This window comes from Prunus mume, linkage group LG3, assembly GCF_029339155.1.
Source record: "Prunus mume cultivar Tortuosa linkage group LG3, ASM2933915v1, whole genome shotgun sequence".
Classification (NCBI taxonomy): Eukaryota; Viridiplantae; Streptophyta; class Magnoliopsida; order Rosales; family Rosaceae; genus Prunus; species Prunus mume.
In genome coordinates this window covers 25,091,353-25,163,441 of record NC_142700.1, presented here as the reverse complement: position 1 = coordinate 25,163,441, position 72,089 = coordinate 25,091,353, and the positions used below count along the sequence as shown (strand labels likewise).

Genomic DNA, 72,089 nt, shown 5'->3' with positions numbered 1-72,089 from the left:
TAGTTATGTGCAAAATTGCTTCAAAAAAAAAAAAAAAAAAAAAAAGAAAAAAAAAAAGAAAAGAAGAGTTCCTACAGTTTCAGTTAAGGGGTGTGGTTGGAGGTATTAGTAGAGTAGTTGGAAATCTTGAGTTCTTGTAAATCTCAACAAGAGAATTGCTAACAATGTAGCTTGGGACTTGTGTTTACATATCCTTTCATTTCTATGACCCTCTCCCTAAGCCTCATTACATCCAATAAAAGTCCTCTTGATTTAAGTTTTGCAATTATGATTGTGGAGATGAGATCGTTATGCAAGCTTATGGTAGATCTTTCACATTTGATTCTTTGAGCGAAACACGTTAAACTAAACATGTGTGATTGAGTGTATGTTCCGTGAGAAGGTCACTCGTTCGCATATGGTGTTTTAAAAAAAAACTTGAAATTGCATTAGCATGGCTATTACACACACTACACTTCAAGGATGATTAAAAGGTTTCAACTAACATTTGAATAAGGAAGATGAGCTTGGATTAGCTTGTTTGGTGCTAGCTAAGGTTCCTGATCAGTTGGTTTCTTGAATGAAATTCTATGAGGGTCACATAAGGGAAAGCTAATGTTTTTCATTTTGCTACTTTTTCATGTTTTCTTTGTTTTGCTCGAGGACTAGCAAAAGCTAAGTGTGGGGGTATTTGACAAGCTCATATTTATATATATTTTACATCAAATTCACTTGTCTTTTCTTAGGTAGTTCCTTATATTTTTGAGCTATTTACTCTGTTTTTGTGTTTTGTAGGATCTGTCAAGCAAAGAAAAGAAAAATAGCACAAGTGGGCTTTTAAGTCACAAATTCGTCAAAACTGCCTGTGCAGGTGAGCTGACTTTGGAAGCAAGTTGCGAACAGCTCAGAATGAATTAGAGAACGTGCCATATATGCTTGGAAAGCTACAGATGTCTATTCTCTGGAGCATTTCGTGGATTGTTCATATCATTTTTCTAGAAGCAGTAATGACCGTTTTAACACTGAAAGGTTCACAAGAGGCTGAGCAGTTTGTAACTGCAATGAAAGCAATAAACCCAATAAACGTGACAGCCAAAACGGATGCTGAAAAAACAAGCCAGTGGAAACCTATTCAAATATCTGAGGAAATGGAATTAAAGATGGGGATTAGGTGGGAGTAATTGGCTTAAAGGCCACCCAAAGAGTTACAATTGTTTTACCATTTTCTCTCACTTATTGTCATCAATAAATAGCTATTAGTGGAATAAGTTTTGGAGGAAGGCAGGAACGTTGGAGGAGGGAGGAAATCTTGGCATTCTCTTCTTTCGGTTTTACCTTCCCAAACTCATGTCTTTCTTTTGGTTTAATTTAAGAATAATGTGTAACTAAATTTTTAGTAGTTAGGGGCTGTTTTGAAGCCCCATATATGATTGCAAATGTGTTATGACATTTCGTTTCAATTTCTTTCATGAAAGGATGAAAATTGCTTCACTACTTGTCTCGTTGATGAATTCTTTATGTGTTTTCTACGGATGCATACTTAGTAAGCATATTTAGGATTTTAATGCTATGAATATGTGTATGCCTGCCCTTGTTGAATGAGGACCTACATATGTTCTAGAGTAGTACTTGTTATTTGCATTTAACATGTGAATCAATTTCTAGGATAAGTAAGACAACGCCAGTACTTATGATGCCTTGTGATGACTCAAACTCTTTTCGTTCTTAATGATTTCTACTTGTTAAATCTATGAACACGCCATTCTAGATTGCATGCTAGGGACTAAGTTAAGTTGAAAACGTCATTCTCTTAACATACTACATAAGAAAGAGTAATAGGTTGAGTTCTAACATTGAGCCAACTTGAGCATCTTCATCCGGAAATAAAAGGAATCTGATTGAAACATAACATGTTTGCATGACTATTTGGTGGTGGATAGCACTTCCCCTAACTCATTTTCTTAATTGTGAAATATAATCTGTTCTTCAAAATCTGTTTCTGTTCTTTTGTTGTCCGATTTAATCTATATAGCAAATCAACTCTAAAAATCCCAAAAATTTGTGTGAGTGTAGCTCTGCGTGTCTAGTATCTGTGCATAAAATTTCATAGACTTTCGATATGTGTAAGTGGGGATAATAATTATTTCTTCGGTGGCTGGTCAGTAGGGACAGCAGCCCAGTTTTTGTGACATTTCAAGTAGTTAGATAAAACAATCTTCTGCGGGAAAGACCCTTATTTTCATATGCTACAATTGATGAATCTTAGTGTTAATAAGGAAAATCAATAGGTTATTTGTGTGCTACTTTGTGGTGTGCTTTTAAACCTATCAGGCGTGGGAGGAATATCTTGCTTCTTTTTTTTTAATGGGAATTTGAAGCAATTCCAACACTCCCTAATTCAACTTACCGATCCGTAATACCAGGTTTGCTTTTCTTTTTCTCTCTCACCTTCCATCTTTATTTTATATCTAGGGTTTTCTATTGGCCAAATTGTGTTTAGCAGCCAAGTACGAAACTATCTATCTTACTGAATAAATAAAGAATTTGTTGATAAGAAGTTCATGGGGATAAATTCCTAACTCTTCTGTTAAACTTGCTTTATTTTATTCCACTTTATTCAACCTTATCATAGCATAAATTCCTAACACTTGAAGTTGAAGTTGGTTGTGTTGATGACCGATGCATGTGGAAATTGTGTGCATCCAAGGTACGAAAATCCTCATATGCCATGGTAAAAAAATATTTTACAAAACAATCATGCTCATTGGATGCTATTCATCGCCATCATCGATAGGCAAGTAGTTCTCTTATTGGTCAATGCATAAAATCTAACTACGAGAGTGTATCACGAGTACATAGACCCCACGACATCATGGAGGATATGCGAAAGGACATGGGTATGAGTATATTATAAGTTATGTGAAGGCTTGGAGAGCTAGGGAACATGCATTGGAGTTGGTTAGGGGATCGCCAGAGGAATCTTATGCGATACTTCCATCATATTGTGCTATGTTAGAAGCCAAAAATCCTGGTACAATAGCTCATATTGAAACTGACAGTAATAATCATTTTATGTATTTTTTTCATGTCACTTGGACCTTGCATCAAAGGATTTTGCACTGTTATCATGCCAGTAATTGCACTTGATGGAACATTTTTAAAAGGTAAATATCATGGGACATTGTTTGTTTCCACATGGAAGGACGGAAATAACCAAAACATACCATGTTGGATTCGGAGTTGGAGATTCAGAGAATGATGTATCATGGAATTGGTTTTTGACAAAATTACGGGGAACTATTGGGGATCATATTGATTGGGTGGTACCTAATGATGTACGAGATGGAATTGTCCTACCACCAATTACACAAAAAAGGTACGGCAAGCACAAGGAAAAGAGAATCCCATCATGCGGAGAAGAACCATCAACTCGTAAGTGTTCAAGATGTGGTTCAACTGGCCATTATCAACAAACTTGTAAGAACCCAATTCCACTTCATCCTACCTCGTAGATAGGGTGTAATATTTTACTATTTAAATTTATGAATTAGAATGAACAATGGATGAATATTTAATTTTATAATTTTCTTAAAATTTCGGATGTAAATTTTTGAAGATGAGGAATAAAGCATGCTGGAAATTGTATCCTTAGTTGATGTTGATAGAAGATAAGAGTAGACTACTTATTAGTCTATTCCATTTTAGTGACACGTACTCAAGAATATTGTTTTTTTTAGCATTACTTTGCTTAGCAAATGAGTTTCTATGTTTTTCTTAGCAAATGAGTTTCTATGCTTAGAAGATAAGAGAGGATGGGCAGCTGTGAGACGATGGTTTTGTTCAGAACCTACAAGTTCATGCATCAATTTTCTTCAAAGTCTTGATCTTTAGTAAGATACCAAGTATATATCAATAACTGGAATTCAAAATATATTGGAACTTTTTAAGTTTATGTGGGTTTTAATTTTTAAGGGCATTTGTGTCTATTTAGGTGAGTTTTTGGCTATATTTGAAAGAATTTATAAAAGCTGACATTTTTGAAAGTGGGGGGTAAATTTTGACTATTTTTTTTTATAAAAACTCCTCTCGTAGTTATGCCACCTCTATCAAAAGCCCATTACAACACCTCCAGTTCAAGTATAGAGCTTATTTTTCATGATGCAACTTTGGTTCAAGAATGAAGATGAGTTTCAACAATGCACTTTCGGTTCATTCATGTATGATTTATTTTATAATAAATAAATAAAAAAGAATGGTGAAACATTCAAAATACCAAAAAATGTCATTGATTAATTCAAATATTAAGAATTAAAATTATTAATTAAATGAGGATAATATGGTAAATTCACATTTTTTTCATATTAAAACAAATTAAAATTAAAAACAAATAAGATAATAGGTCCTACTTTTATGGAACATAACTACCTATATAGCAAATTGAAAAGCCTACTTAAATATTTTATGCCCCAACAGACTCTTTCATTAAATTAATGCCGTAAAAATAATAATTAATAGCATTCTAGAAAAAAATATATAAAAACTAAAATAATTAAAAACAATATTAAGCCGAGATGACACAAGAAGCATATCCTCCTTTATTGTAAAATTCTTACCACTTTTTTTTTTTTTTAAATAAATATTTTATTTTGTATTTGAATCAGATTGAGCAACTGATGTAAATGGTTGAGTAGTAAAAGGTTGAGAATTTGAAAATTATTGAGTTGAAAACTATGGATATTCCATTTGGAAGATATATAATTAAGAAGTACTGCAATCCAATGCTTTCCCTGTTGGTAAAAGAACTAGGTTGAACAACGACATGATAAGGTCTGATGTTGGGCTTTAAAAACGCAGAACTTGATCTTGAAACGTAAACTTGCAAGCAAACGTGATTCTGCCAACCAAGATAATAAGAAATTTATCTAATATGGAGAAAAAGAGAAGACACAAAATTTTAATTAAATGAAATATTAAAACTGAAAACCACATGTACATCGTCATGAGGGAAACCCAGCAAGCAAAATAAATGTTTTTAGCATTTTGCATATAACTTTGATTCTTCTAAAGCAAAATAAATGTTTTGAAGAGTCAATGTCAACTTACCAATCTTTAAAAGAGAGAAAGAGGTTGCACCTTTGACGTCTAAGTTTGACAAGACTATTGGAGAGAGTTTTGATGATGTGGCTCATCTATTTGAGCATTCCAAAGTTGTTGAAGAGATTGTTGAAGATGCTCTTACTATTAATTTTTTTTTTTCAATGTTTCATTTCTCAGCAACCCTCTTGTTTGATTGAGTTTGATTCTTCAGTTGTTGGACTTCAATCCTGAAACCTAGGGCCTCCAATTATATTTGTCACGCCCCAACATTGAGACACGTGACAGTGGTACGTACCTTGAGAATCCCAAAAATATAACACCTAGATACGAGGGTTATACTCCCAAGATTCTCAAAATACACTAAGCCTTTTAATTAAGTAAAACGAGTTGGATTATAGTTGTAAATAACAGCCGAGAAATGAATAAAACATTGTACAAACTTTATTGATGAGAAACCAACCTAGAGGTTAAGGAAGAGTATGAGTAACCTCCGAAAGTTATTTTACAAACCATAACATTTAAATACACGCCAACCATCCATAATTTATATAAAGGGAGGAAATGAACAAGAAGCATCCTCGGCTCTTATGAAAGGAAATCACGACCTGCCAGAGATGACAAGGTACATGAACCAAATGTGTTGACAAGTTCAGGACCTGCACCAAGTGAGGCTCAAGGATTGTAATCTACATGGAAAAGTAGGGGTGAGCATCACATACGTTCATCTGCCCAACAGAGGGGCTCCTGCCAGGTTTGAAAATAGATAGCAAAATAACATAGTAGTTTCAAGAAAAACAGTGGAAATAATACGCACAACACAAACCATTTTCCATATAAATGTAGGTTCCGAAAATAGTTGGTATGCTTACACCACTTTCGCAAACGTTTTTCGAGTGCCCAAATATGCCTGTCTAATGACCGATCACTTAAAGGCCAGCTTGTCTAACGACCAATCACTTAAAGGCCAACTACCCCCACCAGTCATAAAATTATAACCAACTTACCTAGTACGGTAGTGAGAGTGTCCATTTACCGGCTAGACCTCATCGACTAAACCTCGCACAAGGGTATTGGTAAAGTCTGTCTGCGTAACCCCTTAGGAGGTTTAGGGGATCGAAACCCAGGAAAGATGCTATGCCCCCTTTACCCTCAGGTCACCGAGGATAATGCCTGCATGCGTATACCCTCCAAAACTTTGAAAATCAAAAGCCAAGCATCCATAAAACCAAATAATAGGGCATCCAAAAACAGTGCATCTTTTGCACACAACAATATTTACTATATCATGCATACACACAAAATACAAGTCCGTGAGAGTCCCCCTACTTGGAATCAAAGCTCAAGCCTGACTTGCCCTCTGCACCTTCGAACTCAAAGTGGCCACTCTTGAGCAACTGAATCATAATCCAACATTCATAAATAATACAAAAAATCCTTAATTGCACTTTTGTCCTTTTTCTTGTCTTTAATTGCACTATGGTCCTTAAACTTAATTCAAATTACAACTTAGTCCTTACAAGTCCTTAAAGTTCCAAGTAATTGCAAAATAGTCCTTGTATTTTATGAAAAATCCAAAAATATCCTAATGGTCCTTGAAGTTCCATCTTTGGTCTGAAAACGGAAAAAAACCGCGATACGGTAAAGTTAAAGTCTAAATAGTAATTTGTTGTTCATACACATGGATCAGAGGAATAGGTATAACTTGTTTCAGAAATTTTAGTGGAAGGATATGAAAAAGTGACAGTACTTTGTTAAGTTGCAACATAGCATGTACCTCTTTGTGAAAATCACTTTTTTGAGAAAAAATGCTTTGGATCTAAAAATGTGTTTGGTAGTGTAATTCTACAAGGGATTTTTGTAGAAATGTCACCTAAACTTATACATCAGTTTCAATTTGTCACCTTACAGAAAAATTTAAGCAAAATGTCACCTTAAGTTTTCAAAATGCATGATTTGTTACCTGACTTTAACATCATCCAATTTTCCATCCATTTTGAAAGGTATTTTAGTCTTTCCAATATGTAAACCTTCTTTTTTAAATAATTTAAATATAAAGCTATGTAAACCCTCTTGCTTGGAAAGACTAAAATACCCTTAAAAATGGATGGAAAATTGGATGATGTTAAAGTCAAGTGACAAATCATGAATTTTGAAAACTTAAGGTGACATTTCGTTTAATTTTTCTTTAAGATGACAAATTGAAACTGATGTATAAGTTCAGGTGACATTTCTATAAATATCCCATTCTACAAACGTTTTTTTCTCAGAACAAAAATAGTGAAAACGTTTCTAATGTCAATATTTGAAAATGGAAAAAAACAAAAAAAAGAAAGAAAGTAAATATGCTTTTTATAGCAATATATGTGTTAGTTCAAGTGTGAAGAGGTTAGGAATATTAGTGAGCTTTTTTTTCTTCTTTTCTTGGACTGTTGAATTGGTAGAGGGGGATTGGTCTGAATGAGGGTAGTGATTGTCTTGTTATAGGGTGTAGTGACTGCTCTGTCCATCTTTGGGATGTCACAACTAATGTGGTTCTTGAACTTTCAACATCTTGGTAAGTTATAATTGAATTGACTGATTTGTTTTGAGCTTTTTCTTTCGTTAACTTTTCTTGAAGTTCAAGAACTGAATTCTTATATTGAACTGTAGAGAGGACCCTTCTGTATTCAATGCAGTTATGGGGTGACAGCCTTCTTGAAGCTCTCCTGATGCACAAGGGTTATAACCTGCTTGTCTTGTGCCTTACATGTATTTTCACTCTCGATGTCATTCCTGCGTTTCGTTCTTTTTTTTGGGTTTCTGTCTGATGTAAGCATTTGTTTTGTCTTTTTGTTTCTGTATTTCCACTCTCAAATACACATAATTTTTTCTTCCCCTTTTTGTTTTTTATGTGCAGCTTTATAATTTGGGTAAGAGTACTTCTTTTACTTGATCAAACAAGTCTCTTCCAGGAATTACAGGAGAGAAAAACAAAGGTTGTGGAAAACAAAGACAAGCCTAGGATATTGTATTGAAAGCCTATAATATTGTATTATAATTTATAAGTCTCGAGTTCTGTGTTGAACTTGGTGTTGAATATAAGTTTGTCGCTGAAAATATGTTCTTCTTCTTTGGAGTTGCAGATTGGTAGTGTTTGGTTGACTTTCATTAGGAAAAATACATATGCATTTGTTTCTCATATCCATATGAAATTGTCATGATTGAAGCTACTAGATGTATATATTGAAGCTGATTGAACTATATATTGAAGCTGTCATGACTGAAGCTAGCGGACGATAAGGAAACGCAAGTATTTTTTAACTTTCGAAAGATACTATCTGTCATGACTGAACTATAGGTAAATGAAATATTGAAGAACATGTTCTGAAGGCTTATTGCTTGAATGCAGTCATGCTCTGCAGCAAATGAAACAGTGAATAGGCAAGACATTGTTTGGCCATGGGTTTACTAATATAGGCATTTGATTTTAATTTGTTTTAGTATACCAAAAAGTAATACTAATACCCCAATATTGTTCACGTAGTCGCCCCCCTTAATTTGTTTTAGTCACTGTAACTGAACTATTTAGTTATAAGTAACTCAATTTCCTTGTATAAAACAGAATTAACTTAAAGTCTTTTAATTCTTGTGTTTTTTATTGTGATATTTGATGCATTAAGTATGATTTTTAGTTCAATGTAAGCCTTTGCCTATATTTAGTGAATGAGGTTTCTCAAATAGTTCCAACCTTACTCATATCAGATAGCACCAGAATCTGTGGGAATTAGGGCAAGATTTCCTGTTTTTTTTTTTTTTTTTTTTTTTTCTTTGGTTTTGTTTTTTGGGGACCAGTTGTAGTTTCTTGTTTGTTCCAGCTCCTAATTTTGTGGATTTCTTATCCACTCTTTGTATTATCTTGCTTTCTATAATACAAATCGTTTCTTCTATTAAAAAAAAAGTGAATATTCTTTTGAGAGAATAGCGATAGGATTTTATTAAAGGGAAGCGTAACTAGTACAAAAACCGGGCAATGTCGTCGGGGATTAGGCGAGGTTCTCTACACATATGGGCTCGGTCGTCGGTCTAACTGAGTAGCCTTACCCACTCAACTGCAAGCAGGAGTAGGAACCTAACCACTGATAGAGTACCCCTCCATCCCCCTAGGAACATACTCGTAAAAACTACTTGTTACAATCCTCAAATAAAACATCAACTAGGAAATCTGGAGGTTCCTCGAACCAAGAGATGATTGTTACAATGTGTAAAGCAAAGCGAGCAATGCGGTGTGCAGCCTCATTTGCAGTCCGACGGACATGGTTAAAGCCTTCTCCAGTGATCTGTAACAACAAAAACTTAAAGTCTTCTAAGATAGGGCCAATGAAAGATCTATCCAAAGATGAACATCCAAGTGCCGTAACGATCTGGAGAGAATCACTCTCAAAACAGATATTAGTTAAACCCCTTCAGCCGCCAAAACCACACCTTCTCGTGCTGCCAAAGCCTCACTTTGTAAAGCTGAAAAAACATTATCAAACTTCCGAGCCCTTCCTACAACGAAAGCCCCTGTTGAATCACGAACCACCACTCGAACCCCACCTGATTTGGTATCTGCATTCCATGCTCCGTCCACATTGATTTTGAAAAACCTCATGGGAGGCTTAGTCCACCGTTGGACCTGATCACGGGTGGAACAAGATGTCCCACCAGACCCATTAATTTGGACAAACTCAAGAAGCCTATTACGTGCAACAAGGCCTACCAGGCTTGGGCATGAGCTTTTATTTTTCCACAGCAAGCCATTCCGTTGTTCCCATATTGACCAGCCTATCATGAAGAATAGATCAAGATCAGCAAGGGTTAACGATCTGATATAGTGGCTAACCCATTCCCAAACTGATGGTAGCCTCTCCAAATTACGCAAAGAGCCTAGAGAAAAACTGAGCCAGCAGCAACGGGCAAAGGGGCAGTCGCGCAGCACATGGAGGGTGGTCTCCGACATGAGACCGCAGTGAACGCAACCCCCGGTAATTGGGACTTTTTTCTGTGCAAGGTTATCTTGAGTGGGGAGAATATTGAGACACACACGCCACCAAAAGACCTTCACTTTCGCCGGAATATTAGACTTCCACACTGTCCGCCAAAGTACAGAGGCTGCAGAAGTATTAGAAGAAGAAACTGTATTCTCAATTGCGCTGCTAAGGATACATCGAGCCACACGGTAAGCACTACGAACGGAAAACTGCCCCTTGAGATCATAGTGCCAAATTAGTTGGTCGGGGGGATGCCGTATGCTAAGAGGTATACTATGAATGAACTCCACCTCTTCCGGGAAGAAAAGAGACTGTAATAACAGAGTGTTCCAGCAATGGAGGTCGGATTGGATGAGATCAGCCACCTTTTTTAGAGTACAAGCCGGTGGTGCCGGGGAATAAATCTTGAAATTTCGGTGTTGAGGGATCCATCTATCATGCCAAATATCAATATTGGTGCCATCACCAACCTGCCATCGAGTGCCTCCTTCAATAACCTCTCTAGCTGCACACAAACTCTTCCAAGCAAAAGAATCATGGGGAGAAACAGATGCACGTAGAAGGGAGGAAGTTGGGAAACACTTAGCTTGTAATAATTTGGAGACCGGAGAGGTGGGCTCAGTGAGAATCCTCCAACCCTGCTTTGCAAGCATTGCTAAATTAAATGCATAAAGGTGGCGAAAGCCCATGCCTCCTTCATCCTTTGGTTTGCACAATTTCTCCCAAGAAATCCAGTGAATCTTGCGGTCCCCGTTGGAATTGTTCCACCAAAATCCCGCCATTAATTTATTCAGCTCGTCACAAAAACTTCTTGGCAAAAGGAAACAGCTCATAGAGTAAACAGGAATTGCTTGGACAACTGCTTTTAATAATATTTCCTTTCCCGCGCCACTAAGAAGTCTTCCTTTCCAACCATGTAGACGTTTCATAATCCTCTCCTTCAAGTAACTAAAGCAGGCAGCCCGTCGCCTGCCAACTAGCGTGGGCATACCAAGGTAACGGTCGTGGTCAGCCTGTTGGACTCCTAAAGCAGCAGCAAGTGTCAACTGGTCTGGTCTTTTAATGTTTGAACTGAAAACAACGGAGCTCTTCAATAAATTCACTTGTTGTCCTGACTCATGTTCATATTGCGCAAGTATTCCACGGATCACCTGACATTCCTCCATCGTTGCCCGAGCAAAAAAGAGACTATCATCTGCAAACAGGAGATGGCTTATAGAAGGAGCATCCTTACAGATAGCCACTCCCTTCAGCAATCCTTCACCTTCTTTCTTAGCTATAAGAGCTGAGAGGCCTTCTGCACAAAAAAGAAAAAGGTAGGGAGAAAGAGGATCCCCTTGGCGTAGACCCCGGGAGGGATGTAGATAGCCAGTAGGTATGCCATTAATTAAAAAAGAATAAGAAACTGAGGAAATGCATGTCAACACCAGATGTATCCAACGATCACTGAACCCCAGTTTACCCATCATTGCTTGTAGGAAGTGCCACTCGACTCTGTCATAGGTTTTGCTCATGTCAAGTTTCAAGGCCATAAAACCTTTTCTTCCCCGGCGTCTTTTTTTGAGGAAATGTGCAATTTCGGCTGCAATAAGGGTATTGTCAGAGATTGAGCAGTCAGAGATAAAAGCGCTCTGGTTTGGGGAGATAATAGCAGGTAAGAGCTTCGGCTGCAATAAGGGTATTGTCAGAGATTGAGCAGTCAGAGATAAAAGCGCTCTGGTTTGGGGAGATAATAGCAGGTAAGAGCATCTTCAAGCGATTTGTCATCATTTTTGAAGCGATCTTGTACAGAACATTACAGAGGCTGATTGGTCGAAGATTGGGCAATTCTCGTGGGTTTTTCACTTTGGGGATCAAGGCCACGTGAGTGTAGTTGATCTTTCTGAGTATCCGGCCTGATTGTAAAAAATTCTTCACTGCCCTGCTGACATCATTCCCAACAATAAGCCAGAATTTCTGGAAAAATAAAGGAGGCATTCCGTCAGGCCCCGGGGCCTTGGTAGGGTGCATCTGGAAAAGAGCTCGCTTAACCTCCTCATCTGTGAAATCTGCATTAAGAGTATTATTCATTGATTCGGAGACTCTAGGTTCAATTGAATCCAGAACCTCCTGTGAAGAGCCACGACCCTGTGATGAGAAAAGATCTTGAAAATAATCCACCACCACTTTGGCAATCCCCTCCCCTGACTCATGTCAATTACCCTCGCTATCGCATAAACCATGAATTGAATTCCTTTTTCTTCTGCTGTTTGCACACTGGTGAAATTTTTTTGAATTGCGATCGCCTTCCTTGAGCCATGCCACACGGGAGCGTTGGCGCCAGAAAGCTTCATCTTTCTCAAGCAAAGCCTCTAACTTATTAACCAGCTGATTGCGAATGGCGATAGCATCTGCAGTTAAAGGCTGGCGCATAAAATCATCCAGTTGTATTCGAAATTTAGTAATCTCCCGTTTGGTACCTCCCAGTTGTTCTCGATTCCACTGTAGAAGCTTTAGTCTTGTATTTTTAATTTTCTCCACAACCTGGAACACGGGAGTTCCGGCAACCTAAATATCCCATGCCTGACGAACCACCCCCGCACACTCTTCATGCTTAACCCAGGAGCTTTCAAAACGGAAAAAGTGAATATTCTTATGAAATAGTGGTTGTGGCAGAATTTATAGGGGGTTATATATATGATCCATGTAATAACTTGTAGGGGATTAATTGGTCGTTATTTATAGGCTAACTAAGAAGGGGTTGACAGTGACACACATTGCTTCTTGTGTCTACATCAAAAGGTGTTTAAGGCTCGCCAAGGTGGAAATTGTTGAAATTTGGCACGTCTTTGATGCAGAAATAGGAAGGAGAAGCAGCATATGACTCGTCGTTGGTTCCGGAACCGACTGGTCACATAAACCCAAGAGCAACAGTCGCGAAGTGCTGGATTGAAGTGGAATCTCTGTGCAAAGAGACTGGTCATCAAGTGCTTTTCTTGCTCGGCGTATTTGGTATTTTACACTGGTTTTGGGGTTCGTTCTAGCCTATTTGGATTAGGTTAATTCTTTTATTCCTATTAGGTTTGTGCTTAAGTCCTATGAACTATAAATAGGCACTTTAGCGCTAGGTTTTCATAACGTGAGAAAACAAAGGGCATCAAATTGGGTTTAAGCCAAGGGCGAGAGAAAAGAGAGTTAGGGTTTGGGAGAGAGAAAATGGGGTTTTCATTGTAACCAAAGGGATTGTTTCTTACTAGTGAATTTCTAGAGAATCACCGTAGAGAACGTAGGCACAATGTCAAACCGCTATAAATTCTTGTGTTCTTTGTGTGTTGTGTATTTACTTTTCGATTGGTGTGTGTACTTTATATTTGCGTGTCTTGTGTGTGGTAGTTGCGTAATCCATTAATGACAAGGTCTTGGAATGTTTTTGCACAACACCATGATATTGGGTTGAGCAATCTTGTAACCATTTTCTTAACAAATATATATCATATTAGAAAGAATTTTTTTACAACAAGTCTCTTCATCTCACCAAGAAGCAACATCGTCTTCTAAATGGGAAGCAACAATTTTCACCATCTTGTCCTCTAGGATCGCTATTGAATCAAATATCTTATCAAAATCTACAACCCATTGGAGAAAGCCTTCGATGTAGTCACTCTCCCTGAAGTATAGAACAACTGCAACATCAAATTCTCTAAGAGTGATTGGTTCTCCGTCTTCACGGATACTATCTTCCTTGTTTGGACGAGCCATTGGCGACATCTCGAGTCGGGCAAAACCTGCTTTGATACCAACTGACGCAATGAGATATAGGGGAATAGGGAGATCGAACGATAACCCTAAAGTAACAATGTCGGAACCCACTAGAGTAAAAATCAAAGGTATTTGATTGATAACAAATGAAATTAACTGACAATACAATGTCATGAGTTGGCTTAAATAGAAAACAAAGAAACCCTAAAACCGTTTGAAATCCTAGGTTCCAGAATATTCCTAAAACTTAGCTAACAAGAAAAGAATAAAAATCCTAATTAAAATCATATCAGGAAAATAATATCTTGATTGAAACTTATTCTAAAAATATAAATAAAACATTAAAGTAAAATATAAATCTTGAAAAAATCTATTTGCTTCAATTTCTTCAATCTATCCCAAAATCCTAACAATACGCCTTCCTTCTTTTGCTAGCACCATAATTGACATTTAATCGGAACTTCCCTCTCTGGCACGATTTCCCTCCAATTTTGAGCCACTTTATTTTAATTAATTTTCACACCATAATTAACCCATATTTCGTCCTACATCAACAAACTTTGGCCTCTGTGAACTTGTATGCCCTTAACACCAGTAGGAAGAATATTTGAAAACTTGAAATTGTAACATAGCACGAGTGGAGGAAAACTCTAACTTGGAACACACCCAAAGCTCATTTACAACATAACAAAAGCTCATATAGGAGCCCAAAGTATTTAAAAAAAAAACAATGGACTTTAGAAACACACCCAAAGCTCATTTACAACATAACAAAAAGGCTTTTAACTTCTTTTAAATTACAAAACTGCGATTTCTTAAAACAAACCCAACCCAAAAACCTCATAAAAAAGCCAAAAACACTGAATATGACATCAAAGTAATTTAATAATCAAAATTAAATTCAATAAGGTCAGCTGTCATTTTTTGAGTTTTTTTGGGTTTGTTTATAGAAATTAAATAGTGTAGAGTTTATTTATAGTTTTAATGCTAAAAATGGGTATATGACTAAATATCTCTATATGAAACCCAAACTAATTTTTCGTAATTGTAGTGACCATAGAGAAACGTTACAAACAGGAACAAATTGTATTTGATAAAATGCAATTTAAACAGTACAACTTGGCCCACTAACGGCAAACCTTAGTCATTCACATACTAATTATAATAAATTTCTATGGTAAAAAATATTTTTGGTCACTGGAGTTATGATTGAAAATAATTTTGGTCACCATAATTTTAATTTTTCAATTTTGATAACCGTATTTGCAATAGTTAGCAAATCAGGTCAAATGCCACAATTCATTTAGTTTCATTAATTAAAAAATAATTACTTCAATATAAAATTTAATATTTCAAACAAATTTAGATATTAAAGTTTTCAATTGTTAATTAATTTTAAAATAAATATTTTTCTTTTGTCCATGTGGACGTCCATTGCATCAAAAAATGCCACATCAGACAAGACACGTTAGCACTTAACATATCTTCTAACGACCTAAATAATAAAAGGTTTGATTTGTATGTTTTCCGTAAATTTAGGTATCTACGTACATAATTTAAAAGATTTGGTACTAATTTGAAACGACCCTCAAAGTTTAGGTACTTTTATGTAAGTAACCCTAAATTTTAAGTAATTAAAACTAATTTTTAAAGAGTAATGCTACACTTACCATATTTTTATCCCACATGATGTGGCATGTCCATATCATATGTCACATCAATTAAATGAATGAAGTGTATTTTAATAAATAAAATTAGAAAAACAGAAACTATTATTTTACATGATGTAGTATGTACACATCACCGCTGCCACATTATATGATATAAAAATGTAATAAGACTAGTATTATTTAAAACCCACAATTTGAAAGGATCCCCAAAATTCAGGTCCTTGACACCGCAAGTTGCAACGAGGAAAACACGAGATTGACTAGGGGAGAATGTCAAGGACCGCCTACTTGAGGGTCTAGCCCAAGTGTGGGAGGGCCCATTCCCACCAAGCCCGCTCCAGATGGCTCGATACGTTATATCTTCTAGTACCTTCCCTTGTAATATGCTTTATTTTCATATCGTTGTAATCCTAGTCATGCATTCGGAGCTAAGAGTTGTATGCTAAACATCTGAGAGTTGTAGTTCTCTTGAGAGCAATACAAGTATTCTTTTTCTCAAATCTCTCTTTCAGTGTTCTTACACGTTCTTCGTGTTCTTGTTCCTTTGGGTGTTTGGATCCCATTTTGCTGATTTCAGACTTACTTAGCTCGTTCGAGGCATCGACCGAGTCTAAGACTGCACACGTCTCAAGTGCTCAAAGCTAGTCCCATGAAACTTAAGCTTACATAAGTTATGCTTTACTTACCATCAAATAAATAAAAGTTGAGCTTTACTTGTACTAAGTGCCAGTTTTACAAGGTACCAAAACTTCGCAATTTTTTTCTTCTAGAGAATCGCAAGTTTTCTTTTAAGTTTGATTTCACTGCTTGACTGTTCTCTACTGATTCGAAAGGCTTTGTGCCCAGCACAAAACTTCTAGCATTCTTTATGTTATTCAGAGTATGCTATTCAGATTTCTAAAGCAGCATGTAAACCGAACAAAACACATAATTTGTATAGCTAACCCCAACGCAACCCCTACCCCACAAAAGATCGAATGAATGGTTTCAGGTTCAGCCATTGAACGAGAATTTCATGCCAATCAATCGTTGAATAAAGACAATATTCATCAACGATACTTTCCTGGCATTAACAACTGAAGCTAAGTAACCTCATATATCCAGAGTACCACCATTTTGATAGATAGTTTCTTTGTCTGTTCCTTTCAGTATAATTCTTTGAATCTCATTAACCAAACAAAAAACATAAAACTGCCCTAAACTTTTTTAGTGACTCAAAGCTGGTCTTTCCACCTAAGATCTCTCGCCTTCAACGGACATGGGCAGTTTCTTCAGGAGCGATGTGGAGAATACTTCTCCATGAGCTGGGTTAATTTGGCATCAAAATCCTTCTCCAGTTCTACCTCTTCCTCCCAATGCCTCCGCTTCATTGCAGCATTATTGTCTTCATGAGCTTTTATTAGCATATCCCTCTCTTCTACAAATTCTTCCATCTCTTTTTCTTGAGACTTGATGAAGTTATCAATTTCCGCCGACCTACAGCCAGGAGTATGAGAGAAATAAAAATCAAACAAAACCAGAAGCACCGCTTTAGGACAAGCATAGGGGTCCTAACTTTCTCTAGTCGATACATATTCTTTAACACACTTCTTACTTGTATTTCTTTTCCTCAGCATTTGAAGGATTGACACACGACTGCTTGACCTTGTCGCGTTCTTCCTGCTGCAGCCTCTCAAAGCTTTCTTCCCTTGCATCCCTTGATTCATGAATTATTTTGATTTGGTCTTTGAAAAATTGTTCTTGCAGATACATCTTTTCACAACAAAATAAATAAATAAGCATACAAAATGAAATAAAAGAGCAAGTACATCTGCCGAAATGAACAAGAAATACAGATTACAATAAAGCATTTAGAAGCCATATGGAAAAACCAAAAAGATTGTAAACCACACAACACAGTTAAAATAACAACTGCACATCAAGCCAAACCTGGATGCAAGTGTAAAGCACATTTAACAAAAGGAACATGCAAAAGATAGAAATGTGAAACAGATACTGAAAAAATAAAAATAAACGCTACAATGGTCTTTGTCAAAGTGCAGTCCAAATTTTACTTGCATTTCAAACAAACAGATTTTTTTATAACCATTCCAAACACAGATAGAAATAAAAAATAGAAATGTGAAACAGATAGTGAAAAATAAAGGCTACAATGGTCTTTGTCAAAGTGCAGTCCAAATTTTATGTGCATTTCAAACAAACAGATTTTTTTTATTACCATTCCAAAGAAATAGAATTAGTATAACCACTTAAACAAATTGATTGGTCATAACAATTTCATAACCTACCCCACCCTCAGAAAAAATCATAATCCTCCTAACCGTAGGCTCTTGATTCAGACTTGTACTACAGTTGTAACTTAAAGAAACAATACCAGCATGGACATCCAAAAATGTCCCCACCAGAGTATAAAGGCAGAGTCTACCAACTGCTGCTTACCCCACAACACGAGTTTCAATCATAATTTTGGGGAGTAATTATATATCTTAACAGGGAATAATACCTCTTCCTTGTTCTCTTCGTGCTGCATTTTGGTCCTTTGTCTTACAATACGATTTTCCTCCGTTGTTTTCCTCAGCTTCTCACTAACTATACCAAGAGATTCTTCAAGCGCTTTGGCATGCCTCTGTTCCTTAGCAACCTTGTTCTTAAACCAATTAAGCTGTTGGTTGTCCTCACTCATTTGCCTGATTTGGTTCACAACCATCTCCTGGTAGGATCTCATCTCAAATTTCAGCTTTGATTTACCTAATTAGTGATAGAAACATGTAAGACGTCCATATATAACATTAGCACAGATCTTAATAGCTGAGAGAAATCCAACGCATCAAAGCTAGCATGTGAACTTAAAGGATTTAAGTGAAAGCTCATCGTTTTGTATGCAAGACACCACCCAAAACAGACACAAACATAGAAAGTGGCATGGGTGGAGAGAGAGAGAGAGAGAGAGAGAGAGAGAGAGAGAGAGAGACCTTGGGAATGCTGGTTAAATATGTCCAAGTCTTCTTTCACCGCCATGTACCCATAAAGCTGTCGCTTCCCACCTGAATGAAATAAGACACGACGACGATCCCAAGCATCTCTGTCTGTTCCTTGCTCTGTAAAATGCTTGTGCAGACGCTCAGCCTCTAAATAACCCCTCGCAGACGCTTCAAAGATCAAAATACTAATCCCACGGTGTCCCTGAGGACCATATGAGTGCCGAGCCCTCACAGCAGCATAAGAGCTGAAGTAGTCAAGGAGCTCCTGATTTCCCATACCAATCCACTGAAATTCAAAAGCAACAGAAATTAAAGACTGGAATGATACCAAGACAAGGAACCTTTAGCAAGAATCATGACAATGTGCACCTATATTTGAGATAGTAATTTGATTACATAAAATACTTTCAAGCAAGAAAAACATCATTCATACCTTTTCATTTTCATCCTGCTCAAGTCTAGTGTTCATGATGACAACCATTGGAGGCCACACAATTTCATGATCCTTTTCCTCATCTTTTAAACCTTTCCACTTACCAAATGCTTCACCGGCAGGTATAACTGTAGTTCCCTTCCTCCGCAACTCCTCATCCAAAAGCTCTGCAAGCTCTCTATGGAGCATCACCCTCTTTGATCCTTTTGTTTTGGCATGTGTCATTAGGGGTTGCAGGCCTCGGTACCAGTCAATGGCACCAGGACCACCTTGGCAAGCAGGACAGTGCCACTGCCTGGCAGGATCATTAATCTCATCAACAGTTAAACTATCCAAAATCTCAAAGAATTTCTTGAACCATCTGCTACTCTTTCGAGTTTCATGACTCTTTTCACTTGAATCCGAATCAAACTCATCACTATATAGCTCATCGTCACTATCACCCACAGCATCAGAGTTGTCCTCATCATCATTAGCCTTAGCAGCAGCCACATCGCCGTCCTTGCCATAGTTTCCCTGGCCATCTTCTGAACCCTTGGGTTGAGTGAAACCCGCTCTGGATTGCCAGTTCCATCCGTGGTCCAGTGGAGGGGGAACTACTTGTTGAGGAGCCACATAGTTGTTTTCGGAAACCCTAGCAGAAGACTGCTGCCTTACATTTCCTCTTCCGGCTGGTTTTCTTGAATCAGCAGTTTGTGATGGCCAGAAGTTCCCAGAAGCCCGAGCTGATCCACCACTATTCCTCATGCTTGGCTTCTGAACATCAAACTCTGCCCAAGCTTTAGAATTAGAATTCTGAGGACCCCATTGTTTTGCAGTACTGCTTCCAGCTCTGTTCTTTGATTTCCTGGAAATTACCTCCCACTCTCCGTCATCTTGGGCCGACTCCAGGCTAATGCCTGCTACACCATGAGTTAACTGCTCAACCTTGGGGCTATTGACTTCCGAGACATCTTTTCCTTTGGGATTTCCTCCATTTCTTCTCGCACTCATCCTAAAGAATAATACCTTCTTTGGATAAGTTTTTAAAACAAAAAATCACAATAAAAACATTAAAAAGTTTGAGCATAAATTATCTTACAGGATCAAGGACATTGCAATTTTCGCTTTTGCAGACAATAACAAAATGATGTACATGCACTTTCATTAAAATATCAATATTAAGTGTCGAATCATAAGATGATGGTATACATTTATATGGTAAATGATACAACATACAACAAAATGATGTACGTGCACTTTCATTAAAATATCAATATTAAGTGTCGAATCATAAAGATGATGGTATACATTTATATGGTAATGATACAACAAAAAACAAAATGATGTACGTGCACTTTCATTAAAATGTCAATATTAAGTGTCAAATCATAAGATGATGGTATACATTTATATGGTAAATGATACAGCTAGAAGATCACAAATATTTGAAAGAAAAGCACATCATTCAATTTATTGAGCCAGTCTTGAACTTAATGCACCTTCTAACCAATTTTGTAAGAATCCGTTACAAATGAAAATTCTAATGCCCCAAAACTGTATAACATATCTGTTGCTAGAAGTAGAAAAACTGGTTTTTTGCTTCCATTTTTTGTACTTGATAATGAAGTAGGCTAATAGGCAACATAGGAAAACACATGCATAGAAAGTGAGTAAATGAGAGAATGAGAGAGAGAGAGAGAGAGAGTTCATTTAAACATGGAAATCACAATTTTCCAAAATACACTTGAAATCCTTTCCATTGACCAAAAAGCAGGAATCAACATAAACTGCCAGACTAATCGTACAAAACCAAAAATCTTACATTTGATCAGTTTCTTTTCCACTTCACAAATCAAGATTCAAAAATAATGTCAAGATATGCACGAAACATATTCCCATAAATAAAATTGTTTATTTGTACAACCTTTCAGAGCTAATTTACCAACTTCAAATCACAATACCCATTAACAAAATAAATCATTCAATTCATCAATAACACCCATCATTCATTCTCCAACATGAAATTTTTCTACTTTGATGCCCTCTACAAGGCAACATGCATGATAAGCAGCCAAGTAATTTTCCACGAAATAAAATATTTTCATAAACTGTTGGACGATCATACAAATTCCACATGTTGTTTTCCAGTTACAGAAAATACTTTGACATATAATCTTTTCATACACTCTTAACTCGGCACCCTCTTTCCTTTAGAAATATTTGCCACCAACCTCCTCAACCAAATATCAGGAACCTCAACCAAATATCAGGAAACACAGGTCCATTTTATTTTTCTTTACCTTATTTTCTTAGAAACAAAACAGAGCGCAAAAAGAAGGCTGTTAGACAAACATAATAAAGCCCTAAAATTTTCACAAAAGTTTCATGCACTGAAATGTGACGGATCTAATATTCTAGAGAGAGGAGGTTCAAAAAGGGTTTTAGAGAGAGAGAGAGAGAGAGAAATTAAAAGCACAAGACGCACTGAAATAGATTGTTGTGCACATTATACTCCGATCTACATTGCTACGGCAAAAAAAAAAATATAATTAAGCACAAAATCTCAAAATTACAGAGATAAACAAAGCTCGCAAGTACATAAGCATGTCTTGCGAGAGAGAGAGAAAACCCTAATACAAGAATGGAAGATAGATACGGCGATATCTATTCAGATAAGTAAAGCTTCAAGAGAGATTACCTGAGGGACAGAGCCGATCGTTGTCGGAAAATGACTACTGTGCGCCGGAAACGGAGGGTTTCGTCGCAATGGATGGCGCAGGCGACTGAGAATCACGCGCTCGCCAACTGAGTGAGAGTGAGAGTGTGAGTGTGAGAGTGAGAACGAGTAGAAATGGCGTGGAAAACAAGTCTTCAGACAGACCATGCCTTTTATTCCCGAGTCGAGCCTGCACACTTCAGTTGGGTCCGGAATCCAAATTATTATGAAATCTCGTTAATTAAGGACATCTGTAGTAAAATCCTTGTGATAGTTTTTTTAGAGTAGTGATTTCCCCATTCGTCAGATAGATTTTGCTCGTTTTCTTCTATTTTATCCACTTACACTCCTTTTTTATAAGATAAAATAGGAGTGGGGAAATGATTGCCCTTTTTTAAAGACAAACTACAAAAGAACTCCCAAATTACTTTCAAGCTATAGGGTCATTTTCAAGTTAATACTAAAAATCTATAAATTACCCACATCGTTAATAAGTTTGTTAAATGCTAATGCGTTAAACATAGCCCCACATGCACAAAATAATTAATAAACTATTCTTTATTTTTTTTCAAATGTAAAAAAAAGTTAATAATTAAATAATTAAATTAAAACTAAAACAAAAATAAAAATAAAATATCTCTCCTCTCTCCTCCAACATCAATCCCTCCCATGTTGCAACACCCATCTTGACTGAATGAGAAGCGTCTACATTTAGTATCGGTGCATTTACATACATTTAAAAGAATACAAACCATTAGATTAATCTAATGATTTTAATAAGTCCACATCAACAAACTTGTATTAAACTAAAAACTAATTAATTGGACCACATTATTTCTCCAGCAACGCAACCCTCCCTTCTTTTTCTTTTTCTTCTTCTTCTTCTTCTTCTTCTCTCTCTCTCTCTCTCTCTCTCTCTCTCTCTCCATCCCTTGATTTGCAAAACAGAGAGAATGAATTATGTACATGTGTTTGGATGTGGTAACCAAATTCAAGCCAAGCAAAGTGGTTTTAATTCCAAACCAAGTCAAGTGGAAATCCAAAGTCCTAGCCAAAACAAAAGAGATTGTTATTTATAATAGCAATAGCCAAATAATGAATTGAATGGCAAGATCTACAATGGCAGCTAGAATGGTGAAAGAGAAATTGCTTACCTAATGTAGGGGGTTTTTTGTTCCAACTGCCTGACGAATGGGCCTGGGCTGCTGTAAGAAGACAACGAGCAAAATCCCCCAAATGCCTAAGTTCGAAAAACAAGCTCCCAAGAGAGTTTTTAGAAAATCTAATGAGATTTTAAAAGAACACTCTCAGGATCACTTCACTAACACCCAAATAAGCATGAGGATTTCGCTAATGGCTCAGCCTGAGGAGTATGTGACATGGGAGCTAAGCTTTCACGAGTTTAGCAGTTTGAGAGAGAGAGAACAACATGAGTTTCTTACAGAGGATCAAATCTAAACTGAGAACGAAGGAAAACTTAGCAAGGTTTTATCTCAAGGGAAGAAGAAGACAACGGAGAAAGAGGATTGGGTGGCTTGAGTAGATTCCAGGTTGCTTGACAAAGCTTGGTCATGCTCTGGATGGTTGAGTTGTGGATGTGTTTTCTGGGTAGCAAAAGTCTCCTTTTATAGGCGTTAGGAGCTCTAATTTTGTCTGGTTTTCCTCTTCTTTTTCCTTGGCAGCTCCTACTTAGCCCTATTTTGATGAATTTCTCCATCCAAGGAGCATGGGTAAGGAACCCTTTATGGTTCCAATGGTTTGACGCAGCTGGGCTTTCCCATAGAGGGGAAAGCGCCACCTGCTTTCCTTATGTTTTCTCCAAGACAGAGCTTACAGAGGAAAAGGGGAGGGCTGAAGCCTTTTGTCCGATGGACACTTCTCTCACCCCCATGGATTTCCTCTGGTCTTACCATGGCTCCCTTGTGACCATTGTTTGGAGTTCAAACGGGAATAGGACTTGACGCCAAATTTTTGCAAGTTGCTGGGCTTGGGCTTGTACATATGGTATTGGGTCCTCTGGCTTTGTTGCTTCTATCGTTTGGCAGGCTTTCGTCAAGCTGCTGGAAAGGTTTTCTTTTTTTAATTATATTGATGTGGGCTGGGCTATATATCTTGGTAGGTTCTTTGGTGTCTTCCTAGAGCATGGGTCAATTTTTCTCCTCTCTCCCATGCTAACCCATATGTTTGGGTTCTAGGAACGGGCTTGAGTTCCAAAGCCCCCAAGTGGCTTTGAAACCTACGTTCCTTGAACCCTCAATGGGCCCCGTGATTGCTTGTTTCCTTCCATACCACAACCTTCTCAGTAAGCCCCGGTTAATTTTGTGGCTTGGGTCCACTTAAGCTCGTGACATAGCTTGGTATTAGAATGCGCATGATTTCTATGCTCGTGCTTGGGGTTTTATTATGCCGTGATAGGCTATAGTTGGGCCAAGTAGCACCGAATGAGCATGTGAGCGTGATTTAGTAATATCGGTATGTTCTCAGCTCCTTCTGCACGTGCTTGTTTAGCATGATTTGTAGCTTGTAGCTTGTGTTTGCGGCTCTTATAAATTATTTTTTTTATCCCGATTGAGCTTATTTTGCATCCAATCACTCATATTGGGCTAAGGGTTAATTTGGGCTTAGCCCCTTGGATTTTTGGGCCTCAGCACCTAAGTTGAGCTTTTAGCAAGATGGTTGCTGAGTTTCCAGAAATGAATAGTTGGCTGGATAGTTGTTGAAATGAATAGTTGGCTGAAGTTTTGGAGTTGTGGGTGTAGGAACAGACCATAAAGATCTCTGTTCAAATGCAAGGCCAAGGTTGGCCCACGTCCCTTGGTTGAACAATGGCATGCTGAAGGCCAACTTTATGCATTGTTTATACCAAAATGAACAGCCAATAAGCATGGGACACGTGGACCAAACTGGAGCTTTATAGCCTTCAGTACCTAGCTTCGGTACCCAGTCTACCGATCCCGTAATTAGGGCAATTTTCCCCCAAGGACACGTGGCAGTCCCACAATTGATGTTCACAGTCCTACATCGAAATTCTCAACAACTTGCATACCTCCCAAAGTCTATAAAAGAGAACAACTATCCCAAAATGGAGGTAATCAGAACTTACGGCATACTGCCTATTGATCTGTAGTTCAACTTTACTAAATCCGTACTTACTTAAGTATCGGAGAGCCTTCGCCGGTACCACACCAGGCCCTAGGTGTTACCAAGCGTTTGCTATCTTGCAGATCGCAGGCCATACCGAGGCCTAGGGAATACCGAAGGCCCCATATCACTAAGTTACGCGGGAAAGTGCCGAACCATTTTTCTGCGTCAATACGCATGTTGGTCTGTAGCTTCATACAATTCATATATATATATATATATTATATATATATATATATATATATATTATATCCTTTGGTTGAAAAGTTGGCGGAATGCCAACTTTATGATATCATATATTATATTCTATATATATATTATATATATTATATATAATATTATATATATGTGATAGGCCAATTTCGACTTGGCTGGGAGAGTGAAGGAGGAGTTGGCTGGAGCTTTGGCAGCTGGTCTTGGAGTAGGCTGATCTTGTGTTGGCTAGATGGAATGTAAGTGTTGGCTGATTTGGGATCAATAGAAGTTTTAGTGCGAGTGAAGTTGGGCTCTGCGTGGTTGAGACTTTATTTATTATTTTTGTTTATTAGGTTGTTCAAATGGGTTTTATTATCATTAACATTATAAACTTAGGCTACAGGCCTTTGTGCTTCGAAATCTTTTTATGCCTATTGCAAGTCATGGCCTTATGGCCTAGTATTCTCAATGGCCATTAAGTGGCCTATTTGATAAATATATTACATTTTAAGATACCTTGAGAATGCATGTGGATTCATTGAATTTCTAGCCACTCCAACATCATGAGATTATTTCCTCAAGATTAGAAGTCCGTCTCACCAGATCTCAAGACAAGTCTCGAAGGTTCAACCCCAGCCCACGGAAGTGGACCCAACACTTTTGGATGTTTTCATGCACGTGACGAGATCCATTCAAGGAAAGCAATCAAAGGGAGTGATGTCAATTTGAGACATTCCTAAGAAGGAGAAAATCAAGTGATCTGATTTTGTAAATCCGATGATTTCATTCGAATCAATTATCCGTGAACTTAGGAAACCACGCAAGAAAGATTTTGAACCAAGTTGACCTTTGGCCATTTAATGGCCAACCCGTGGGCTGACGAATGCCCCTATATAAACTACATCAGACAAAGAGCAAAAGACCCCGACATCAGACACAAAAACCTACTTTTTGTCTTTCAATTTTCTATCCATAGACTAGGTCTTTTATTTCCCAAGCAAGTAGATTAGATTAGTTTTTCATTTTCGTTAGTGTAAGTTTAATTTCTTGTATTTTTCATTATGTTGTCTTAAGATTCAATTTTATTGCTTTATTGTTAATTGTTATCGAATTTGCTTTGAGCTCAATTTAATTTCAAATTGCTTTATTTTATTGCCTTTATCATTTATATCGTTCTTATTTCGTTCTTTGCTTAATTTAAATTTACTTATCGCTTTGATTACTTTATCGCACTTCGATTCTCGTCTTTAAGTTTAATCACATATTTTTAATTTAATTCGCATCATTATCATTAAAAATCTCAAAAATACTAAAATACCTATACGAAACATACCATCCTCGATTTTGAGGAAGTGAAAGAACCTAGGCCAAGAGGAGGTTCCTTGCTTGGCCGATCAATCGGCTGGTTAGAAGTCAGAAGCGCGAACACAACAATCCGACCTTTTCCATTCGAGCCAGTCAGTGGCTTGGTGGTGGCACGCCTACGCAATCTACAAGGAGAAGGATCAAGAACTCCTTCACTCGGCCTACCCGGCCAAAAAGAGGGAAACAACATGGTATTGTACAATCATGGAGAGAAGAAGACATGGTTTTTTGTTTATAATTTTGCATGTGTAATTTTGATGTTAGGACAATAGTATTAAAGATAAGAATTTGATTTTATCAGTTCCTAGGCTTTGTTGAGAACCGCTTATCTCAAATAGGAAGGAGGGAGGGAGGGAGGGAGGGAAAGGGGAGGGGGAGAGAGAGAAGGAGGGAGACGAAGGTGTCAACCATGGTTGGCAGTGTGGTTGTAGTTTGTTGGGGAAATAATAAGTGCAACTAATTAGTTTTTAGTTTAATACAAGTTTGTTAAGGTGGACTTATTAAAATCATTAGATTAATCTAATGGGTTGCATTCTTTTAAATGCATGTAAATGCACCGATGTTAAATGCAGAGGCTCAGGATTCGTCTTGAATAATTATTTGATTTTGCGAAGTTACATTTTTACCCTTGAAGTAAGGTATTTTGGCCACTTTCTATTCGAGAACAAATTTGGGATTTAGAGTTACACCATTTCGTATAGCTCACTTTCACGAGTTCGCAGACCCATAGTGGGCTCAAATCAGAGTTTTAACAAGAATTTTGTGATCTACATAAGTGTAGTGGCACAATCGTAATTTTGGAGAAGTCAATTTTTTAAATAAACAAACTCCAAAGCCAAACCCTCCTACACCTGCCTCTTATTTTTCCCACACTGGTCAATTCATTTGGTAACTCCTATAGCTCAAATCAAAATTTTTTCTTCAGGCTTGTTCATCTTGATGTCTAGTAGAACATATCCGAAAATTAGCCAAATAGAAGAAATATAAACACCTCAAAACCCAGTTTGAAGATGAACCAGCCATCTCTACCTGGTACTCTGTGTTATGCACGAATTTGGCTTTGCATGCGAGTTTCTATTGCTTTTTTCCTTTACAAGCGTTGTGGCAACATATCCAAAATACATGATGATTGGGGTTCTCTAACCATCTGAAATAGTGTTCAAGGTGAGACTAGTCATCTATTTCTTTTTGTCTGCTAGTTTCACTCTAGTGTCAATGTAATCACTCTGGCATGTAGCTTTCCTGTGATCTAATGACATATTTCCCTTCATGAAAGTTGTTTATCTATGTCTTGGCTATAAAATATCAAAATTTGAGCTTCTTCCAAAAGGTATAGCCAATCCAACATTCTGTAGGAGTGTAACCTGTTCATCCTTATCTACTGTGTGGATGTAGGCTCAAATTCTGTCTTGCAAGTCGATTTTTGTTGCTTAGATGAGAAATGTTCCTTGACAAAAGTTGTTGAGTCTTCTGTTTTCTACAACATATCCAAAATTCATAATCATCCAGCACGTTTAGCCTTCTCGGAAGTGGTACAAACGGAAACACGTTTCTTGTTTTAAAGTGTGGTTTTGGTGGTTGTTCTCCTTAGGAAGTGAATTGACAACTTCATACCAATTTAGAAGATTGAGGTAAATATTTAAGATTTTGATTTCTGTAAATCTGTTTTAGATATATTCTTGAGCTTTTGTGGATTGTTGAGTTTTTTTCAAATGTTAAGTAGAATTGTGAACCTATAGGAATGTCCAGATCGAAGATCGAAGTTCGTGGGCCCCACGGACCAGGTTGACTGGATGTCTTCCAAAAATAGTCTTGGTCCTTAGGACACTTGACACTACCTCGAAACGTGTTCCTTAGGGCTGTGCACACACTTTGAGTCTCGAAAAATAAGCTTTCGATTTAAGTTCAATTTTAGGTTGGATCGGTAATCTAATCTTCCTATTCTCTCAAATAGGTACACAAGCCTCATGTACTTCACAGGAGGGACCCTCTAAGGGTTGAGCTAGCTTTGGACTTGTTGTGAGTGAACATTATTTTCAATGAGCATTATTTTTCAAATATGGAATTACATGCCTAAATAAATATGATTTGATTGGAAATTTGGGTTATTTTGGTTTAGTGGGATCATGAGATTTTATATATGTTTTAACTATAGTTTTACAATGTCTACGGCATTTTGGGGCTTGTTATTATTTATATAGTATATGGAGTTTGGATTTGGGTTATGAGGATATCAGGATGTTTATGGATATTGGATATGTGATGGGTTATGGTTTTGGTATTTTGGGATATGGGATTTATATGGTTACAAGTCCGATATGGAAAAGATGATGGAACTTATGGAAAATATTACAGTTGGTCTTTGGGACCTATCAGGTTGCACATATACTCTTTGGGAGGTGTGTCAGAATGTTTGACTGCGTGCGTATGACAAGATTAAGCCTCATAGTGATATGATTCCGCCGTGTGTGCTGAGGATAAATGGTCCCCCGATTGGACTACTCGTCTCTAGTCACAGGGTAATGCTTTTCTATCCTGTATCTAGTCAAAACAGTCCTCGTGTTGGATTGTTTTCCCCCGGTACTTGATGATGGTGTAGTGATTACATACACACATATTTTTATACTTACATATATTTATAAGGAACTTTCTTTGCATATTTGTGTTTCTACAAGCATATGTCTCCGAAAGGGTTTGGTTAAAGGAAAAATGTTCATTTTGATTGTTATATTATACGTTATTGGGTTTATGGGATTACAATGATTTCAAATTCAACTATACTATAACAAAGGATTTCATTGCATGGTTTTACATTATTTCACAAAACGGTGGGGTTAGTACGCTCGGTTATATTTATGTTCAAACTTTATTTTTATCCACTCACAATTTCTGTTTTGCGCACTCGTGCCGTAGCTTGACGTGACTCATGAACCCAAGTCAAGACTCTTTTCCCATGCATTTGACTTCATTGTAGGATATCCGTTGTTTATCTCCTTTCGAAAACTACTTTGGTTGTATAAACTAAAGAATTTCTTAGATTGCTATGATACTGCCCATGTATAGTTGAATTTAAGGTTGTAGGCCTATTTCGTAAATCGTGTGTTTTAGCATTGTCTGTGCTGCTAGTTGGGTTATTTTTGTACTATTTCACAAGTAAAATTTTTTGGGAAATGGCCATTTTTCCTGGGAGACTCAGCCGATATTTTGGTAGAAGTCTCGGCCCATTTTTCTCTTTGTTGTTTAGGGAAGAGGTTAATTTTAGTAAGTGGAAAAGGAATCAGTTAAATGTCGGACAGACGGGTTCCAAGGGGGAATTGGGCTGGTCCTGTCACCCGCCCCCAACCCCAACCTCAAATCTAGCAGCTGCCTATCCAACCACCATCATAGCCCAACCAACCACCCATCACTAGCAGTGCCAAGATGAATGCAGATCAATTTCTTTTTCTTTCCCTTGTTTATACTTCAATATCTAGAAGCCAAACACAAGTGCCAAACTTTTTTCTCCGCACAACTAGATCCTTGATACTCTAACAGAAAAGATGGCCATGGAGGTCAAACCAAGGGGAGAGAGAGAGAGAGATATATATATATATATATATATATATGGAGATGGAAACTTGATATTTGTTGGAAAGGGTCGGGTCTAATGGAGGTGGGGTGGGTGGGTAGGTGTCCTCCTCTGACACCTTCTCCTAGCGACGTCGTTCGAATGCAAGCTCAAGAAGCTATTCATAATCAACTTGGCGTTGGCGATTCGGTTGTCACTACCATCTCTGAAATGACTTCATCAAGAAGTTGTAGTCAAAGCTCTCTTAGTTTCAGAGGGTTTACTCGTCGTTGGACTTCTCCAAATCAAGGTCTTAGTGATCTTTTGCATAAATGCCTTTTCATTTTCAATGTTAATTGATGAATCCAATCAAGGTCTTAGGATTAATAATTGGCTTTTAGGGACGGGGGAGGGTGGCTTTTAGGAGATGGAGCAGGCTGCCATGGGTGGGTGTCGAGGGAGGGTTGCAATGGGTGAGGGCGTGTTATGGGTTTTTTTTAATTAAAAAAATTATAATTATTAAATTTTAAAATGATTAAAATGATTTTCTAAAAGTAGATAATTTTTTTACTATTTGTTTTTCCACCTGGAAGTTCATGTAATTAAAAAATGGAGCTCATATTTGATACATCATCATTTAATATACTTATTAACGATTTGTGTAACAGTCGGGTAATTTGTAAGTTTTCCGTAAATTTGAATATGTTTTTGTAGTTTGTCCTTCTTTTATGCGTTTTTTTTAGACGATGCTTTTGATATTTTATTTTGTTGTATTGTCTTTTATTATTATTCCAAAATGACAGGTGTCCCAAGCGACGATGCCATAATCAAATTTGCTGTTTGTCTTTGACACTGCAACTTTGAACAGTATTAACGATACGATCATGAACTGGGGCAAAAGGCAACGTCAAATAATATAACCACCCTATCCGTTTACCATGCCCAATAGTCTCGTGAGTCTTGAGATCCTGAAAAGAGCAATGTGTATGATAGAAAGTGGCATAAGCATTAAGTGTATCAAGTAATCGACCAGCAGATAATAAGTTACAATAGATATTGGGAGCTAATAACACACGAGACAAAGACATAGTAAGAGTGAGAGAGATTGTGTCCTCACTAGTAATTGGAGAGGGCAAGCCATTAGCACTAGTTATGTATGGGTCATAGGTGTTACTAGACAACTCATTAAGAAATTTAGCATCATAAGTCATATGATCAGAAGCACCAGTGTCAATTATCCAAGTATTGGAGCCAATACCTGGAATAGAGTCAGAAACACACAATTTTGTAGAAGAAGCAGCAGCACCACCAACAATGGAGTTATCACCCATAATTGCAGCAAAAACTCAACAGATCACGGCAGAGTATACAACGGAACACAGCAAAGGCACAAGTACGGCAGATGCACGAAGATAGGCAAGAAGACAGGAGAGGCATGAACAAGACAGAGTACACAGCGAAACACAACAAATGCACAAAAACGGCATATGCACGAAGACAGGAATGACACTAACACAGTAAAGGCATGAACACTACAACACAACACACAAACTCAAGAGGGCACACAGGACACATGTAGAAAAAAAATATGGGGTTAGAACACGGATGGGCACAACACACAGGTCATTAGAAAACTAGGCTCTGATACCAAGTCAAACAATATGGGTAGAATATTTTCAGGTTGTATTTCATTCTTCAAAAGGAGATATTTATAATACAAGGATGTAATCCCAGTAGAGTCAAACTAGGAAACAAGAAAAAATCCTAATTACACAATATGTGTACAAAAGGAAAGAAATATAGTCCTAATAAACTAGGAAATAAATATCCTAATTAAGCTAGGATCTCGCTAACAAAAACAACCTGGGCATCCCAAAAAAAGGAGGATCAAGGATATTGAAGTGGAAAAAATTGATCCAATCAAAGTGAATAGAAAGAGAACTATGAAAACTTGTTCAATGTGCTGGGAAACAGGTCATAATCCATCGACATGTAAGAATCAACTAAGAGCAGCTTCTAAAGTGTGTATGTTGACAAGAGGTGGGCATTTAAGTATCAAGAAGCTAGAACCAATGCAACTCATGGAAATGGTGTTGTCCAAGGCAATGCAACTCAAAACTATGATGTAGCCCAAACGCAAATGATGGGTTGTCACCCAAAGTGTTGAAGGACCACCTAAAAAATATGTAAGTATATTGACACATTTTTCCGATTTATTTATATCGTTAATATTGTTAATGGTTGTATTTTTTTGTAGGTACAAAAAAAGGTCATCTCTTAGTTTTACTATGAAGAGATGTCGGTTTGTATTTTGTTGTGATGTTGTATGTCTTAACACCGGCGGTTATTTGCCGTCGTTATTTTATGTATCAAAAGATGACGGTCAATTTCTCAACGATTTAAAAACCTTCTAGATGACTGTGGATTCACGTCGTCTATTTCAAATTTTGTAGTAGTGCCTTGATGACCTTTTCTTGATTTCTCAATAATGAACACCTTCGTTGTAAAGACCTTTTGTTTCTCGTGATTTTAACTCCTTTAACTTAAGGCTCTAAGATTGGAGTCATTTACCTTACCACACAAAATGCTTATAGAGATGAAGAGAAGGCAATCAAGAAGTATGGATGCTAGTCTACTTCTTGATTGGATCAATTTTTGGTTTATGGAAGATGAGATACAAAGATGATCACTCATCAACCAAAGTAGGAAACCAAAAACCCTAGCTAGGTTTTCTCCAATACTTAGCTTATATAGGACAACACAAAAGGCAATTGGGTGAGTATTTGGGGCTCCATTTGGTCCATGGGTCATGTCATCTTATGCCACTTATCCCTTGGGCCCAATAGCCTTTTGGGCTATTTTGTCTATTTCCTTTTAAATCATATTTAAAAGCCCAATCCAATATTCCTATATGTCAATATTAATTCCATAATCCTTTAATTATAATTTAACTATTAAATTATAATTATAGTCTTACTTAATTGACCCGATCGAACTATTTGACTTTAGTCAATTGCTCCAGTCAACATGTTGACTTTTGACCGTTGACTTTGACATTTGATTATCAACCATTGACTTGTGTCTCCTTATTTCATTTCTCCTCATTTATACCTCTAATCATATTCTTTGGGTGTGCAGATCCATAGGTTCCTTTTAGCAAGGTAGTGGGTTGACTCAACTCCTTAGAGATGATATACGAATTAAATTCCACAATTTAATTCTTCCTATTAATAAAGGTTAATTAAAACCTTTTAGGACATCCACAAACCATGGTTGTCGCCTAGCAGCAAGTCATGGTTATCCAAGCTAAATGAGACGTTGTGAAAGAACATATTCAAATTGGAATGACCGTGCAATTGTATCATTCTCTTATGTCAATACTCCTTATTTACATTATTAGATCATGGAATCCGACTGTCAACATCCTAATGTGAATCATTTCTTTTATATGATTATCCTATTAAGATTTGAAGACTTATTATTTCAAGTCTTATCCACTACTCTGCGCAGAGATTTAACCAATCATATCTTGGAGTATTCTATCTCATTTACTGAGAGTAGAGATTCCTTGTTATACATTCATTTGCTTCCATGACTTTATTGAGAATCTGATGAGCACCTTTGAGCTATTCCTAATTTAGTATGACCGTATAGTGCCCTCAAAGATTAACAACATAGCAACAAAACATCTATGATGCCTCAGGTCTAAGGATTAGTTTGCACCATTGCAATTTATGAGTTCTAGCTTGACATGTGAGTAAAAACTTCCATGCTATAACTCATATGTTGGATCGCATTCAGTATACTTATTCTTCTACAAGCACCTACACATATATCGATGTGTCTCCACACTTAATCACTTGAGAACTTACTATTCCCTACATACACAGACGATCCTGTGTGTACTGGTCTTTGCGGAATATTGACGCCCAATCAATATTCTTATGACCAGGAACATATTCAGGATTTAGAAATGATGAGAAGTCTATGCAATTTCATTACATAACTCTCATATCCACTTGTGTATTCCTTGGACTATGGTTGTTCTACATATTGAAAGATAATATATGATGATTTTATCAAAGATGTCCTTAACTCTAACTATTACATAATTAGTTGGCTTTAAGGGCATATTTCTAACACTACATTGTTGGCTTGCTTGGGATGTTGAACCCTAGTAAGAGCAAGGAGGATGCGATGGAATTTTTTTGCCATCTAAGCAAAACCAAAAAAATTGACATGCAAGTATGCAGGGATTCAATTATAGGTCGACTACTGAGGTATAGTTTGGGTGTTGTGACGCCTCCAACGCTTGCTAAGTTTACTGCTGACATTGGTTTTTTTGAAGATGATTGCGTTCACTGTGAGGGTAATCTAGAGTGGTATTTAGCATGACACCCATATGACCGCAAGAGTTGTTTTAATCTAGGGTCCTGGACCTGCTATGAACCCTGCAAATGGAAGAGGGAGATCTACTGCTTCCAGCACTGCCTCTTTATGAGGACCAAGTGGATTTAATTTCAATAAATATGGTATGATATGAATATTAATATCAAAGTGTGTTTTGGGTTTTCTATGTTTTTATTTTCCTTTCTTCATCTTCAGTTTATGGCAGTCTGAGCCATTTATACACTTCTAAGATACTCTAGTGATCCCTATTGTAGACATCCTATACTGTGTAAAATACATAGATATGCAAATAGGTAGCATGCACGCATCTATTTTGGGTATGTTTTCTCCCATGGGGAATTGCTGGTTCCGGTCCCCGTAGCAGTCATACATTCAAGATGATAGACAGCCACATGCCAGGGAGGTTGCGTGTTATCAACTCATAAGGGATTATCCTTTCTCTATCTTCAGTTTATGGAAGTCTGAGCCATCCATGATCTTAGATATTATGGTGATTCCATAAATACGTAGAAATTTTTCCAATAATTTTCTAATTTTTCTTGTATTTTTAACTAATTTTGCAAAATAAAAAAGGAAATGCCAAGTGTCCGCGTTGAAGTGGGGAGCTGCAAACTTCAGTGACACACAATGCATTCCTAAGCCGCCACACGCCACCTAAGAGTGTAGGGTTCACAAAATGTATTAGTGTTTTAATTTGTATCAAACACTGAAGCAAAGAAGTGCCAGCACTACAATGTTGAGATGGTGATGCTAATTTCCAAATCCAAAAGAATCTAGGCAGACCGTATTGGAAGTGCTTCACAACATATGTAAGTATTATCTTCCAAAAACTCTTGTGTGAAACCTAATAAGCTGTATGTACTCAACACTAATAAAGATTAGGCATTAACATGTAAAACACTAACCGAGATTGGGCATTGCTTAAGACAAGAAAAACTGCTCCAGATGAAAAGTTGATCTTCTCTACTATTCGGCTCCTTCTCTCTTTCTCTAGATGGGGTGAGGTGAGAATGATTTTAGAGTGTAGGTTTAGCCGTTAGTAGACCACTCTCAGTGTTCAAATAGAACATGAACTCTTACATTGTAATCTCAAATTGAAAAATGTAATTTATTATTATTTTTAGAGAGCTACAAGGTGTAGTGGCTACGAATAGGTGACTGCAGCCAATAGGCTAACTGAATCTCACGTTCAAAACCAGCTGGATGTGAAGGAACTTAATGCATATGCTGAAGTAATCTATATAGTGAAGGGCATTAAAACTATCCTCGTACTGTTGTTAGTTCTATCATTTCTGAATTTGACAATTAAATTGATGAAAATGTAAGAAATGTTTTACCTATGTGGAAATCTTTTGGCTTTTCAAGTATATATTTTGTAATTTTGTAATCCAAATAGCTATGAAAAAGTAAGAAGTGTTTGGCAATCTACAAATATGAATTTAGCAGTGAAAGTTTATTATTTGTAACCTAGTAAACTCTGTATGGTACTCTTAAGTTTTCAACATTTCATATGTCTGCATCTTAATTTCACAATCGTGTTTGCCCTATAAATAAGATGCACTCGTATTTATTCCACTTTGTTTATGCATTTTGCCTTTATCTATTTCATGTAAAAATTGAAATGGTAACCTTTCTAGAAAAATGACTACAGTTTCATGTCAACATATATTTTTTTTCATGTAACCTTTAGGGTTTATGGTTCAACATAGTATTAACAATATGTGTTGACGGTTTCATACATCTTGTCCTTGAACAGAATAGAAACCTTTTTCAATTCAACAACTCTTACCTACTTAATTACAAACCATCCACCCAGTTATAACTTTGCAAGTTCATATTGTCTACACTACACCCACCCAGTTAAAAACTTTGCAACTTCATATTGTTTGTACTACACCCACACAACTGGCAATATCCCTGCAACAATTGTAAAGAAAACTTCAACCAAAATAAGGGCATGGTGTCATGGGAAATTTTGGCTAGGTCAACACTTGAGGTCATAAACTCACAGTATTTCAAGACGTACATCCAACAATCGCCCCTGAAACATAGCGAAAAAGTCGTTATTCATTGTACAACAAATTAATGTAATAAGACAATGTGTTTAGGCTGAATATTACTCACCTGCCAACTTGTTGGGGTGCATCCATTACTCGATGAACTGACCACTCACTTTTTCGAATAAGACCATTGCAATATATCCCGCTTCCTCTAAAAACAGGGGCAACATTTTTGCAACTGGCTGCACTGCCCGTTGGATGGCTTGGGTTCTATACATATATATTTTCGAATCATATGCCCTTATTTCACAATCTTTTAAATCGAAAATAAGTAAGATCTAATGCTTCTACCTTTGTAGGTTGAAGGGCATAAAAACATGATTCACAGACGACCAAGGTTTAGCCAACTTAGGCATTTCGCCCCTAACCATTCCCAATAGACCGTTGTTGTGCTTCATGTCCTCTTTTCCAATATTAGCCTTCATTTGATTCTAATCTAAGGCAACACATTTTTGAATAGCGGCACACGAGTTATGCATCATAAAGAATACCAAATTTACTAAATAACCATGCATAACTATGAAATAATATATACCTAGAAAGTGGTGTCCAATATCGTCGACTTAGACCCATCCACTTGCCAAAGCTGTTGTGCCATTCCCGTAGCAAAAGCAAGGCCATGTTAATGTTCTGCATTAAAAAGTTGTTTCCATTATTAAATGAATAAATCACTATATAGCATGTGACAGGACCCGACTCAAATTCTATTTTGGAATCTAAGTCGAACCATGTACGTTTCCGACACCTAGCAGGTACCAAGCACTCTTGACCAAAATACCCTTCTAAGTTCCCTAAATTCTTTTTCTTCAGGTTTGACTTCTACCGAAAATTCGGCAGAATCTCCCCATAATTCGCTCGTTTCCCAAAATTTCCACATGTATAACAAGCAATTTAAATATCCCCATTCATTTAGCATGCACAAAATTAGAATTCATGCAACCAGACATATGTCACATACCAAAGTCCAAAGATACTGACATGATAACATTCATGACATCAGGCCTCTATAAATCAGATAAATCATTCTACCAACTAAAATTGATCCCAACCTTAAAAGTAACATAAGTACTTTAACATATTTCAATATAACTTAACTGAACAGCTTTTCAATCACTTGATCTCGTGGCTGAACCAAGTAACTCTAGGTTGTCTACGTACCCTTAACAAGGGATCAAACCACACATAGTTCTTTCAATGTGGTTGCAAAACAATTCTAGTTCTCATGTTAGTGGTATGCTCACCATTATTCACAAGCTCTAAAGTATATACTTTTCAACTTTCCCAATTCTCAGAACAGTTCATACTCAGAACATAATTAGGCCACTCACTGAATTTCCCTAATTCATAAATCAATTGTACATTATTGGCTTAAATTATATATATAATAAAAATAAAAATAAAAATAAAACGAACAAGCTCCGAAAACACTTTTATCCTTTCCTTCGAAACTCAAATAAGGCTCATTATATAAATATATATATATATTCCATATATATATATATATATTCCATATATATATATATATATATATATATATATTCCTCTTCTACTTGTTAAACAAGCTCATTGCTTAAGATATTAATGGTGAACTGTATAAAATCCTTAAAACTTTGTAAACATTCATTCCTTGTCTCATAATATCAGGAAAATAGATATTAAAACCTTTGCCCATAAAATACCAAAATAAAATCCTCAATTTTAGTTTAAAAACATCTCATAACTTAAATTCTCTCCACCTAGGCGTATCTCATTCCTGATCTGTCAATTCCTTTAATACCGTCAATTCCAATATTAATCCGTCAATTTCAGTAATAATTTGTCAATTCCAGTAATAATCCGTCAATTCCTTGTGTCACATTATATGACACATCCTCGCAGACCTCGGTAACATAAAGTCAATCTGAGCCGCATTCCTCCCAGGCCTCGAGAACACAAAGTCGACCTGAGCCTCATTCCTCACAGGCCTCAGGGGACCATTAGTCGGCTTGAGCTGCATTCCTCGTAGAATTCGGGACATGCATCACACGGTTCAGGCGTCCCCGAAACTCGTGGGGCAATATCATAAATGACAAATCTGTTTTAAAGACATCGGGGGGTACTCTTGAGGTGGGTTTGAAAACCATATGAAATTCCTTTTATTTCACAAACTGTACTTAAATTCTCTTCTCAACTTTCAAGAAATCAGTTCTCAATTACCTTGGAATTTACACCACATACTGTTGAGAACTAATGTCCATAATTCATCATTTTCAAATACTCGGTATGTATTAAATGTAGACACGCACAATTTAGCAATCTATATATATATATATATATATATAACTCATTCCATAATCATATAAATCCATAATAGATTGCATAATCAATGAAAGTGATGCTATTACAAACCAATGAATACTCACATAAGCATAAATTTTCTAGAGATCCGAAAATAATTCAAATAGAAATCAATACCTATTTTCACATAAATTCTATAAAATATTGTATCCTACCATTAAAACAATATACTTCCGTACATAACCCAATCCATATACTTTATTTACAATCATAATAGTATCAATTAATGAAAAGTAATAACCTTTAAAGAAACTCCCATAACTTCAATTATCAATATAATATCCAAGAATTTCTATAAGGTACTATAAAACAATTCTCTAATCCTAACATGATCAGAATAACTCAACTTTCGGTCAGAACTCCTTTACATGGTCGTTCTAATACTTCTCGAAGGGTAAAACTACCTCGATACACTCATGGTCAACCGAGGGGTCAAACTGCCTAAACTTGGACAACCAGGCACGCAGGGCCCACGACCTCCGATCAGTAATCCAAGAGTTCCTATAGGTTCAACACACTCTTCTAAACCTATCCTGCAAGTTTGATCCTAATCGAACGGTCGGATCATGCCTAGGTCAACATATACTGAAAAGTAGTCAATCCAAAGGCCCAAATATGTCGAACCTAGATAACACCTAATATGCAATATTAGATCGATGATCAAACGATAACCAAATCGAAATCCGAGCACACCTGCGCGCTCGTGACAACAAGGAGATCACATTGGAACACAATGTACCTCTACTACAGTGCCCATGCACCGCCACACGAGTGCGTGGGTGTCCATAGTAAACTTCGGCGATCGGAAGAACTCCAAACGATGGCCAAGATTCCTACCACAAGTTCAGAACATCGATTGGAGCCACTTTTGGTCTTGGACCTACCTCGAAAAATGACCGGAAGTGGCCAAAATTTTGAATTTAAAACCAGCCAAACTTTGGTTTGTGATTTGATCTGCCTAGGTTAGAAATCGTTCCAATCCTACCCAACCATTAGCTAGAACTTGAAAAATAGGTGAGAAATCATACCTCACTCATCAGAATTGGTGGTCGGAAGAGGGAGAACGAATAGTGGGAAAACCGTGCGAAAATCTGGTCGTTTTCTAGACTTTCCCAAGAATGGATCTGTTGATGACAACAGAAATGGATGGGGTGTGATGGCAGGTTGGGCCTGTCCGCTTTGCATTGGTTTTGTATCGGGCCGTAGCGTGGTGGTGGTTATGGAGGATGGAGGGTCGTCGGTGGAGGAAAAACGAAGAAGGGGGTTCTACGTGACACACAGAGAGAGAGAGAGATAGAGAATAGAATCTCTTTATTTAAAAAAAAAAATCCAATTTCGCAAAATTACGAGTTTGCCCTTTTGTGAATTTGATCATATCTTCCTCATTACAACTCGGATTTGAGCCCGATACGTGTCTACAGACTCAACTCGACGTGCTCCATGCAACGGTCCAATTGAAATTTCTAAATTCCTTCCCAATCAAAAAGTCAACTTTTTAAGCCTATTAAAATATCCCAAAGGCAAAATAGTCTTTTACCTGAAAAAATTAATAATTAAAAATTTATTTAGGATTGGGTTATTACAGCATGGACATTTCGACAAAATCTCAAGTCAATCAATACTTACTGAGTCATCCAACTAACCGTCCTTGGTCAGGAATCGAACAAAGAAGTTATGCGAAGCTTCCATACATTCTTCTCCACATAAGCGCACATGTGAACTACATTTGTCTATAATTATTAAATCCTTTTCACCAATAACTCAATAAGTTATCATAATAAACCATTTACATTTCACTAAGGATGGGCAAAGGGAACTTACTTTTCTTCTTCTCCCCATTCCCAATTGGAGATGAAAGATAACATCTTGAATTTCAATATGTGATTTTTTTAAAATTTTCTACCAAGCCAATTGGTACAGTATTACAAGTAAAGTTAGCCTACGTGCAGACATGACAGTTTCGTATATGTTACGTGAATGTGAAGAAACGAAAGTCTTTCCGAATTTTCCAAGTTACGTGCTATATATGGTTGGAAAGATAAGACTTTTATCTTTCTAAAATATATTTTTACTCATATTTCTAAAAGGCTAAAGATCCCCAAATCGTGTGACAATTGGGCTGTGCTATATTTCCCTGCGGAGTTAAGAATTGTGATCTGTACTTTCCTATTTGGATTCCTTGTTTACCAAGACTTCTTGGACGACGTTTTAGTCAATTTTAAGTTTTAGGACTCTGATATAAGTCATATAAAAGGCCAGCCAAGGCCCCCATACAAGGAATTCACGTCATAAGGAGATCAACCGAGCAAGAGGAGGAAGCTGCCAACGAGTTCTTTCTTTTCCCTTCTTCTACAAGCCTAATGATTTCGGTTTCTCTATGTTATGTGAATTCTAATATTTTGTTTCTTTGAGTAGCTAACTTTGAAGCATGTATTGGAATTAAATTGCTGTAGAACATAGGTCAATTGCCATATTGAATTTTGCAACGAATAATTGGGTTAAGAACTAGTTATGAGAAATCGATTCTTGAATTCCTAATAACAAATGCATGTTTTAGGGTTTTTTGTGACACTCATATTCTCTTTGATCTTAATGGATTCTTGATTGTTAATTTGAGTAAATGCCACACTGGATTTCAATTAAGAATACATGTTGTTGAGGCCCAAAAAAGTCACGGGAAGCCCAAAGACATTTAAAGCCCAATATAACATATAATGTCGGTCATGCATTAATCCAAGCTGTATTTTGGGATTTAATTCATTAAATAAATATAGAAATAGTGTACATATCATGCCAAACTAATAATACATTTGTTGAGGCCCAAAAATCCAGGGTTGGGCCCAAATAAATTCTCGGCTCAACGCAATGCCTTATTAAGAAAAAAAACCCGATTCGGAGCATGCGGAATTCGTCATGCACGCTTTCACGAGCCACGACCATGTGTCATGCCAAATAAATATGCAATTTATCATGCTAAGAATTAAAATGAGCCTATAAAAGGCATTGGCTCTACAAGCTCATGCTAATTATTTCGTCAATCATTATGTCTCTTTTCAAAGACTATAAAATTCAAGCACACCAATTGACATGTCATGCCAAGCAGGAAATCATTATTTCACATATAGCAACGCTACAAGCTTAAGTGAGCCCAAGCCACGCAAATGCCTGGGGCTTGCTTGAGTGGGTTGTGGTATGGATGGTAACGAGCTTTCATGAGGCCCATTGATGAGCCAAGAAATGGAAGTTTTGGGCTGCTTGTGAGCCCCAAAACTCAAGCTCATTTCTTGAGCCCAAACACATGGGTTAGCATGATAGAGGGGAGAAAATGATCCAATGCCTTAGGAGGATATCTAATAGCCTGCGATAGCACTTAAACAAAGCCAGCATTAATAGAATGCCTAAAATCAACAAAGCCTTTTCTAGCAGTTTGACGAAAACCCATCACACGCTGGAAATAATAGGCCAACGACCCAATATTGCACACGAGCCCAGCCTAGCGACTTGTAGAAAAGCTGGCGCCGTGCTCCATCCTTGTTAGGACTCCAAGATGGTCAAATAGGAAGCCATGACATAGACCAACAGAAATCCATGAGTGTAGAAAGAAGAACCAGCGGACAAAAGCTCCACCTATCTCTTTTTCCGTTGCAAGCTTTGTTTTGAAAACCAAGGAAAAAAAAAGGAGGCGCTCCACCTTTATGGAGAAAAACCAGTTGTGCCAAAACCTTGGAACCACAAAGAACTCCTTACCCATGCACCTTAGATGAGAAAATTTCATCAAATATGATTGAGTGGAAAGAAGCAACGAAAAAGGGAGGAAAATGATAGATGAAATTAGGGTTCTTCAAGACTATAAAAGAGAGCTTCTTCTACCCAGAAAATCATCATCTAGAGCCTGACCAAGCTTTGTCAAGCATATGAGAATTTACTCAAGCCACCCAATCTTCTTCTTCGTTTGTTTTCTTCTTCCCTTAAGGTAGAAATCGTTCTAATCTTCCTCTGCCCACTGCAAACCCTTGTTCTCTATAAGAAATTCATGCTTCTCTATCTCTCAAATTGCTAAACTTATGAAAGCTTAGCTCCCATGCCACAAGCTCCTTAAGCTAAGCCATTAATCAATTTATCATGTTTATTTGGCTATTGGTGAAAAGAACCTAATGATGTTTTTCTAAGGTTTCATCAAACCTTTCAAAAACTCTTTTAAGAGCTTGGTTTTTGAACTTAGATACTTGGGAACTTCTGTTTGTTTTCTTCTTACGGCAGCCCAAGCCCATTCGTCAGGCTTTGGAACAAAAAGACCCCCGCAACATTTTTCTCATGCCAATAACCTATCAAGCTCACATGAACCCAAGTCATGTGGTTTACAAGGCTTGCATGAGGGATTGTGGTGTGGAAGGTTATGAAGGTCCACAAGGCCCACAAAAGCTATGGATAATGGAGACTTTGGGCTAGCTAATTGGGAGCACCAAAGTCCAAGCCCATTACATAGAGTTCTCTAATGTGGGTGAGCAAATAAGATATTTTTCAAGCACTTCCTTTTACACATAGGGAATAGTCATTTTCCAAATACTTAGCTTTACCCGTTGGAAACAAGCCTTTTCCAACACTTCCTATTACCCACTGAAAACAAGCAGTTTCCAGTGCTTCCTTTTACCCATAGGAAATAATCAGTTTATGGTACCTAGCTTCACCTGCTAGAAAAAAGCATGCCTCAGTGCTCCCTTTTAACCACTAGAAATAGGCTAGTTCCAGCACCTCCCGTTACCTAATGGAAATAAAGGAAAACTCTCACCCTCTATAAATTGGCATTCATGGCTTAAGCAAATGACACTAATTTTTCTTCAGCCAACACTCCTTTACTCAACTGCTGCAAGCAACACATCGCCATCAACTCCATTCTTCAAGCGGACATGACTTCTTGCTTTTGCTGCAAGCATCCCAACACCATGAACCCCTTTCAACAACCACGGACCACTTTCCTTCATTCATTCAGCTGCAGCAAGCATTCCAGCGGCCATCCCAGCCATTCCTCAGCTATCACAACCATTTCTTCTATTTTCCCATCCTTGAAATCCTCCATTTTCCTTATAAAGCCTCACAAACCATAACTCTAAGCTTTTAATTCATTCGCATACCCTTCCAAGCTATAACCACCATAGCTTTCAAGCCTCAAGCTTTTCCTTTTATCCTCTCACCTTTAGAACTCATAAATTTCTCTAGAATCATTGTTACAAACACCATACCCTTCAAAATCTTAAGCTTTTCTTTCCTCAGCCATACTCTTTGAAAACCCCATTCATTTGACTGCTATAGGCATCCTAACAACCATCACAGCCAAACAATCAAACCACCATAGCCATAGCTTCAAACAATAAATTCTCAACACCCAAACTCAAGCATATCAAACATCAACCCAAGCACAAGCGTTCTCATTTGCTAAACTTTTGGGTCTTTAGCTCCCACCCTCCAAGCTCTCATGCCAAGCTCATATAATCTCATATTAACATCAGCAAGTCATCTTCAATTCATCCAGAGCAAGCAACATCCTTACTCATTGCTGAAGCTTCAATCTCAAGCCGTGTTCTTCCATATTCTTCCTCTCCCTCCCATAAACACATCCAGAGAGAGCAAGCATCACCACTCACCTCTGGAACCCTTCGATTTCAAGCGATGTTATTCCATTTCTTCCTTTTTTTTCTTTTCTGGCAAGCCACCTAAGAGTTTGACAAAGCTTTCGTCAAGCTGCTGGAAATCTACTTAATCCATCCATCTTTTCTCTCTCTCTCTCTCTCTCTTAAAAAAGCTCCATCCCATATATGAAACACCTAACCTTTCATGCCAAGTTTAGTAGTATCTTAATTCACAAAGCAAACTCTCATGCCAAGTCTGTGTAACATCAATGCAACATCTTCGACTCTTTGTCAAAGCCGCCGGAAACATCCGCACAAAACACGCAGTTGCTGGAAGAAGAACAAAGTACTCCCCTAGGACTTGCTTCTCCCTCGGGATACTTTGGGCCTAGTTCTCGCTAACTCAAAAAAGGGGCAACGAATGCTTGATTCACCACTCTATGGCGGTCCATGAATCAACAAGCCTGGATGAGCCTTCCGACGGAAAAAGACCCCAGCACACATATTGATGTAAATGTCATACACTTTATATATACTTACAACTCGAGTCAAATGTCATGGTCTTGTTGGAGTGTCGTCATCATATGCTTGCTAGAAATTGATTATTTATTGTTGTTTATGGATTGATTAATTGTTTGGAGGTGGATGGTGAGTCTTGGCTATTGTTCTTGACTGATTTTAAACCAATTTCTCTTAAACTCTAATTTAAATTTTGCTTTATTTTCTTTTCCTTGTTTTGTTTTATTTACAAAATCAAATCAAAACCCCCCTTGGTGTTGGCGTGTGTGTGAAAGTCCTTGTGGTTTCATTTTTTTTTTTTGTGTTTAATTGTGTTTTAGTTTTCGTTGTGTGACATTGATAAATATCTCTTTAGATTACAATCTCTGTGGGAACGACCCTTGCTTGCTTACTTTATTATCATTTGATTTGTGCACTTGTAAGGTTTTAATATTGTTGTTAAAAATTACCAACATATATCGCGATATTTCTTCAATAGTTGCTTAGGCTCCGACTAGCAAGCAGGTGGGACCCCACAGGGCCATACCAGCTTGGACATTCTATGAGTGGACTTTGTTTTAAATAAGCATTGTTTTTAAAGTATAAATTACATGCAAAAAAAGGAATTTTTAAATTTATATTTGTTTTTACTTGGATACGGGAAATATTGGGAATTTATGCACGTTTGCATGCGAGAATTATAAGGTTTTTATGGCATTGAATGGAAGTAATAAGGGATTGAAATATGATATGTGCATGCAGTATATATTGATGGTGGTATTGATTTGTGCATATGTTTACCATAGTATGTACCTCCTTCATTATTGTTACTCTGGATATTTTAGACACACGATAACTCTTTGGAGGTGTGTCAGGAACTAGGCACCCCTGACTGGGTGTACTGAAGGCCTTGATGGGCTATCTGCAGAGCAATAGTCCCCTGGTTGGACTGCTCATTCCCTAACCACATGAGTATTGATGATTCTGCCATGTGATCTAGTAAAACAATCCCTGTGTTAGATTGTTTTCCCTTGGTACATAGCAATGGATGTGCGTGCGTTTATATAAGTATAAAAAAGGGATTTATGGGATTAATAGGTTTTGAAATCAAGCACGTGCATAAAGGTTTTACATGCATCGCTTTCAGGCAAATGTTTTCAAGAAGGCGGGGTTAGTACGTTTGTTATAATTATGTTTAAACTTTCTTTTCGTCCACTCATATTTTTGGTTTTGCTCCCCCCACAGGCTGTGACTTGAGGAGCTTAACAACCAAGACCAGAAACTCCATTTTCGCCTGACCGTCGCCATCGTAGGACTTTCTTTTTCTGACATTTCTATTGTTTTTGACTTGTAAACTAATGAGATTCTTAGAATGCTATGAATACACCCATGTAGGGTTGGATTTGTGGCCTGAGGCCATTTGTAAATTGTGTGTTCTGGCACTTGGGTATTATAACTGTGTTTCTTATAGGTGTAAATTTTGGAATTATCTGTTTTTCAGGGGAGACTCTGCCGAAATTTCAATAGAAGTCTTGACCTTTTTATACTTTTAAGGTGGGAAAAAGGGTTTAAATTAGTAAATGGGCCCAACATCCTATGGGTGTCTGAAGGGAAGCAGGATTTGACATGGATTCCAAGGGGAATTCGTGTTGAGTCTTGTCATTTTCCAAGCCCCATTAAATTACTAAAATGATGCCCTACATTCACACCACTAGATGGGCAAAGCAGGATGACAATAAGGGTCAAAGCAAATAGATAAATGTTCCCAGAATTTTAAGAAAAGACAAGCAAGAAGTAGAATAAGCAAAGTAGCAGCTACAATCTTGAGGGATCTGTGATGCAGATTAACAAGGAAGAAGTAACAGCTGTGAATCTACACTTCAACAAATTACCATAAATAATAGAGAAAGAAAAAAAAAGCCAAATTTTGGAAAAAGGAAAAAATATTTAAAGAGGTGCAAACCTTCATATAGAGTTACTATGCTTCAACAAATTGCTAGAAACTAGAAAACACAACACATAAAGCAACTGAAGCCAATTTATATTTTTTGCAAACACAACTAGTACCGAGAAAGAGTAGTCTTACCCAGAAAATCAAAGCCCTAAAATTCTAGACGAAAATTAAACAATAAGTGAATGCAATAGAAAATGCAAACTTTAATATGAAAGAGAGAGGGAATTCGAGAGAAACGTATCGATTCTAACCAAAGAAAATAGGAGATTGTATTGAGAGAGGAGAATTGTTTTGAGATGAACAAGAGGGAGTCTGAAAAAAAAAAAAGAATTCAAAGGTGGGGGAATTGTGTAGGATTGGAAAAGGTGCGACATGACACGTGGGCTAAGGGAAAAGTATAACATACCCGTTTGAATTGTAAGCTTGCTTTTTCTCTTCAGCCCTTTAGATGACTTTGGATGACTGAGATTGATTATCATATAATATTCTCATTTTAGCGTTGTCACCTGATCCGAGCGGTAATACATATGAGCTAATTGAGCACAAGCCTCATGTCCGGCTAGCCCATCGAACCTAGAGGTGTCAAACGGGCCGTGTCGAGCCAGCCCGTCCCATTTAAACTTATGCTTTTAACATTTTCGTGCCGTGCCGGCCCATTTAATTTATCGGGCCGTGCCATGCTAGCCTATTTAGTAAAATCATTGATCTCGGCCCGGCCCAAAGCCCATGTCCATACTGAAACGGCCCGGGCTAGACTCGTGCCGTGCCCATGCTCGTGCCATAATCGGGCCCAAGAACTAACCTATTTAATTTGAATTTTTTTCACTTGATTTTTTTTTTGCCCACTAGATAATTCAAATTATAAACATTAAAAATATAATTAGAGGCAAGAAATAATGAACTACTTGAAAACATTAATCAATCAAACATCCAAACAATATAAAGGGCAGAGGGCAAAAAATATCCAACTCCACAAAGTCCACTTCAACTTTTCATCTTTGAATAACTTATTATTTTATATGTGAAGATGTCTTACTTTGATTATAAGAGAAGCGTATATGTTATATGTATTGATTAGATATTAAGTCCAATGTTGTTTAATTAATTTGCAGTTGATATGTTTAATTAATTAATGACCCAAGTAATTTTCCTAAAATGAAAGACATCAAATATATGTTTATGATTAAAAAAACATATAAATAATGACATTAGATGTCAAATTATTTCATTTTGAATTTTGAGAAGAAAAAAAAAAGTTAAGTGGGCCGGGTTTGGGCCGTGCTTGGCCCATGTCGGCCACTGATCTATTGGACCTATTTTTGATCCCGGCCTAAATTTTCGTCGTCGGCCATTAATATTCGTGCTGCGCTTATTTAAACGGGCTAGACTTGTACCGTGTTGGGCCGACTCGTCCCGTTTTACACCTTTCGGACCCGGACTTTGTTTACAGGCCTATAGTCATCCATTTAACGCATGCATTTACAACTATTTGAACATTTTTTTTGTGGAGCGGGGAACTAATTTCCCAAAAATCATTACCGTCTAGTTCTATTGAGCCATTCCAAAAATATCCCAAAAACTTGAGTTTATTTTTCTTCTCCTACCGGGCGTCTCTCTCCCTCTCTCTCTCGCTCGCTCCAAATTTCTCAGTCCTTTGTGTACTCCACAGAAGAGAAAGAAGGCAAAATAAACCATGATATTTGATCTCATCTGCCTCTTTGTATTTAATAAATGAATGAATTCATGGCGAGAACCACTAGTTGATACTAAATCAGGCAGCAGGAAGCTTCTTCTCAAGTAGGCAGTGGGGCAGTAGGGCAGTAGGCAGCAGTTGCAGTGAAGAGCGAAGTGAAGAGCGAAATCAAATGAAATGAAGTGAAAGAGAGCAAAAAGCCCTATACAGACACAGAGGCAGAGCGAGAAATGATGGAGAATGGTTATGATGGGAAATTTGCGGAGAAATTCTCAGGGTTGGCGATTTCGAACGCTGCTGATACTATTCGTTCCTCAAACGCCAACCACAACCACCAAAATGACAGCAGCTTGTTTCAGGTCATGAAAGCCGTGGAAGCCGCGGAAGCCACCATCAAGCAACAAGTCGAAGAGAATCTCCGACTGAGTACTGAACTTCAGCACAAGATTCTTGAGCTCGACAGATATGTAAGTCCCGCTCCGCTCATTTTCCATTCATTTCTGCAACAATTTCCTTCAATAATCATAGTATATGACAATATTCAGAATTGTTGATACATTTTGTTAGGCTGTGAGGCTTGCTTCTCTACTCTCTTATCTTATTAACCGCAGTCAACTTTATTTATTTATTTATTTTTTGTTCGGGGGTTAGTGGGGGTTGTGTTGTAACTCATTTCTTGTATTGGATTAGAACCCTAACTTGTTCAAGTGTTGATTGATGCCTCTTCTTCTTCGAAGTGGACCGGACCAGTCTCGTATGCCCTCTTCATGTAATTGTTTGCTTTCTTACTTATTATGGGCAGAAACTAGATGAATCAATGGCCCAAAGGTCGCCTTCAGTTGATCCTTGGTCCGAGGGTCTCCAAACATCTTTTCAAGCTCATCAAACAGTTCCCACTGTGGATGGTCAAGACAATAGAATTAAGAGTGTAGGAAACACTTCTGTAGTTCTCCACCAAGAGAGTCAAAACCCAACTACTGATGTCCCAATACAAAGTCATGCTGAAACTCAATCCAACAATGGCACAATCAATGGAACCATGAAGCTGCCTACAGATATTGCTTTCTCCTCTCACTTGTCTTCGCCATCTACCACATCATTTTCTCCAGGAAGGTATTTCACCTCAAATGCAGAGAATGAGGTTCCCTTAGTAATCTCATTCTTAAAAGCAGTGTTAGTAAAGTATCTGAACAAATTCAGATGAATTTTTTTTGTTCTTCTTAGGTTTAACACGGTAGGAGAATATGATCCACGGTTCAATTTTTCTGGGCAAGGGCTGATGCCAATGGCTGAATTAAATACTCCTAGTAGCCTCTGGAAACAGGTATTGCATATACATATACTAGATGTTAGTTTTCTCTTTTTTATTATTTTAAGGTATTTCTCATGGACCAAAATTTGCATTTATTAGGATCTGAGTGTTAAGATTCATGAACATGAAGAAGAGATTATGCTATTACGGAAACATCTTGCTAATTATTCAATAAAGGTATGCTTAAATCATTCACAACTTCCAATCTTCACAATGGCCGCTTATATGCCAATTGTATTCCTTTGTTGATTGAAGTGACTAATGACTAGTGTGATGATAGGAAGCACAAATACACAATGAAAAATATGTTCTGGAGAAGCGTATTGCTTATATGCGTCTGGTAGGCAGAATTTCTCTTATATTCCTTATTAAACTTCTGCGCCCAACCCTTGTCTCTCTATCTCTCCCCTCCGAATAATCTCTATATTATTCTGTTTTCTTCATGCTACTAGGCCTTTGATCAGCAGCAACAAGATCTTGTTGATGCTGCATCAAAAGCTCTATCTTATAGACAAGACATTATCGAGGAAAACATACGCCTCACATATGCATTACAGGTGCTTTGCCTTTTCTCCCCTGTTTCTCTTTTACACCGATAATAATGTCATGAAAAAAATGTATAAGTTGTCAGTTGTCTTGTTTCATAACTGAATTGAAAGAATAATTTTTCATTTGCTTCTGTCAGGATGCACAGCAAGAGAGATCAACATTTGTTTCATCTTTGCTGCCTCTTCTTGCAGAGTACTCTTTGCAGCCACCAGTTCCTGATGCCCAATCAATTGTTAGCAATGTCAAGGTCAGCTCAAATGACCTTTAGTTGTGTTATGTCTAGAATAGATATGTGTATGTTTAGAGCAGGTCAGCTTTATTACTCTATCACTTGCTTGAGAGTTTGTGAAATATTACTCTTTTCCTGATTTAACTATGTTTTTACTCATATAGCTTGTGGAAATTTTATTTTAAGCCTTGTTTAGAAAACCGAGGTTAAAAATGTTGGTATTGGTGGATTATATAGGAAGAATGTTGGTATTGAGTATGGAAACAACATAAATTTCCTTTAAAGAAGGAAAATTGTCGATGACACTTCTAGAAACCCTAAAGCAGTTGTAATGGATCAATTAAACGTGTACGCTTGATATAATAGTATATCCATGAAGAAGTTTGACATGTAAGATGAAAGCAATGTGCGCCGCTGACACATGACTTTGAATGTTAAAATATAATGTGTAAAAGTATCTTTTTCCATTTTAAAAAAAAATTGCATACCTTGATGGTATGTGGTAAACTTTATATACAAAAAAGAGTACATTAAACAAGGGAGGACGTTATGAGTATTATCCTCAAGGAAAACTAATTCAATGTGGAAGAAATAAAAACAATTTGCATTAGCCTATATGTGCCTTAGCCCTCACTGGTGTGCTCTATGTAATAAGGCAGGGGAGAGTGTGGACCATCTCCTCCTTCATTGCCCTTTCTCTCTAAAGTTGTGGGAGACGTTATTGAAGGAAGTTAACACGGTGTGGGTAATACCGGAAGGCTGCTTTGAACCTTTTTTCCTTCAGATTTGATGCTTTGGGAAGGGGAAAGAAAGCTAAAGTTCTCTGGGGCAGTCTGATGCAGGCAATGGTCTGGAACCTATGGCTGGAACGTAACAGGAGAATCTTCAAGGATTATAAGGGAGTGGGAGTGGTAGAGTTATGGGATAGAGTGAAGTTTTGGGCTGCCCTGTGGGCATCAACTTCCCTTGCTTTTAAGGATATATCCTATCCTACAATTATGCGTAATCTGCTGGCTGTAGTATCTTAAGGGGTTGTCTTATGTTTGGTTGTTTTAGTTCTGTGTTGAGTGGCTTTGTGTCTGTTTCACCGGCTAGTGTTTTTTCTTTTTGTCTGTGTTCTAAATGTCCTTGTTTTTGATCCTTTCAAATTTGAATAAAAATGTTTCTATTCAAAAAAAAGAAAAAGGAATACAAGATATATGCCTATATATGGGCAGGAATTGGGGAAGGCAGTCGAAATATGAATATGAAGAAATAGGTGTGCCTAGATACTTTATTCTATGGACAAAGGATCTAATTGGCTTATTGAGTGGGAGGTGGCTTAGAATAGCCAAGAAGGAGAGGTGTGGGAATTAGAAACTTCACAAATGGCTGCGGAGGTTCCCACTTGAAAATGAATCCATTTGGCTGTGATTCAAAACAAATATGGGCTTAAGGAAAAAGGGTGGAATTCTAAGACAGTTGTGAGAGGTTCAAGTTGTAGTCTGTGGAAATATGTTTCCCACAGGTATTCTCCATTATTGAGTTGCTGTCAGTTTGTTGTGAGAAATGGGGATATAATTAAGTTTTGGGAACATGTTTGAGTGGGCGAATTTTTTCTAAACGTTCTGTTTCGCAGGCTTTACAAACTGTCCAGTATCCGTAATAGAGTTATTGCATTGCTGACTCTAACTTTTGTGGAACTGGATTTTGGTTTTAGGAGGAACTTGAGTGAGGCTGAGATGGCATAACTATCTTCTTTGTTGTCTTTACTTCAAAAATGTTCGTGTCCACTCTTCGAGGGTTGATTCAAGAAAGTGGTGCCTAGAAATCACAGGGAGTTACAGCAAGTGTGGTTACCTGTTAACTAAGTAATTTAGGTATTGAGTCGTTGTTCCATCCCTACGGTATGAATTGGAAAGCTACAGGTCCCACCAAGATGCAGACGCTATCATGGTTAGCGGCTCACCATAAGATGAATATTTGTGATATGGTTCAAAGGAGGAGACTAATTACTTGCTTACCATTCTCTTTGGGTGGTTTGGCTGGAGAGATAGGGTCTCCTAAGATTATGCGGTATGGGGATTGAGGAGTCATGGTAACAAGTTCAGGTTTTGTCAGCGCTTTGGTCATCTGTCACCAGAGTATAAGGGTTTATTCTCAAATATTTGGCTAGATTGGCAAGCTGCTGTTGTTATTGCTGTCTTTGGGAGGGTCCTTTTGTTTTAGTTGAGCTTGTTATTTTCTTTTCTCTGGCTTTTCTGAAGTGGTCCTCTTCTCCACTACTCTTGTACTTTGTAATTATATTGTTTGCTAGCAATAAATTCACTTTTATATAAGAAATGTTATGTATTTATGGGTCAGGTTCACCTGTCCTATTTTCTGACACAAATTTTAAACCATTAGACTAAAACTCTTCCGAAGTTAAGATTCTTTGTTACATGGATTATTTCTTTAAAAAATTAATAGTTAATTTTTGTAATCTCTTTCCAAACCCAATAAAAAAAGTAACTCTTCGTTTCACTACTCAACCCTTCTCTCTCTCTCTCTCTCTCTCTCCCTCTCTCTCTCTCTCTCTCTCTCAAAACTATAATTAAAATGTCAAAATTGGCAGAGTATAACTCTGAGATCGTCTTTGGTCCCTTTTGGCAATGGTGGTGCCCACTTGGGTGGAACCATGTAATGCCTTTGGGTGGGGATTACAGCATAGTGGGAAATGAACCATACATGTAGTTCCTAATGTACAGGAAGTATAGCTTGGCTTGCCAGACAAAAGCCTTTCTGTTGTCCGTGTTGTGTAGTACCATTACAAATTTCAGAAAGAAAAAAAAACAATTGTTGCTTCTTTCCTGTTAGATTCTTTGCATGTACCTTTTTTCTTCTTTTCAAATTTTCTTTCCATACCAAAAATCCAGTCCATTTTATGCTTCTGACAGAAGTTGCTTACTTATCAGTTCATTTTTGGTCTTCTGCCACTCCCTCCCATCAAATCCTGGGGCATAGCTCAATTACTTGTAAACCACATAAATCATTGTGCCTTTTGTGTGTGAATTTTCTTGTGGGTTTTGTATTCTTTTCCTATCGTGTCTTACTTGTGTACAATGAATAGGCTTTTATTCCTAACATTTCGTAAATTGACTAAATACAATGACAACTTAGATGAGTCACTCTGATCTTAGGTAAAGTTGGCTTGGATTTAAACGACGGTTATGTTTATTTGGGATTTCCCAAGTATTTGGAAGGTGCAGTGGTTCTTTGCTTGATTTGGCATTGCTTACCCCTTGATCCTAGCCTTATTACAAATCCAAGGATTCTCTTGTATTCTTTAGGGTCAGTAATAATACTCAAAGATACAGGATAACCCATGGATTTGTAAGGCAATGCTCAAATTAAAAGTCAAGCAATACCAAGACTAGCAGAGGAGCTAGATCCCTGAAAGGTATACCATGCTCAATTTTTTATTTCTATTTAAAAATCATTTTCATGGTGACAATTGCTGTTTCCCCTGATTTGCTCATCTTAATTTCTGTAAATTCCTATGAAGGTTCTTGTTCTCTTGGTATTCCCGTTTAGCAACCATTCTGTTTGAAACTTTTTAAGTGTTTGTAATTCCGTTCTCTTTTCCATCACTAGCAGCAGCATAGTGTACAGTTCTACTAGTTGTCCAACCTAGGAGATTGAATTATGTTTAGAGAAGACATCTGTCAGTGTTTTGTGTGCTAGACTAAGACTTCTCATGAAATGAAGTTGCTTTATAGTCCCTGCATCTTCTGCTTTCTTGCAGGTTCTATTTAAACATTTGCAAGAAAAGCTCCTTCTTATTGAGGTATGTAATGCAAACTTCAGAGTGCTAAGAACCTCACCTGATCTGGCCAATTTTTTTAAGTTAACCTCCACTTATAGTGCTTTGAGATGTCTTTGAGCAGTGCATAATTTTTTCACCAGAATTGAATTATTTGATTACATCCTTTCCTTGATAACAGACAAAATTAAAGGAGTCACAGTACCAATTAGGACCTTGGCGCTCAGATTCAAATCACTCTAACATTGCCCCACAGTCACCGTCTCACTCCATTGGTGCAGCATTGGCCACTTCAGTATGTTTATTTCTCTAGTTCTTCCTCTTAATATCCTGTAAAAGATTTTCATCTCTATTGTGTTTTTTATCAGAGCAAAAATGGGCTAGAACTGGTTCCGCAGCCAATATATTCCCATGAAACAGTACCAGTTTCTACTTCTGATGCTCAGACAACCACAGAGTGGGATCTATTGGGTCGCCATCAGAGTGGTTTGGGTGGTGTTGTCACAAATAACATGAAAGCCAATGGCCTGGGGAGGTATTCACCTATAGAAAGCAGGTGAGCCTGGTCAAATGGAGACTGCTTCTTACAACCATCTGAATTTGTTGGTGGGTTCTGATTTCATTGGATTTGAATGTTGAATGGTCATACATGGATATAATTGACCAAAATGCTACTGAGTTAGAGTGAATCACAAAGCATCTTTTTTCGAAATCATAATTTACCCTTGTTCACCAATGCTCATAGGTCTTTAGTTTGTCCATTGGTTAGGTCCTTATTGGTGCCAGTTGTTACAATATCCATTTTTTCACTTTGAAACTGTTGTGCCTAAGTGCCTATATATATTTTTTATTTCTATTGAAACTAGTGTGGTCTTGTTATAACAGTTCTTTCTAAACTATAAACGATTTGGAATTTATGAATCATGACCACAAGTGATATGAAGAATGAAGAAGCTTATAACAAACTTTCTAGTTGGTGAAAGAGATGTGAGGAAGGCGAAGTTAGTGAAGCTCATTTACTGTTTTTGGCTTGTTCGAGAACCACTAAATCCCAAACTGGATGGGGCCTCATGTGCAGCCCATCCTGAACATGGAAAGGCAAGCAAATGCAAACATAGAGAAAACATATAGGTAGAGTGCCACCCTGCACCTTGCAGATCAACAACCTAGTGAGGAATGAGTGCTAGAGGTTTTGAACTCAGGACCTCATGGAATCAGAGCTTTGATATCATATTAGATAATCACATACCAGTAGTCCCTGAATGCTTCAGATGTTAAGGAATGGGCCAACAATATACGTCAAGCTAACAGATATATATTGCTACATTTATACCCAGTTCATGTCCAGCAATAAATGATTGATAAGTCATGCTGTCAATCAACAGACAATGGATTTTAATTTTTAATTTTTTCATAAGCCATTGGATATTTAGAGTGTAAATGAGTAACAAGGCCATTTAATGCTTCAACTTCAACTTCAACAGCCCATTTATGAAGTTTACAGGGCCAACCAGCAGCATAAATTTCATATCTGTTCCGAATAGCGTATTTTCCAAAAGACAAAAAATTTGCCATAAATCTCAAATTTAATATGATTGGATGCTTTAGGATTTTCTTACATAATTTGTCTTCACAGATTCAGACCAAATTTATTTCCATTATTGAAGCATGAGTTTAAAGTTTTGTACTCATTATTTACAGATTGTTAGTGGTAATCAGGAAGCCAGGGAATATATATGTATTTCTATGAATTTATATGCAGTCTCTTGCTCAAGTGTTTCAGTTGTTTACTAGGACTTCTGCAGCCCAAGATGTACCTACTCAACTTGCTGTTACTCAGGGTGATGCACAAGTAACTCGTTACAGTGAAGAAACCACCAATAAACAGGTCACATTTCGTGATCCTGTCAGGAACTCAGAGAGTGATTATCAAGATCCAGAAGGAAACCATAATGAGAGAGAAACGTCAGCCAATTGGAATTCAGGAAACGCTCCTTACACAACAGCGCTTGATGATCCCAGCTCCTCGTATGCCCATTATCTACCACCAGTGCTTGAAGAACCTTCTTCTTCGTTTTCAGAGGGTCATTAACTATTTTGTGCCTTTTTTATTGGTCTTATTATTGAGTCTTGTCACTTTAAAAATCAGGTATATTGCAATATGCAGCTGCAGATGATGATCCGTTACCAGCTATAGATGGCCTACAAATTTCAGGCGAAGCTTTTCCTGGACGGGAACTTCAAGCATGTGGATACTCTATTAATGGAACAACCAGTTGCAATTTTGAGGTGTGATTTTGAATATAACTTTTCCTCAGCCCCCTCCAACACCCACTAATTCTGTAAAACCTAATCATTTTGAGACTTTTTGTTAGAGACACATACAAATTTGTAATCATATATATATTTTTACTGCACTTCCAGTGGGTACGCCATCGGGAAGATGGATCTGTTAATTACATTGATGGTACTGATCTTTTCCTTTTATGTTCGATGTTGGATTTTTTTATTATAAATTTTTACATCCTTTTATCATGCCAATTCTGAGGCTTGCCGAGTTTCTGATAATAGGAGCAAAGCAACCAAACTATCTTGTTACTGCTGATGATGTTGAGACATACCTTGCTATTGAAGTCCAACCTCTGGATAACAGGAAGCGAAAGGTACTTTCTCAATTGTAGTTACATGTGTGGCTGACTTATTTTGTCTCAATATTGATCTCTCTCTCTCTCTCTCTCTCTCTCTCTCTCTCTCTCTCTCTCTCTTTTTGGGGGATGGGGGCAAGGTTTTCCGAATGTTCAGTACAAGTGAGGCTTGAACGCAATGAAATGCATGAGTTGTCTAATTAGTTTGATGTTCAAACTTTGTGCCTATACAGTAATTGGCTATAACTTAATAAGGTATCTTTCCAGAATGATATTTTTTATTAGGCATCTTAGATGTGCCAAACATTTCGGAAAGCTCAGAGAGTAATTGCTACACATGGTTGGTCAGTAATTCTTCCTTGGTCTTCTGCATTTCAGATGTCAAATATTTAGGAAAACAGTGTTAGTATGTGGGAGGCCCAACTCTTAATACAGGAATTCATGCTAGCATTGTGTGGTAGCTACCATTATCTGTAGCTAAAATAATATACAAATGCTAGTTCATTGTTGTCGCTACTAACCATGGCTCTACTTGTTATAAGATCCGATGTATCTATAAGAAAATGAACAGTAAATTCTAAGTTGAGTTTCTTGTAGTGCAAAACCAGTCGCTTTAAAATGAGATGAGTGCAATCCCTAGATAGATTTTCTGTTTTCTTTTTTTAAAGGTCTTTTTTAATTACCTAAGGTCCTAAGACAATCCCTTAATTATAGGAGATGGAATTTTCGGGATACATTTTAACCCTCTCATAGAATTTGTACTGGCATTCATAACGTGTCCCAGCTTGCCACAAAAAAATTTGCACACAGCATAAGGGTGGGGTGTGGAGAGTTTCGAGGCCCCCTGCTTTTAAATTGAAGGAGGTAACCCACCATTTGGGCTGCACTGCATTTTGTATATGAAGTTATCTCCACATAGGACAGGAGATATGAACCCAACCCTACCCCTGCAGAGCAGTTGCTTGTATACCATGTTAAACCCATGGGTAGAACTCATCCTTGAGAGCAAAACTTACAAGGAAAGGGTGCCCGTGTGTTTATATACTGCATCTCCTCCCAAGCGAAGGGTGTTCCAGGTCACCAATTCTCTTTAAGAGAAATCTTCGTGATAGAGAGTTTGATATGTTTTTCTGAATTATTTTCTTGTATTAGTAACCTCACTGTGCATCCTTCCTGTGCTTACGAGAGAGTTGTTCCAGGTCATTTCTTGTAAATCCTGTTCTATGTCTTTCTTGATAACCAAAACCAGCCTACACTTGGTCCTTAGTTCATTTTCGAAGTCCAGTTACTTGTCTGGGTGGTGGCCCACGGCAAACTCCATACCTGTGAGATTCAACAGAGGCAGCCTACACTTCATTGTCTCCTCTTTGGTCTGTTCTGTGAAAAAATGCTGGCGAATCTTCTTTCACGTCTCAAATTTTGAATGGTTTAATCTTGGTTTTTTGTTTGGATTTGGTGGTTCTGAGCGCTCCCATCTTTTTCAGTTGCGTCTGGGTGTTAATCTTGTTCGTACGTTAATTTCTTCTTCTTCTTGTTTTTTTTTCTTTTTTCCTTTTGGATAGAAAACTTAATGCTTATATTGATTAAAAAAGGGAAGTACAATCACAAAATCTAATCCTTGTTTGTTCATTAACTTGGTTTTTTTTGTAGGGAGAGCTTGTGAAGGTTTTTGCCAATGAGCACAAAAAGATAACTTGCGGTAAGTAAGATGACTGAGGTATTTTGTAAATATCAAGCCATTCAAATTCCATGGATGTCACTATTCTTTTCTCTTTATTCACAGATCCTGAAATGCAAAGTCACATAGAGAAGATTCTTGGTAGTGGTCATGCTTCGTTTAAAATTTATCTGTCGGTATGTTTGTACATGAAAAATCCCTACGTTTGTACTTAGTGTACTTATTATTCATTTAGCAAGTGTTTAAAGATAGATTATTGTTTCTTCTATTGAAAGTACCTTTTCATTTTACAGACTGGATATCTTGATATATGGGAACCGGCTACGTTGGCTATTAAGAGGGAAGCTTATAGTATTAAGTGTAGTGAAACTAGTGGTGTTGTACTTACAGAAAAGTTTTCGCCAACAACACTTGTATGATTTCTTACTTATTAACCTTTTTGTTATTCTGCATGGATTGGTGAGGCTTGGCCAGCTTAAATTGCAGTAGTTTTGGAAATGAGTAGATGTTATAAACCTTGTAGGAATGTGAGTAAATGGTGCTGAATTGATTGATAGACGTGCTTTTCATGTTTCACTTGTTTATTTATTCCATGATTAAGTAAGCTCAAGTGTAGTTCTAGCTTTGCTCAATTGAATGTAGCATATAAAGGGTTTACCAGATTCATGCTTTGTTAGAAGCCCAATTAAAACCTGGATGAATTCAACATGACTTGTGTCCCTAATTGTAAATGTGAAACTGCGGTACTACTCTCTTTATTACTAGTCTGGCAAGAAGTGAATATACCTACATTGGTTTATATATGATTCTAGTTCTTTGAGGAAATCTGAAATGCCTCCTTTAAAGTACATGAGTGTTTTAGATTTCACACTTCAGGTTATTATTCTTATTCAGTGTTTATAGGCTTCTTGCTTATCATTGGTCCATTGGATCGTAGATTGAATAAGGTATTGGGCTATGTTGAAACTCTTCTGATGCTTTTATTAAAGGGGAGTCAGATTTTGTATTTGATTTACGGCTAATAATGTTTCTAACCCAGTAAGTACTAGTATTTTCAGACCTATGTTTCTTCATGATTATGTTGTATGTAGTTCCTGTCTTATTTGACTTCTTTTCTTATTTGTCAGGTAACAATTCCATATGGAAGTCCTACAGATCTCATAATATCTAATCCTGGTGGGGGTGAGCATATTTTAAAAGCAGATGATAGCTCGACTGATATTAGCTGGTAAGCAAAAAATGTTTCCATATAAACAGAAAAGAAACAGGAAAAAGGAAAAAGTCCGAAATTTTTGTTTTGTGTGAACATAAACATTTGAAACATTTTAATGCATTCCTTTGAAACAACCAGATCAGGATATACCAATCATGGACTCTTATTTAGTGTTTGGTAGTTATGCGTACAAATTATATGTTGGATATATATTTTTTATTATCGTGTTTGACTGGCTCCTCAGTACTGGGAGTTATTTGCATATAAAACCCACTCTCTACAGCCAACTGGAAAATGAATAGCTAGTTTATTTTAATCAAGTGGACAATTGCAACTACCAAAATGATTTTATCTTCTTCTTTTTTTCCTAGTACGTCTACATGCATTGTTAGCTTATTATTCTCCACAAGAAAACTTATGCTTCAAGTGGTTTAATCTAATTGTATAAGTAATTTGAAGAGCTGAATTATGGAATATTGAAAGGGAAAAAAGAATATGGAAGAGTTAATCATGCATCAAGTAATTAAGATGCAATTTCCTTTTTATAAGAATGTGAATCTTTATAAATAAAAAATAAATAATACAGTATAACAGATCTGACCAAGAAGTCCACTTCAAAAAGAAAACTAAACGTGCAAACTGCATTACCACTTCAATCCTAGGGAAAACACCAAAACAAAAAGATAATTCCAAAGAGCTACAAAACAGATGATTTCCAATCTGACAAATGATAGAAAAAGATAACTCCCTAGAAGTTAGAACCATACTTGTGATTACAGCCTAGCAAAGGGAATTTTTCTTTGTCTTGAATCTCGAAAGCCGCTTCCCAAGCAAAGCCTCATTCCTTTTTGCTAAATTACCCACCCCTAATCCTCATTTTTCTTTGGGTTGTTGAGACACGATTTCCCAACATGGTTGGACAATGATCCGAAGTCAATCTAGTAAGTAAGTGCAGCTTGCCTTGCATGAGGAGGGAGCTCCTCCCAATCCATAGTAAATAGACCAAGCAAAACCTGCATTATGAAGTACATGATCCCTCAAATTTGTTTGCTTATAAAATCATCAAATGCCCTCATGCTTTTTGTCACCCACCACCATTTGACATTTTGGAAGCAAACCTAGTAATATTAAAATCTCCGCCTATACTATACACCATCTTGATCAACAGCCCAGATAAAGGCGCCAACTCCTCCCTAGAAAATCTCCTCCATCTAGATTTGTTTGACTCGTAAACCTATCAGCCACCAATCTCTTCCACAATTTTAATCGAACAAGAAAACTCTCCCACAACAGATTCCTGACCGCGACCACCTTAGTGTTCCACTAATCAATATCCCCCCTGACCTGCTTCCACAAGATGCCACAAACACCCAATCCTTATGCCTTCCCCCCAAATACTACTCACTATCTTATCAATTACCACCCTTTAGTCTCTTGCAAAATTACTAAATCTGCACCACAGTTGAGAAGTACTCCTTTTATTACCCTTCACTTGATCGCATCCCCTAAACCCCCAACGTTCCAGCTAACAATCTTCATTGGACTTTCTCACTTTCCCCTGACCTGCTTCCACAATATCCCCCAAGATTCAAACTAGTCAGAACATCCCACCATCTCCTCTGCCTCCTTTTCCTATTTCCGAAATCCCATCTGAATCCCTCTTCTATTCCAAGAACTCCACTGGAGACTTTAAATTCCCTCCAACGGAGTAATCTTTGATAGATTGATGTTGCTCTATAGGAAGTGGCTGTGACCCCAAAATCCAAGAATCTGCATTTCTTTGCACCTTGGACAGACTCTTTCCTGGGCTTAGATTAGAAGAGTTCAACAAGGATGCTGAACTAGACAAATCCCCTCCCTCAGCACGGGGAAAATACCCACTTTCTTTCTTTCCACTAGAGCCCTCAGGTGCAACCACAAAACCTTGGTGGTTGGTTAGACAAGAGCCATGGTGAGAAACTACCTGTTCTGACTCTTTAGGCTCACCCTCTTCTAGACGGAAGGAATCCTCTAGGCTGAGCTTGAATACTTTGTCTTCCAGTGGCTCTTAATATTATTCATGTTCTTTGTCCAAATCCTCTTCCAGCATATTTGAGCCCTCAAAAGGTCCCCTAGTAGTGACCCATCTTCATCAAAACCGCCGTCTAATCCTTGTTTATCTAACTCTTGTGAAAACAGTTCCAAGAGTTCCTGTTTCTCACTTGCCTGCAAATCCTCTAAATCATTTCCTTCTAGGGTTCTCTCCTCCCCTACGCCAATCCCTTTTGAATCTGAAGCCCCTCTGAAGCAGCAATACCGTTCGTTTTTAGATACGATACTGCAATTCTCTATCCCTCTTCGGTTAGAGCCCAAATCAAATTAACCCAAACGCTGCTGCCATCGTCTTCCACGTCAACTTCTGTATCACGAAGAACTGGAGTGTCTTTGAGTTGCAAGGGCTTTTGATTTCTTTACTAAATCTTATCTGCATGTCTTTTGATTAGACTACTTATTTTTTTTTCATGCATATATCATTATGGTAAAGCCTTTTCATATAATTCAAATTTTTATGCAAGAAAATTGTTTTTTTTTTTTCTTATTTATTGAACATCAACATCACTAGTTATAGGTTCTGTCCCAGATTTCAGTTAATCCACTGTATCAAAGAATGTAACTGATCCCGAGTAGTACATATGATTTAGTTCTACTGTCATTGTACTAGTTCTGCTGGTGAGATAGTTATATTTGCCATGCACTGCCAATTCTTAGTTGTAGATGCCATGGTTCTAACTTTTATATCTTTATTTCTTATATGGCTACTTTGTATGTCTTTGTTTAGCAAAATATTGGTTCCAAACGATTTGATGTGATTATATTTGGAAGGTTTTATTCATTCCTATGTTGTTTAAGTATTTTGTTTCTTTCCTCTCCTGATATATCTCTTTTTATTTTTTCCTCTCCTTTTTGCAGTTCTAGAGATACAATTGTGCTCACGTTGAGATTATTTATCCTAAGGGTATAACACTTTAATCTCTGGCCATAATATCTCTTAGTTTGTATAACATGGAACTATGATCTTTGAAGGTTTTGTTTGGGCATCTAATTTTGTCTTACGTACTTATAGGGACCAGACATAGAGAAAGTATTTACATATATGTTTATAGGAGAAAGTCTAGTGTGAGACTAGAAAAGTGTAATATGTGGACATGACATTTAACAGTAGCTTGTTAGATACCACTGGCCCTAAAAGCTTAAGCTGTTAAGGAGTGGACCAACAATGTATAATCAAGCATAGGAGGCACATTATCAAGAAAGATTGAGATACCAGAAAGGCTAAAGAAGAGGTAAATTAAAACTTAGAAGCGAAAACATGTAGCTGCACACAAGTAGTGATATTCCTGAAACTTAACTACTACGTTATCTTTCCTGACTCTCTTATCTCTTAGTATACTTTTATCTTTAATCAAATGAGTCCAGCTCATTTTCAAAATTTTGAGTCAATAGCACAAAATGCCAGTGAGCTTGAGGTGGATGTGGAGAAGTGCAACTCGAGTTTTGTTTGATAGAATGATACCTTTAAAGTTAAATGGCTAAAATTGTATACGACTGTTATAGGCACCTCACCCAAACCTCCCACGGCCCCTTTTTATGTCATCCCACCCATGTCCTCTATCCATCTTCGGCCCCCACCTCTCATTCTCCCAACCTCTGAGTAGCTCCTTTTCTTCTTCTCTTCTTCTTTGTTCCCTTTCCTCCCAACATTAGCCCCACACCTCCTACTCTGTTCTCTGATGTAATTTTGATCTCCCAGCCTCTATACTTATTCTCTTCTCTGTTGTTGTGTGCTTTCCATTATGTGGAATGCTAATGCATTTCAGTTTTGAGCTGTCCAGCTAATTTTGAGCCTCCATAACATCTCAATGATTGCTCAAATGCCCATATAATATAATATAATATAATATAATATAATATTTTTATTTGTAATAATTCGAGTCCCGAAAGTCTTACGTGGCTCACCTTGGTAGACATAATAAAACACTTGGTGCCTACTCCTCGCCTTTGAAAACACTGGAAGCGAGTAAATTTAGAGGGAAAGCTTCTGCAAACACATCTAAGAATGTAGGAAGAGTGGTGTTTGACCCTACAAGTCTTATGTAGATATAGATGAAAAGCTAATGTGGATAAGGGCATTATGTAGCAGAAGGAAAATTGCAGTGAGGCCAAAAGTGGACGAACTACGATTTAGCATAATTGGAGTATATAGAGATAGAAACAAGCTTTTCAGAGACAATTTCAAATTCTTTGAGTCTTGATTAACTTATCAGTTGTGTGCCAGAAGAAGCTGACTTTTTATTTTTAAAAATTGTGTATGTATTACTTAAGGCTATAATGTACTACAAATATATGGTGATATCCCTTCTTTGTCTTTGAACCAAAGTGAGAATTGCACTTCCCTAATCATCCCATTTTTTCCTCGCACTGGTTTTTCAAGAATATAATTTGAATTGCTTCTGCCTTTTATTTTTCTTTCTGTTTGGTACACAAGATCACATAGACCTTGGAGACTCGAATCGAAGCATTTAGTGAGGGAGACAAGCACAATTATAATGCACTTAGCAGGTGGTGCTTCCTCTCCCTCCTTAATAGCTCACTAGACTTCCTGTTGTCTTGTTCACAATATTGTTTAGGCACTTTGATGTCTTCTTTTCTTTCCTCGGATTTGTCTTCTGGTCAGTCAACCAAGTTTGATACACACCTTCATTTTTCATGTCTTTGGGGACCCAAATCTCTCCATGTTTAGTGAACTTCTATTGACTGAAACAGAAAGAACCATGTGAAATGAAAGAAGAGGATTAACCTACTTGATACTAGCCTGATTCAAACTACAGAAGTAAACCCACACCCTTGTGGGGGAAAATAAATAGTTTTAACATACTTTTTATTCCCCCAAAAAAAATGATAATAATTTAATCTTAGAATAAGTAAAATTGTAATCATATGGCCTTAGAAGGGTTTGAGATATTTGGTATTTAGTTTTGATTACAGCACTTTTGGATTTTATTTTTAGCTAGAGAAAATAAGTGAAAATTAGTATCCTTCTTTTGTATTGAGTTATCTATAGAAATTGAAGGAAAATAAAAGGGAAAACAAGGTTAGTTTAGTGACTTGGTTCTTGTAATTTCGATTTAGCGTCACACATTATGCTTTTCTTAACTTGTTATATGAATCTGATGCAGGGCAGCGGCTATAAGCTGCTGTCCAGTGACCCAAACATACCCAAAATACAGAAAATAGAAGGATAAAGCAGTAGAATCGAAGTTGGAACGAAGATAATTGAGTTCTAGGGAAAAATCCCAAGATAATTGAAATTATATTCATCAACAAAAACTCAATACAAGAGTCTCTAAATAGTCTATTTATACTGTCCTAGTTTAATAAGAAACCCTAATTGACAAAGGAAATTAAAATAAAAACAGGAAATTGAACTAAATCCTAGTAAGAATAGGAAAACAAATAACAAAATAACCTATTAATTTGATATAACTAAAACTTAGCCTTATTGGCTGATGAGCCTACTTAGATTAGGAAGTCTAATAGATGCTCCTGCATCAGAATCATATACGTGCCAATGTTTGGAATTCATTTAATTCATTGTACGTATTTTTGTTGTTGAGCACATTAAATCTTCCTTGGCATCAGATTTCACCCATCTCTTGGTTCCTGCAGGCTGGTGAGAGAAGGAAAGGTAAAAAAAGGTTGTTTTTTTGAGTAGGACAATTATCTCCTGCTGTTGGGCTCAGCAAGAGCTTGTGTTCTTAAGGGTAAGGTTGTCCATTACATATTTGGGTGTTGGTTGTGCTGTTGAACTTCCTGCTATTCAGTATTTGTTAGAGCAGCAATGAGTTTTGTGTTGTAATTTGTTGTATGAAACGATCAATGTTGTTCTTTTTAGATTTATACTGCTTTTATTTATCTTATACACACTGTCCAGAAACGTATAATTGTTTAGGGGTTGGGATCTGGGGACAGCTTTTTACAAATAATTTCACTCCTTTTTAGTTCCTAGATCCATTTACATCTAAAGGGTCCAAAGGAAAAGTTAAGATTTCTTTTCACTTGTTTTACTTGTTATTTTCTACACAAGCAATAGGATGTCCATGAAGACGTGGCAAAATCATGTATGACGTAAGTGGTTGAGTTGAGTCTTATCAGGTCAGGTTCATACGGGTTGACACGACAATAGCATAAATATTGAGGGTGGAACTTTGTGAAATATGCTTTAGTTTTTTTTCTTTATTATGTACAGAGTTTGATGCAGAATGCATGTGATTAGTTTTCCTAATGCTATTCAGATTAGTTATTATTAGTTTTCCTGTCATAAAGTAAAGAATATCGTCCTAAGATGTTTGAGATGTTCCTTATGAGAGCAGTTGTATATAAGTATGTCATCAAAATAAACTACCAGAAATTTATCAATGTAAGGCTGTAACCCGTGAGTCATCACCCTCAAAACGTGCTAGGTGCATTGGACATTTCAAAGGGCACAACAAGCCATTCATATAAACCATCAGGGGTTTTAAACGCGGTTTTCCATTAATCTCCTTCACGAATGTGGATTTGATGGTAGCCACTGTGGAGATCTATCTTAGAAAACCATTGGGAACCAATCAAATCATCCAACATATCCCTAAGTCATAGTATGGGAAAACGATGCTTAACTGTAATTTTATTTACAATGTGACTATCAACACATATTTGTTAGGAGCCATCCTTTTTGTGGGTAAGGAGAATCTGAACAGCATGAGGACTTAAATTATGATGAATAAAGCCCTTTATCCAGTGGCCCCCCAATTAGTCAATTCAACTTTGCTCTCTTAGGCGGATTAATACGATAATGGGGAAGATTAGGAATTTCCGAACCAGGAATAAGGTCAATAGCATGCTGAATCTCTCTCGTAGGAGGTAGTTCATCCGGTATCAAGTATGACATTAGAGAATTCAGTGAGGAGTTGTTGTATGGGTTCAGCAGGTGGAGTGAGGGTGTTGTATGGGTTCAGCAGGTGGAGTGAGGGTGTCATCAGATGCCGGCTTAAGCAGGATTTCCTAATTCTATTTGGATTAGTTATTAATTCAGTTAAGGATTCCTTCTTGTTGAAGGATCTCTTATTAGTTACTTTGCTTTCCTATTTCTCAAAGATTACTTTTCCTTTCCCTAAAGTAAAAAGGGTTGTGCCTCTATAAATAGAGCAGTTTGTAATCTTTTAAGGCAGACTTGATTAATGATAAATTTTCTTACTTTAAACTCTCTGATTCCTTCCCTTTCCCTCTCTTTGTTCTTCAATTCTTCTCTTTAACCTTGTATATACTTCTTTGTTCTATTGTTTAAGTGCTTAATCTAATGCCCACGGACTCTACTACATCAGAGTTGGGTAAATTTTTTGGCCATTTGTTATGTAATGTGTTTGACATAAGTTTTTATGGAATTATAAGATGTTTTCTTCATGGGCGAAGCATGATAAATTAACGGGTAAGATTTGGGTTTAAGATAATTTCACGCGACATGACGTGAACACATGGAAATACGATATATTAAAAAGTCTAAATGCATGGATGAATGCTATTAACCATTTGAGCTACAAGTTTCTTTCTCTCTCTTTAAATTACTACATGATGCGGCAAATAAATTAAATAGAACAAAATTGCAATCAATTAAAATTCTTTAAGATAAGAAAAGAACTTTTAACTTCCATCGGAAGAAATAAGGATAACGGTCGTTTTACCCCCTCAATTTTAATGCTATTCGAACTCAACATACTCATTTATTTTTTTTCAGTTAGTTTAGCAATTGTATTAAAATGGTCAATGTCACATGAAAAAAAAAACATGTAACAGTTGAAGGAAACTGAGGTTCCACCCCAAAATCAATTGGCAATGGGGGAAGTAACTCAACTTCTTACAAACCCATGTTAGATCCCTTAACTTTTTTTGACTCAATTTAGCTTAGTTCACTAGTTCAATTGCCCAACCCCTAATCTCAGCGCTTGTCAATTGCTTAACTCGGATGGTTGACATGGGTTTGTAGGTGTGGGTTTGTTAGTGTGAAGATCGTCATCATGTTGAGACAAGTTTCATGCCTCATATGGGTGGGCATTTGAGCCGGTGAAGTGGTGGTGAACCTAGTCCAAAAAAAGGGGGGAAAATTGTGTTGAACCAAAAAATCAACCTATGCTCAAAAACCGAACCAGGTCACTTTGGATCGATTCCCATTATGGTTTTTGTCTTAAAAAACGAGTATAAATCGAACTGAACCAGACCTATTATGTTACGTTTACTTATTCATTTATATCTAAAATTATTAATAAGCATAATTTTAATATTCAAATAACATTAGTAACTCAAAGTAAGACTGATATATTTTAGCCCAATTAATACCTGTTGAGGCCCAAAAATCCAAGGGGCTAAGCCCAAATTAATCCTTAGCCCAATATGGGGTAATTGGATGCAAAATAAGCTCAATCGGGGTAAAAGGAAATTTATAAGAGCCGCCAACACTAGTTACAAGCCACGAATCATGCCAAACAAGCACGTGCAGAAGAAGCCAAGGACATACCGATATTACTAAATCACGCTCACATGCTCATTCGGTGCTACTTGGCCCGACTCTAGCCTATCATGGCATAATAAAACCCCAAGCACGAGCATAGAAATTACGCGCATTCTAATACCAAGCTACGTCACGAGCTTAAGTGGGCCCAAGCCACGAAATCAACCGGGGCTTACTGAGAAGGTTGTGGTATGGAAGGTGACAAGCAATCACGGGGCCCATTGAGGGTTCAAGGAACGTAGGTTTCAAAGCCACTTGGGGACTTTGGAACTCAAGCCCGTTCCTAGAACCCAAGCATATGGGTTAGCATGAGAGAGAGGAGAAAAATTGACCCATGCTCTAGGAAGACACCAAAGAACCCACCAAAATATTTAGCCCAGCCCACATCAATAGAATTAAAGGGAAAGCCTTTCCAGTGACGAAAGCTGCCAAACCTTAGAAGCAGCAAAGCCAGAGGACCCAATACCATATGTACAAGCCCAAACCCAACAACTTACAAAAATCTGGCGTCAAGTCCTATTCCCGTTTGAATTCCAAACAATGGAGCCATGGCAAGACCAGAGGAAATCCATGGGGGTGAGGGAAGTGTCCATCGGACAAAAGGCTCCATCTCTCCCCTTTTCCTCTGTAAGCTCTGCCTTGGAGAGAACATAAGTAAAGCAGGTGGCGCCTTCCCCTCTATGGGAAAGCCCAGCTGCGTCAAACCATTGGAACCATAAAGGGTTCCTTACCCATGCTCTTTGGGTGGGGAAATTCATCAAAATAGAGCTAGGTAGGAGCTGCCAAGGAAAAAAGAAGAAGAAAACCAGACGAAATTGGAGCTCCTAACGCCTATAAAAGGAGACTTTTTCCCTTGACCAAGCTTTGTCAAGCAAATCTGGAATTTTCTCAAGCCACCCAAGCCTCTCTTCTGTTCATCTTTCTTCTTCTTAGGATATGGCTCGCACTGATATTTCCTCCGTAAGAAACCCACGCTGTCTTCTCTCTCTCAAATTGCTAAACTTGTGAAAGCTTAGCTCCCATGCCACACGCTCCTCAAGCTAAGCCATTAATGAAATCCTCATGCTTATTTGGGTGTTAGTGAAGTGATCCTGAGAGTGTTCTTTTAAAATCTCATTAGATTTTCTAAAAACTCTCTTAGGAGCTTGTTTTTCGAACTCAGGCATTTGGGGGATTTTGCTCGTTACCTTCTCCCAGCCCAGGCCCATTCGTCAGCTGGAACAAACCCCTACATAAATTGGCGACTCTGCTGGGGAACAAGCTGCCATTTTACTGATGCCTCCAAGAAAGAAAACCCGAAGCAACACCATGGCCTCCCAAGATGGACCTGACCATGGTGATTCTGAATCAAGGCAAAATGCTTCCTCTAGAGGACAAGAGCGTGCAAGTGAGGAAGCCTTCACCCTCACTGATCTCATCACGGCTATGCAGGCCATGGGGGAAACCCAGAAGGAGATGATGGACACTATCAAAGAATTAAAAAATGCTGCTTCCAAGCCAAGCGAAGAGGATAGGCGTCCGCAAGAAGAATCTGCCGTTCTTTGGAAAAGGAGTGCGAACAAAGGGGACCGTCTTTTGTCACTCAGGAGGATGTCGTTGCCATGCTGGAAAAGGAGCTTAGTCGAAGTCAGGAGGATTGGAAGTACATTCCTCAGCCGCCGTACCCAGCAAGTTTACTCCAGCAGCCCTATCCCAAAGGTTACGAAACACCAACCTTTGTTCTCTTCGATGGGAGGAAAGGAAGCCCGAAGGAACATGTCAACCGATTCCTTGATGCTTTGGGGCCGCACGCTGGTGATTATAATTTGCGACTCCGAGAATTCTCAAAGAGCCTCACCGATCGGGCTTATACATGGTACACCACGTTGGCACCAGGCTCTATGCGTTCCTGGGACGATTTGGCGAGCAGGTTTTGTAAAAAATATTTTCAGCACGAGGAGAGGGTCACCACCACGCAGCTCAACAACACTCGCCAAAAGCAAGGGGAGGATCCCGTGGACTTCGTGAGAAGATTCCGGGACTTGGCTCTCGATTGCTATGACGAAAAAGATGAGGAGGCACTTGTTGAGATTTGCATCAGCAACATTGTGGCGGACTATAGAGTATACTTGGAAAATATTGGCATCAGCCAATTTTCCCGGCTGCTGGAAGCGGTAAGAAAGACAAGCATGTCTGTCAAACCGACTGGACAAAGGGGCTGGAGGAGTGAGAAGAAGGAATCACATCAGGTGTTAGCCACGGATGAGAAGCCATCTAACGACTACAGCTCACGCAAACGAAAAGATAGGGAGACGTACCCGCCATTGCCTTGCAAGGATGAAGAGTTTCATGCCATCCTCGACACAATGATTGCTGACGGCGCAATCAAACCTCTCAGGCCCTACAAGGTCCCCACTAGGGAAGAAAAAAGTGATCCCAGATCACTGTCGCTATCACCAGTTTGTAGGACATCCGACCATCGCTTGTCAGAGTTTAAGAAGGATCTTACATGGCAAAATACACGAGGGAGTTCTTGAGCTTCCCTCTAGGAAGCAGGCTATTGATGAGGACCCTTTGCCAAAACGAAGGGAAAGAAAGCAGCTGCTGTTATTACGTGTTGGATGATTTGCTCGACGATGACGAATTATGCCACCCATGGAGGAATGATCCAAAGCCACCGGAGGCTATTTGGGAGCCTTGTGGAAACATGGATAAAGCTTACTGGTGCAAATACTCGAAACCGTCAAGCTATGACACGCCATGGCCACTCGCGATGGCTGGGATGATTGTGCAGACAATGGGGTGTTCATGTTAGACATGCCGGAAGAACAATGCCGAAAAGCCTCGTCCGGACAGCAGAAACGTCTGTGTGACATTTCACTCCTTACAGTGAGGCGATGTAATGGAGCGATATCTGGGTTGAAGCAAGGACCCACACTTCACAGGCCCTCCGGAGGAATCCTAGAGTTAAGTCACTCTTTGACCAACTTGGTTTCGGGCCTCAAGCGAGGGAAGCATTGCTGTAGCCCTTATGAATATTTCTGCAGAGCCAACCCCATTGCTTCACTTGCTCAACCTCAAAGGTCATTCTTGGAAAATGACAACGCTATCGTTTTCACAGACGAGGACATGGAAGTTCCATACCCGGATCATAGGAGGCCGCTTTACCTGGAGGGACAAATCAATGATGTGTTCATACGGAGGGCTCTGTAGACACGGGTTCTTCTGTTAACATCTTGCCTCTGTCTGTACTTACAGCAGCTGGTATTCCACTATCCAAGATCGTGCAGTCCCAAACGAGCATTAGCGGTTTTGGGAATCAAAGTGAGGTTACGGTTGGATATATGCAAGTAAATTTGAAGGTAGGGCCCATCCGGTCACTTACCAAGTTCTATGTGGTGGACGTAGATGTGGCTTATCATGCTTTGTTGGGAAGGCCATGGCTCAACAAACATAAACTTGTGGTCTCTACGTACCATCAATGTGTAAAGGGAAGAATTGGGCTAAGACCACTCCGTATACCAGGGAATCAAGCACCGTTCAATCAAAGCGAAGCTCACTACTCCGAGGCAGAATTCTACACCGAGTGCACAGGCGCCGGAAGCAACCCATCCAAGAATTCTGGGACTTACCGCCATCGTGGACCGAGATTCGTGATCTGAGCAACGAGGAGCTCATAACCATCGT

The 72,089-nt window shown here is 37.8% G+C and overlaps 2 protein-coding genes and 1 long non-coding RNA gene across 7 annotated transcripts; 2 read left to right on the top strand and 1 right to left on the bottom strand.

Moving 5' to 3' along the window:
* Positions 1-6,096: 6,096 nt before the first annotated feature.
* Positions 6,097-8,197, top strand: LOC148919217 (uncharacterized). Its single transcript, XR_016124981.1, has 3 exons — positions 6,097-7,630; positions 7,726-7,884; positions 7,973-8,197. It is a non-coding gene; the product is annotated as an uncharacterized LOC148919217 (long non-coding RNA).
* Positions 8,198-16,538: 8,341 nt separating this feature from the next.
* SGS3 (XS domain-containing protein / XS zinc finger domain-containing protein-like protein) lies at positions 16,539-21,786 on the bottom strand. 2 transcript variants are annotated; one of them, XM_008229448.2, is made up of 6 exons: positions 21,588-21,786; positions 18,908-19,901; positions 18,466-18,760; positions 17,997-18,241; positions 17,088-17,245; positions 16,539-16,969 (listed from the first exon to the last, which is right to left on the bottom strand). In XM_008229448.2, the coding sequence occupies exons 2-6, from the start codon at positions 19,898-19,900 to the stop codon at positions 16,765-16,767; spliced, it is 1,896 nt and encodes a 631-aa protein (XP_008227670.2). In that variant the 5' UTR covers position 19,901; positions 21,588-21,786; the 3' UTR covers positions 16,539-16,764. The 2 variants fall into 2 exon arrangements, with proteins under 2 accessions (XP_008227670.2, XP_088903897.1); XM_089047771.1 differs by having other exon boundaries at positions 18,908-19,915; positions 21,588-21,759.
* Positions 21,787-48,283: 26,497 nt separating this feature from the next.
* On the top strand, positions 48,284-65,911 carry LOC103327161 (uncharacterized). 4 transcript variants are annotated; one of them, XR_016125151.1, is made up of 21 exons: positions 48,284-48,899; positions 49,235-49,545; positions 49,657-49,756; positions 49,844-49,921; positions 50,025-50,084; positions 50,197-50,301; positions 50,430-50,540; positions 54,286-54,327; positions 54,485-54,598; positions 54,672-54,859; positions 56,098-56,387; positions 56,471-56,592; positions 56,728-56,770; positions 56,875-56,966; positions 58,599-58,647; positions 58,732-58,802; positions 58,920-59,039; positions 59,754-59,854; positions 62,789-62,834; positions 64,365-64,438; positions 65,546-65,911. XR_016125151.1 is itself a non-coding variant. In XM_089048178.1 (20 exons), the coding sequence occupies exons 1-20, from the start codon at positions 48,663-48,665 to the stop codon at positions 65,585-65,587; spliced, it is 2,316 nt and encodes a 771-aa protein (XP_088904304.1). In that variant the 5' UTR covers positions 48,284-48,662; the 3' UTR covers positions 65,588-65,911. The 4 variants fall into 4 exon arrangements, 3 of the variants coding, with proteins under 3 accessions (XP_088904304.1, XP_088904303.1, XP_088904305.1); XM_089048178.1 differs by lacking the exon at positions 64,365-64,438 and having other exon boundaries at positions 56,477-56,592; XM_089048177.1 differs by lacking the exon at positions 64,365-64,438 and having other exon boundaries at positions 48,285-48,899.
* The last annotated feature ends 6,178 nt before the right edge of the window (positions 65,912-72,089 follow it).

Coding starts and splice junctions, on each gene's coding strand:
- SGS3 (XM_008229448.2), bottom strand. CDS start 19,900: ATGAGTGCGAGAAGAAATGGAGGAAATCCCAAAGGAAAAGATGTCTCG. Junction 17,246..17,996: donor ACGAAGAGAACAAGGAAGAG/GTATTATTCCCT, acceptor TGTTGTGAAAAG/ATGTATCTGCAAGAACAATT. Junction 16,970..17,087: donor GCTGAGGAAAAGAAATACAA/GTAAGAAGTGTG, acceptor TCCTGGCTGTAG/GTCGGCGGAAATTGATAACT.
- LOC103327161 (XM_089048177.1), top strand. CDS start 48,663: ATGATGGAGAATGGTTATGATGGGAAATTTGCGGAGAAATTCTCAGGG. Junction 49,922..50,024: donor TTGCTAATTATTCAATAAAG/GTATGCTTAAAT, acceptor GTGTGATGATAG/GAAGCACAAATACACAATGA. Junction 54,860..56,097: donor TATTCACCTATAGAAAGCAG/GTGAGCCTGGTC, acceptor GTTGTTTACTAG/GACTTCTGCAGCCCAAGATG.